Raw genomic sequence first — 53,373 nt, forward strand, 5'->3', positions numbered from 1 at the left:
TGAAAAGCGCTATATCAAATGCAAGGATTATTATTATACAGTCAATTCGCTTTACAGTATCATCTGTGAATGGCTTTGAGACGTCTCGAAGATGTGATCAAGTGCAAATGCAAGGATTACTATCATTATGTATCAATTGTTGACCAATTCAATGTGGGGGTGCGGCTGGGGGGGGGGGGGGGGGTGCGAGGGGACATGAGAGGGGGTGTGGGGAAGGGGGTAACCAGACTTTGTGGACACCCTGGACATTGTGTTGCCTCTCGGTAACTCAGAACCTTGTCTGAAAGGAGTCGCGTGTGTGTGCGTGCGTGTGTTTGCTGAAGGGGAATTAACGATGGACAGCACGACTGACCAATGGTAGTATTAAGTAGAGTGGTTGGTGGTGGAGAGGGGGGGGGGGGAGGGCGGTGCATCCGGCTTCTCCCCCACTTTCCACCCCCCCCCACTCCCCATTCTTACACACACTGCTGTGCACAAGGAGCCTGGTGGAAGCAGCGTTGTGTGCGTACGAGACAGACTGAGATACTGAAGGCTCAGACAAGCTCCCACCCCCCACCCCACCGAAGAGAACATGGACGTGGACATACCCGCTGCTGGCTAACCCCCATCCTCCCTCACCCCCCCCCTCCCTCCCTCCCTGTGGAAGGTAATCATCAGAGCCTTGTCTCGATCAAAAAAAAAGAGTTCGTCTCTTAACACGAGAAAAGTTTTGTTTGGAGGAGAAAAAAATCTCAGCTTTTCACTCTCTTTCTCTCTCTGGTTTAGCTATTAGCCACTGGGTGTCTGTGTATGTGTGGGGGGTGGGGGGGTGTCTGTGTATGTGTGTGGGGGGTGGGGGGTGTCTGTGTATGTGTGGGGGGGGTGTTGGGGGTGTCTGTGTATGTGTGGGGGGGTGGTTGGGGGGTGTCTGTGTATGTGTGGGGGGGGTGGGTGTGTCTGTGTATGTGTGGGGGGGGTGTTGGGGGTGTCTGTGTATGTGTGGGGGGTGGTTGGGGGTGTCTGTATGTGTCGGGGGTGTCTGTGTTTGTGTGGGGGGTGGGGTTGTCTGTGTATGTGTGGGGGGGGTGGGGGGTGTCTGTGTTTGTGTGGGGGTGGGGTTGTCTGTGTGTGTGGGGGGGGGGGTGTCTGTGTATGTGTGGGGGGTGTTGGGGGGGTGTCTGTGTATGTGTGGGGGGTGGTTGGGGTGTCTGTATGTGTCGGGGGTGTCTGTGTTTGTGTGGGGGTGGGTTGTCTGTGTGTGTGTGGGGGGGTGGGGGGTGTCTGTGTTTGTGTGGGGGGTGGGGTTGTCTGTGTGTGGGGGTGGGGGTGTCTGTGTATGTGTCTGTGTGTGGGGGGTGTCTGTGTATGAGGGGTGTGTCTGTGTATGAGGGGGGTGTCTGTGTATGGAGGGTGTCTGTGTATGTGTGGGGGTGGGGGGTCTATGTATGTGTGGGGGTGTCTGTGTATATGTGGGGGGTGTCTGTGTATGTGTGGGGGTGTCTGTGTATGTGTGGGGTGGGGGTGTCTGTGTATGTGTGGGGGTGTCTGTGTATGTGTGGGGGGTGTCTGTGTATGTGTGGGGGGTGTCTGTGTATGTGTGGGGGGGGGGGGGGTGTCTGTGTATGTGTGTGGGGGGGGGGTGGGGTGTCTGTGTATGTGTGGTGGGTGTCTGTGTATGTGTGGGGGGGGTGGGGGTGTCTGTGTATGTGTGTGGGGGGTGGGGCGTGTCTGTGTATGTGTGGGGGGGGGTGGGGGTATCTGTGTATGTGTGTGGGGGGGTGGGGGTGTCTGTGTATGTGTGTGGGGGGGTGGGGGTGTCTGTGTATGTGTGTGGGGGGGGGGGGTGTCTGTGTATGTGTGTGGGGGGTGGGGGCTGTCTGTGTATGTGTGGGGGGGTGGGGGGTGTCTGTGTATGTGTGGGGGGTGGGGGTGTCTGTGTATGTGTGTGTGTTGAGGGTTAGTCTATGTATTTGTATGGGAGGGGGTGGTCTGTGTATGTGTGTGGGGGTGGAGTGTGTGTGTGTGGGGGGGAGTGTGTGTGTGTGGGGTGTGTGGTGGGGAGTGTGTGTGGGGGGTGGGGAGAGAGAGAGTGTGGGGGTGAGGGGGTGGGGAGAGTGTGTGTGGGGGGGAGAGTGTGTGGGGGGACAGTGTGTGGGGTGGGGGCGGGAGAGTGTGTGTGTGGGGAGAGAGTGTGGGGGCGGGGAGGAGTGTGTGTGGGGTGGGGGGGGAGAGTGTGTGTGGTGTGGGGGGAGAGTGTGTGTGGGGGGGAGAGTGTGTGTGGTGGGGGGAGAGTGTGTGTGGGTGGGTGGGGGGTGTCTGTGTATGTGTGGGGTGGTGGGGGTGTCTGTGTATGTGTGTGGGGGGGGTGGGGGGTGTCTGTGTATGTGTGTGGGGGGTGTCTGTGTGTGTGTGTGGGGGGTGGGGGGTGTCTGTGTATGTGTGTGGGGGGTGGGGGCTGTCTGTGTATGTGTGTGGGGGGTGGGGGTGTCTGTGTATGTGTGGGGGGGGGTGGGGTGGGGGTGTATGTGTGGGGGGGTGGGGGTGTCTGTGTATGTGTGTGTGGGGGGTGGGGGGTCTGTGTATGTGTGTGGGGGGTGGGGGGTGTCTGTATGTGTGTGGGGGGTGGGGGGTATCTGTGTATGTGTGGGGGTGTCTGTGTATGTGTGGGGGGGGGTGGGGGTGTCTGTGTATGTGTGTGGGGGGGGGGTGTCTGTGTATGTGTGGGGGGTGGGGTGTCTGTGTATGTGTGGGGGGGGGTGGGGGGTATCTGTGTATGTGTGTGGGGGGGTGGGGGGTGTCTGTGTATGTGTGTGGGGGGTGGGGGGTGTCTGTGTATGTGTGTGGGGGGTGGGGGTGTCTGTGTGTGTGTGTGGGGGGAGTGTCTGTGTATGTGTGTGGGGGTTGGGGGGTATCTGTGTATGTGTGGGGGGGAGTGTGTGTGTGTGGGGGGGAGAGTGTGTGTGTGTGGGGGGGGAGTGTGTGGGGGGGGGGGAGAGTGTGTGTGTGTGGGGGGGAGTGTGTGTGTGTGGGGGGGGGAGTGTGTGTGTTGGGGGGGGAGTGTGTGTGGGGGGGAGAGAGTGTGGGTGGGGTGAGAGAGAGTGTGGGGGGAGGGGGTGGGAGAGTGTGTGTGTGGGGGGGAGTGTGTGGGGGGTGTGGAGTGTGTGTGTGTGTGGGGGAGAGTGTGTGTGTGTGGGGGGGGGGGTTTCTTAGTGTGTGTGTGGGGGGGGGAGTGTGTGTGGGGGGAGAGTGTGTGTGTGTGGGGGGGGGGGGAGTGTGTGTGTGGGGGGGGAGTGTGTGTGTGGGGGGGGAGTGTGTGTGGGGGGGGGGAGTGTGTGTGTGTGGGGGGGGCAGTGTGTGTGTGGGGGGGGGAGTGTGTGTGTGGGGGGGGGAGTGTGTGTGTGTGGGGGGGGAGTGTGTGTGTGGGGGGAGTGTGTGTGGGGGGGAGAGAGTGTGTGTGGGGGGGAGAGAGTGTGTGTGGGGGGAGAGTGTGTGTGTGTGGGGGGAGAGTGTGTGTGTGGGGGGGGAGAGTGTGTGTGTGTGGGGGGGAGAGTGTGTGTGGGGGGAGAGTGTGTGGGGGGGAGAGTGTGTGTGTGTGTGCGGGGGAGAGTGTGTGTGTGGGGGGGAGAGTGTGTGTGGGGGGGGGGAGAGTGTGTGTGGGGGGAGAGTGTGTGTGTGTGTGTGAGGGGGAGAGTGTGTGTGGGGGGGGGAGAGTGTGTGTGTGGGGGGAGAGTGTGTGTGGAGGGGGGGAGAGTGTGTGTGGGGGGGAGAGTGTGTGTGTGTGTGTGGGGGAGAGTGTGTGTGTGTGGGAGGGGGAGAGTGTGTGTGGAGGGTGGGGGTGGGCGCGTGTGTGGGGCGGTGTGGGGGGGGGAGAGTGTGGGGGGGAGAGTGTGTGTGTGGGGGGAGAGTGTGTGGGGGAGTGTGTGTGTGGGGGGGAGAGTGTGTGTGTGGTGTGGGGGGGGGAGTGTGTGTGTGTGTGGGGGGGAGGTGTGTGTGTGGGGGGGAGAGTGTGTGTGGGGGGGAGAGTGTGTGTGTGGGGGGAGAGTGTGTGTGGTGGGGGGTGAGGAGAGTGTGTGTGGTGGGGGGAGAGTGTGTGTGGGGGGAGAGTGTGTGGGTGAGGGGGAGAGTGTGTGTGGGTGGGGGGGGGAGAGTGTGGGGGTGGGGGGGGTAGAGAGTGTGGTGGTGGGGAGAGGTGTGTGTGTGGGGGGGGAGAATGTGTGTGTGGGGGGGTGAGAGTGTGTGTGGGGGGGGGAAGGAGTGTGTGGGGGGGAAGGAGAGTGTGGGGGGGGGGGAGAGTGTGGGGTGGGGAGAGTGTGGGGGTGGGGAGAGTGTGTGTGTGGGGGGAGTGTGTGTGTGGGGGGAGTGTGTGTGTGGGGGGGAGAGTGTGTGTGGAGGGGTGGGGGTGGGCGCGTGTGTGGGGGCGGTGTGTGTGGGGGGAGAGGAAATATCTGTGTTTATTCAAATCAAATTCAACATTGTACAGATGTGGGCTCTCCCCCTCTCCCCCACCCCCACCCTCGGCATTTCCAGAGCCAAAATAATGGTCTCTAAACTGTTTAATTATTTGCTTTTCAATCCCATTGCTTATCTAACTCGGCCTTACTTAGTTCTCCTCATTATTCCGGTTCTGATTTATTCCACGGAATCGCTGGATATATTTCTTCCCTCTCCCCTGTCCTGCTCCGCACCTAGTTTTTTTTTTGCCGTGGGAGTTTTGCTTTTCGGTGGAGGCGGAGGGAGGGAAGGGGGAGGGAGGGAGGCAGATGTAAGATGTGCTTCAAACACTTAATTACAAGCAATCATTTTTTTATAGCGGCTCAGATTCCTTAGTTCACTCCGTTTCTACTGGGCTCTGCACCGTTTGGCATTCGCCAGACGAACAAGCGTTTAAGATAATTATACGTTGCCGTGAACAGTGCACTTCTTCTTTCCCAAGCTCAGAACACTGTACGGCTTGAGTTTAGTTCAACAATAATAGCTTTATATCAATTAAGCAGAGCTGAAAGTCTCTTCCTCCTCCCTCCCTCCCTCCCTCTCACTAACCATATTTGCTTTCAAGTCGCTTTGCGGTAAAAAAGGATTTCACTCTCAGCTCGAGGTTCAGATTTTTGGTTTCGGACTCGTACAAAGTCACGACGCTGTTTGTTATTATATCTTCAATTTCTACGCTGTTGAACTTCATTTTCGATGCGCGCAGAGGATTGCGTGTCAGGGTATAATTTGACAGCCAGGTGTGTTTTTTTTTAAACAATTAAAAAAAAACATAAAACAGAATCTTTTGTCTCTTTGCCCACACCGTGGCTTTGACCATTTTTGCAGGGGAGGTCTAATTTACTGTTGCATTGCTTTCCTGGTGTGTTTGTTGGGCTGCCTTTTAAGTTGTGGGTTCCGGAGTACTGTATTTTAATTTTTGGAGCATCGTGGGTGTGCGTAAGACTGTGCTTTCCTGAAATTAACATCACCATCATTTTGGTGAATAATCTTTCTGTAGCAGATGGTGCCAGGAAGGGTGTTTTTTTTNCTCTAAATTGGAAGTGGCTCTCTCAGCTTTTGTTTATTTTATGTTGCTCTTCATTGTGGAGCAATATTAAAAATGATAACAATCCTTGCGTCTTTCACGTCAGCGAGACGTCAGCGAGACACAGCGAGACGTCAGCGAGACACAGCGAGACTGTGGAGTCCTGTAGCTCAGTGGTTAGAGCACTCGCTTTGCAAGTGAGAGACCTGAGTTCAATTCCAGGCAGAGGGCGAAACCTTGGGCAAGTTTCCTTACTCCACACAGAGCCTAATAATAATCCCTCCAAAAAAACAAAAAACAATAATAAAAAATTGGTCATTTTCAATCTACGACTGTTTGTGGGACATTGCTGTGCGCAATTGGCTGCCGCGTTCACCCACAAATATACAGTCAATTCACTTTACAGTAAAAAAAAAAGCTGTGAAGCGCTTTGGGACGTCCTCCTGACGTGAAAAGCGCTATATCAAATGCAAGGATTATTATTATTATTATTATTATTATTAAAGCGGGTCGCGAGATGTACTGTAACGTGCAGTGGCAGTGTTTGTCGGAGAACGCAGCAGGCCATTTGCACACCGCGATATCCTACAAACGGCCATTTTATTTTATTTTATTTATTTCGGGGATTGTTGGCCAGGACGTTGGGAGAAACTCCCTTCTCTTTTCGAATAGTAGAATCATAGAATTATACAGCGCAGAAGGAGGCCATTCGGCCCATAGCGTCTGTGCCGACTCTTTGAAAAGAGCTGTCCAATTCAATCCCACTCCTCCGCGCTCTCCCCATAGCCCTGCAAACTAGTCCTCCCCAAATGGCATGGGATCTTTAATGTCTACTGACAGACTTAGTTTAATGTCTCATTTGAAGGGGTGCTGTGGAGTGAGCGTTAAAGTACCTTTAAACTTGTAGGAATGTGCATCTCTGGGAAAACCTTGAGCTCATCTGACTCAAGCACTCTGGGACACTAACCTGCGTGAGGGGCAAGTTGTTGGTGTGTGTGTGAGGTGTATTTTGATCCAGTTTTATTGCCAGGGCATTCACATGCGGTTCTGTCAAATTCTTTGACTCCGCATTCAGTTCTCTTTACCCTCACCACCCTGTTCAGCTCCTACCTCCAGCTCTGGTGCCCAGCCACTACTGTTGAGCACTTTGGGATGTTCTCCTGACGTCAAAGGTTCTACGTGAATGTACATTTGGACTGTATCCTACATCATTTTAGTTTTCCTTTCCGTATTATTTTCTTTTCTGATGTGAAATAGAACAAATAATTGGATTTATACAGCGCCTTTCACGTCAGGACGACGTCCCAAGGCGCTGGTCAGTGAAGGGTTTGTACCTAAGCTGGGAGTGGCATCAAGAGGGGTGGAAGGTGGGGGGGAAGAGATAACTGAAAGCACAGTCGATGAGGAAGGTCTTGAGATGGGCCTTGAAGGCGGATGGGCTCTGGGATGGAGTTCCTTTTGATCCCTTTAATCTTGATTCATTGCCACTGTTAGTGCCACTGTTAGATTGTTAGTGCTATCTGTCTCGGAAGTTAGACTCTTTAATTAAACTGCCTTTGGCTAGTTTCTTGCACCATCATGTATTTCTTCCTTCCTTTCTGTCATAAAAATCTTTGCTTATTTTTGCTTGCAATGTGTAGAACTGTTTTCTTTATTGACTGCCAACTCTTAACTTGGATCATTTGTTTAGCATAGTACCAGCCAACATAGGATTGGTTGTACACATGGAATATTATACTGTAGGATCAGTAACCGTCCTGGCACATCAGTAACTATTAACAATAATCCTTACGTTTGCTCTGGCGCCTTATTGTTGAAATGTCTCAAAGTGCCTCAACAGAATTTTTACTGCAAAATACAGTACAGTGACTGTGTATTTGCACATGGCAATGTCTCGCAAACAGTGATGGAAAAAAATGTACATTTATATTGCAGTACTAAGATCAATTTTATCCGTGGGTTGTTGGCCAGGACACAGGGAGAAACTACATGGGATCTTTAACAACAACAACTTGCACTTATATAGCGCCCTTCAGGCAGGATAGTGTCTCAGAGCGCTTAACAGTGGCGGAGACTGACTCCGAGCTGGGGGGCGTGGGGGGAATGTGGCACACGTTCGAAGAGGAAGGTTTTCAGGCGGGACTTGAAAAAGGCGAGAGAAGGGGCAAGTTGGACGGATTGAGGGAGAGTGTTGCAGAGTTTCGGGGCATGATCTCCGATGGTGGGGCGGAGGGTGTGAGGGACGAGCAGGAGGCCAGTACCAGTAAAGAGGAGGCACCGGGTGTGGATTGGGGAGTGAGGAGGTCGGAGAGCTAGGGAGGTGCCAGAGAGTGAAGGGATTCAGGTGATCTTTAACGTCCACCTGAACAGGCAGATGGGGACTCAGTTTAACATCTCGTCTGAAGGACGGCACCTCCAACATTGCAGTTCTGCCCACCCCCTTGCTCCCTCCCTATAGCATTGCACTGGAGCATCAGGTACATTATGAGTGCAATGCCCGATATGTGATTTGAACCCACAATCTTAGAGGCAGGATTGTTACCAAATCAACTAGGCTGATACCCATTAAGGAGTCGATGGGTGTGAATGTATCCCTGATGCTGCGTAGTACACGTTTGATTCACCGACCTTTCACTCCCACTGACAGTGCCATTTACGTGACAGTTGTCGGCTAGTGTATATAAAGAGCATGTCCTTCAGCCCCCGACCTCCGGAACTCCCTATCTCAATCCCTCTGCCTTGCTCCCTCTTGAAGAAAGCCTCTTTGACCGTGCCTATGATCACCTTACGCAACCCTGACACTGCACAGTGCTCAGTCGCTGCATGAAGGGAGCTGTATAAATGCAAGCAGTTGTTGTTTGAACAGCAACCAAAATATTTGATTGGAAGAACTGTACTTTTTTTGCATAAAGAGTGCTGTAGCTCAGTCGCAAGCGAAAGACTTGGGTTTGATTTCCGGCAGGACGAAATGTTGAGCAAATTTCCTTACTCTGTTTACTAGCAGTATGTAGGAACTCAGCTGTTAGACAATTGGTGGATCACTTTTCTGCAGGTAATAATTCCTTTAAAATAATAATACATTTGTCACTGAAATCCAACAGTTTGAGGTACACTGCTGTGTGCAATTGGCTGCTGTATTTGGCCTTCAAAATATACAGTCAATTAATTTCCTCCCTTTCCTCCTTCAAGGCCGGTCTCAAGACCTTTCTCTTCAACCGTGCCTTCAGCTCCCCCCTCAACTCTCTACCCCCTCCTCGCTCCCTCCCTTCCTTCCCTCCGCTCACCCTGACCATTTCCCCCCTGCTCGGGTCCCGACCCAACTGTCCAGCGCCTCGGGACATCCCCCNGGCGTTGTATAAATGAAATCTTGTTGTTGTTCACAGTATATTCTGTAAAGCGCTTTGAGACGTCTCGAAGATGTGATTAGGCGCTAAATCAAATGCAAGAATTATTATTATTTGGAAAGGCGACAACAATAATTTATAAAGTCTGTTTTGAAATTGTGCCAGGGTATTATAGATCACGTTATTCTGGCTAATGCATTAAAATGCTTTGACATTAACTTAGTTAACATTAATATTGCATTAAGTTCCAGTTTGGGCTGGACAGTTGTGTTGCTGGATTGAAAATGTTAAGTCCGTGGAAGCCAGCAATGTGACCTCGACATTTCCCTTCCTCCTTCCACTTTGCTCAACCTTGGGAAAAACACTTTTCATATTGATGATTTTAACGTGTTCCTCTTATTTTTTAGAAATTTCCTCAATTAAAATAAATGTTTTTCTACCTCCTCGCCATTTAAATATTTGCATTATGATTAACAGTGGCGTGTCAGAGTCGCTGTATTGCTTTTTTGTGAGGTTTAATGTGAGCTTTCTTGCAGTTCTGACATTTCATTGAACATCTGCTGTTGCTAAAGAAATGTTAACGTTGATGCGGAATGATAGCCAAGTAGACTGAAATCTCCAGTTGCTCGTAAGCATTTGCTCTTTCGGTTGTTTGTTTCAGGCCTGCAGATCAGAACACGCTATCTCAAATAGAAAGTCAAACAGATGAGGTCAAATAGTTCTCTTATTTGTTGTTCCCATCACCTGGCAAAGCATCTGTACTATTTTGTGGTGTCAGCAGGAATTTTGAACAAAATGTGATTTGTCTTTGTATCAGTGGTGGGGTTTTGCTTTATAAAGAGTCAGTGTGGATTGCATTAAAGAGATACACTATGCCACGATACAAAATCCATCATTTTTATCTTTTTTTCTAATGTGGAGCACATTGTTCAAATTCCTATTTGCACTGCCAGTCTTTAGGGTGGTGAATGTTTTTCTTTTTCCTGCCAGCCTGGCTTAGTTGGTGGAACTCTTGCTTCTGAGTGTGGAGGCCTCTGCAAAAAACATTTCCTTTCTCAATCCTCTCCAAAGCCTGGGATTGAGTTGTTACGTCCCAGCCTCGCTCTTTCCTCTCCTGCTATTCCCTCTATGAACTCCTCCGATCTGGTCAAAGTCACTAATGACTTCTGTCCACTCTGCCTCCTTGTCCTCCTTGACCTCTGTGCTGCTTTCGACACTGTCGACCATTCTATCCTCCTTCACCACCTCTCCTCTTAGCTCAACCATCATGGACTTGCCCTTACCTGGTTCCAATCCTACCTCTCCCACTGTCACCACTTTGTCTACACTAACGGCTTCTCCCCCAACCCCTGCACCGTCACGTGTGGCTTCCCTCAGGGCTCTGTCCTTGGCCCTCTCCTTTTCAATATTTATATGCTCCCTCTTGGTGACATTAACCGTAGATATGGGGTCAATGTCCACTTGTACGCAGATGACACCCAACTCTATCTCTCCGCCTCAACCTTGATTCAAGGACCATTGCTGACCTCACAGACTGTTTGTCAGACATCAAGTCCTGGATGAGAGCTAATTTTCTCCATTTGAATCTTTCTTCTGATCCCTGACTGTTCAGTGCCTTGGGACGCCCTCCCAACGTGAAAGACGCTTTACAAATGTAAGTTTGTCGTTGTTGAATGTCAACAAGACCAAGGACCTCCTCTTTGGCTCCCGCCAGTGCCTCAGAACTTTGGGCGCTGATAGCATCACCCTTCATGGATGCACTCTACACCTAATGAAGTCAATACAGAACCTCAGCATCCTGTTCGACTGTCCTTCATCCTCCACGTCCGTGCTATGACTCCTCCTCCTTTCTCCACCTCCGCAACATTGCCCGTCTCCGCCACTGTTTCACACGACGGGCCACCAAGACATAAATTCATAACATCTAGGCTCGAATACGCAAGCTCCCTGCTTGTTGGCCTCCCCAACTCCTCACTCCACAGGCTGCAGATCATCCAGAACTCTGCAACGTGTCCCGTGTCCTCTCCCGCACCAGGCTCCACGACCCTATCACTCCCATCCTCGCCTGGCTCCATTGACTCCCCATCACTCAAAGGATACAGTTCAAGATCCTGATCCACACCTCCACGGAGTTGCTCCCTCCACTTAGCAGGCTCCAGCGGCTTCATGTTCCCCACCTTGCTGACCTTACCATTGGTGGGCGGGCCTTCAGCCTCTCTTCCCCCACTCTCTGGAACTCCATCCCACCGTCCTTCTGCCTCGCCACTCCCTTGCCTTCTTCAAGACTCATCTCTTCGACCGTGCCTTCAGTCACCCTCCTACCCCTACCCTCCCTGCCCTCTACCCCTCCTGACCCAAGCCCTCAGCTCAGGTGTGGATCCCTGACTGTCCAGCACCTTGCGTGAAAGCGCTAAATAAAATGTAATTTGTTGTTGTTGTAGCTAGCATATTGGTTAGAGCACTCGCCTCGCAAGTGAGAGGATCTGGGCAAGTTTTCTTACTCCACACGCTCATGTAGCAGTAAGTAGGACCCAGATTGTTTGACAATAATCCCTTCAATCCATGACCGTGCGCAATTGGCTGCCGTCTTCTGCCCACAAAATATACATTCAATTCATTTTGCAGTATATTCTATGAAGCGCTTTGAGATGTCTCAGCTGCATTATTATCCTTTGGATGAAACATTAAACCGAGGTCTGACACTAACGGTTTGGGTTGAATGCTATCTCTGTGCCATGTAATCCTGTTGTTTACTTCTGTTCAAAAAGAGAAATGTGTTTCAAACAGTGTCATGGCCATCAATCCCCTTGATAAAATTGGTCATCCACTTCCTTGTCACCAGACTTTGAGAGGAAGTCCAGTCACTGGAGCCAGAGTTTCTTCTTACTCAGCTCATCTGTGAGGTACACAACTTCCCATTCATGTGTGTAGCTCTGCATTAATGAGGTTGTCCTGGATTTGCTCAGCGATGCCTGTGACGTCCGTGAACAAAGATTAATGGCCTCCTTGCATCTCTTGACGTTAACGAAATGCAAATGAACAACCTTGCAAGTGGCAAAACAAATTTTCCAGGCACAAGATCAAGGTTGAACGGTCGTGTTGTAATACTATCTATGGAGAAAATAAATTCCATCTGGCTCCAGACTTACTTGATTGACGTAACAATTGAGAGAGTCCAGAATCTGGCAAATTGTTGCATTCACTTTTGACTTTTAAGTCGTTTTTCTTCAGAGAAACCTGCTAAAAAACGACTTCAAAGTATTTAAGAATTTGCCAAATTCTGGGTGTACTAAATTGGTGCAGAAATAGATTAAATCTAGACACAGGTGCAATTTTAACCCTCGCTTCTCCCCCACCCCTTCCCCACGTTTTACTGGTTTTCACTCTTTGGCAGGGATTTTTCATGTTGCCATTGAAAACCGACTGAACAAGTTGAATATTTCAAAGAGCACAATATCAACAGAGGGCGAAAGACATGCACAAAAACCTTTTTTGCATTTGAATGCAGTGTCTCTTTCACAGTGGGTGGGCTTCTATTAACACTTTGCAGGATTTCTTGTAAACTGAAATACAGTGACTGTGTCATTTTCCTTAGTTTGTCGTTGGGCCGTGGTTTAAGGTTAAAATGCAGATCAAATCGAACGGTACCTTATGTGCACAAGCACAGTTTGTGAATCGCTGCACAAAAGGTTCTTTTGTGAAAAATAAAAACCCCTGCAGAGCAACTTGATGCTGGAATATAGCAAATATAGTCGTGAAAGTTGCTGGCCATTTCTAAAAGGCATTAAAACAAAATGTGAAATACTCGGCTGATTACAGATGGTAATGATAAAGTAATCATCCTTGCCATTTGATCTAATGCCATATCAGATTGGCAGGATCCATGAGTTTTTCTCTCTCCTCCTTGCTTGGTTCCCATCCCCTCTAAGCCAATGCTCCAGTGCAGTGCTGGGATCTGTGCTGCATGCTCAGGGTTACCATTCTTCGAATGAGACATTAAGCCAGTGACTTGTCTGCCTGTTCAGGTGGAAGGCAATGTCCTGTGGCATTATTCGAAAGAGAGAGCCTATCACCCCCATCCTCCCCCGGCTCCACTGGCTCCCCATCACTCAGAGGATACAGTTCAAAATCCTGATCCTCACCTTCAAAGCCTCCACGGCCTCACTCCTCCATACCTCTGCGGCCTCCTAACCCCCTACCAACCTGTTTGCTTCCTCCGCTCAGCGGGCTCTGACCTACTTCACCATTGGTGGGTGGGCCTTCAGTCTCTCTGCTCCCACCCTCTAGAACTCCATCACACAGCCCCTCTGCCTCCACCCCCATCCCTCGCCTCCTTCAAGACCTGTTTCAAGACCCTCTTTGTGCTTTGGTCACCCTCCTGTCCCTATGCTCCACCCCTCCTGATCCCAACCATCAGTTTAGGTGTGGATCCCTGATTGTCCAGCGCCTTGGAACGTCCTCATGATGTAAAGGGCATTGTACAAATGTATGTTGTTGAGTTTCTCCTGGTGTCCTGGCCAACAATCCTCAACATGAGTTAAAGTAAAGCTCTGGAAAATACTGAAGGCAAAGGCCTAACCAGTGCAGATTGTTAACATGACTGGTGATAAATACCTATCTGTGTTTAGCACACGACTAAAGTCAGCCAAGAAAAAAAATGCCTTTTGTGTCGATTTTCAGTCTGGTGTGAAATACAAACATTGTCGGTAAATCAATGCAAACATTGACTGTGTGCACTTTTCTGCTTATCATGTATGAAAAGAATTCTGCTGGTGATGTATTTTGAACACATTTTTGGGGAATATCCTGACTTTTTTAAAAAAAAAGAAAGCTTCTCACTGTGTCCGGGCTAACTATCCCAGCTAAAATTGGTCATTCACATCACGGCTGTCTGTGGGACATTGCTGTGCACAAATTGGCTGCCTCGTTTTGTTACAAATTCACAGTTTGGGACTTTGCTCCAAGTGAAAGGCGCTATTTCAAATGTTTAAATGTTTTTATTTTGCATCTGTTGGCAGTCTCAAAGTACTTCAAGACTTTACTGTAAAGTGCAGTGTGTGTATTTTGTAGATGTACAGTTTGTTGCAATAAATTAGAAAGATTTAATTCTTAGCAAAAGGAGAGGAAGGAGATTTTCTGGCAACACCAGTCCTGACATTAACCTGTTTCTATTTATCTCTTTATGTCTGCATTCCTTACTTGTGCTGTTTATAGTCACAACTCTCCTGTTCTGGTCTTGTGACCTCAGAAAACTGCATTGTGCGTTTTTAAATTCTCCTTCAACAAAATTGATTGCTTTTTTTAAAACAAAAAAACATTGCTGTATCCCTCAACTGGTTGTGTGTTGTGGAGCCTGGATTTTGTTTTCGAACTGCCTGGTACCTTGATGGATTTGGGATGGCTTTGTAACCAGAATAGCAAAGGCAGATAGCTTTGTAGTACTTTCTGGGCTTGTGGATTATACAATATAATACAGTTTATATTCACGCAGTGTCTTTTTCGTCAGGAAACACCTCAACAGGCTTAATTAACACTGGCATCTGGGAACCTGATCCAGGGGTGGGTGGGGACGGTAAAGATGGCTGAAACCGCAGTCAAAGAGTAAGGTTTTGAGATGGACCTTGATGAGGTGGGGCGAGGCGGAGGGACTCCAGGATGGAATTCCAGAGAGTGGAAAACCCACCTGCTGATGGTGGGACAGATAGAGCACGAAGCAGACTCACTGAGTGAAAGGAGTAAATAATCCTTTTTTTTGACATAGTGCCTTTCACATCAGGAGGACGTCTTGAAAAGCCTCACGGGATTTATAAACGGGACCTTGTTTAATATCTCATCTGAAGAGCAGGACCTCAGATAAAACAGTGCATCTCCTCCAACACTATATTGGACTGTCAGCCTAGACGATGTGAATTCAATGTCCCCGCAGTGAGGCTTGAACCCACAACTTCCTGTTTGAAACCAGCATTGCTCGATTTTATAATTTGCGCACAGATGGCTTTGTGGTCAGTTTCATTCACTTTATTTTGCTTACTTCCTTCTCTGCATCTTAGATGTACAGTCAATGATTGACTATCTCTGCGGTTGCAGTTTAAATTGGGTTTAAGCTGCACTGATAAACCTGACTCAATTTCACTGCATTTTACAGGAGGGAATATAAGTGTGTGTGTGTGTATATAAAAAGGAACATTATATTTTCTCCCCTAACACAAATATTATTTATTGTCTCTTTCATTGTTATAATGTGCTTCCTTGCTTATAAGTAGAAAAACTATGATGGATAAGACTGTTATCAGATGTAAAGCTTGGTATATTTACAGGATTTTTTTTCTCATTTATGTGCCATATTAATAATAATTCTTGCATTTGCTTTAGCTCCTCGCACCTTGTCAAAATGTCTCAATATGCTTCACAGGATATATGTCTATTTGTATCGTGACTATATTTGCAGGCGTACATGGCAGATGAGTTTTGGATTTCAATGGCTTGCAATTGGTCAGGAAATGAATGATGCATGAATCACCACCAGGTATTTACCTGGTGGATGATGTTGGCCAGGATATCCCTTCTCTTTTCAAACAGTGGTAGGGGATCTTTAATGTTCTCCTCAACAGGCAAATGGGGCCTCGTTTTAATGTCTCCTCCCAAGGATGACACCTTCATTAATGCAGCCCTCCCCCCAGCACTACACAGTGGGTTCAAAACCCAAAGTGGGGTTTGAACCCAATATTGTATTGTAAGGTTGCCCAAGTGATTCTTGATCAAAGCACCTTCTCCACACTGTTCAGCTAACAAGATGCGGTGCATGCTAATCTAGCATCTGGATATGATTTAGTAGTAATTGTTCCCACCCACTTGTTCTCAAATGAGATTGATGCAATACAGATTGACGGTCAATGGAGAAACTAGATGTTGAAGCTCATTCAATCTGAGGCTTAACAGTCAAGTGCTAATGACCATTCTTCATCAATTGCTGGAAATTTACAGCAATCAAGAGAAAAGGTCAGTCACTCCCTAGGTGTTCAAGCGACTAGCTGTGAATTGTGATACGCTTGACATTTCCCGCCATTTTAAGAGAAGTCAAAGAAATGTGCTCCAGGTTCCTCTAAATGCAAATGCCACTAACCACATGACCTCGCAAATCAAGTAAATAAAGAATGCTTTGTGTTTTTCCCTCCTCCCCATTAGCGTGGACCAAGCTTTCAACTCCTTTGGCCTTGTATTCTGGAACCTACATCTAAAATGCCTCCACCTCACGCATTCCACTTTTTTAAAAAAAAACTTCAACTTTGCTTTTAATCAGCTTTTATTTATTCTTCTTCCATCATCTTCTTTGCTGTCCCCTCCCCTTCCATCTCCCCCCCGATTCCCCCTTTGTTTCCCACTGTGCTCAGGCTCCCATTCTGTCTTTGCAAAACAATTTGGGACATTCTCGCTCTGTATAAGTGCACATTATTGTTATAATTTTATTGCCCTTTAATTTTCTATCCTTCATTTTTCTCTTCCAGATGATGGGTTCCATCTTGCACCTTTGCTCTTTAGCCATTTCCATCTTGAATCCAGTTATGGGGGAATTATTGAGAGAGAAAGGTGAGTTTGTCTGGGTGGGACTGGAGGACTGGTGGGGTGGCTGTAGGGGGAAAAGCGCTTAGCACCAACATTCACCGTTGAAGTGGACTTCACCCATCGCTACATTGGCATTGCACCATTGACAGCAATGTTGTGGAGTTAAGGGGAAGTGTGTAAATTGTGTTGTACCTTCCAGCGGCAGTTAATGAAAAGCTCTGACAAACGAGAGTAGAACTTTTGTGAAGCACATTTTCACAGACTGCCTTTGAAGCTAGTCTAGGTTCAATGTAAATTGTTCAATATTAACAGTAAATTGATCTGGTTAAATTATTTACAACAATATAACAACAAGTTACATTTATATAGCGCCCTTATGAAGGCTTAGGTACCAACTCAGAAATAGCATCTGTTCCAAGTTTCCTATTACATCAACTTGTGTTTTGCTGGGGGGGGGGGGGAGTGTTTATGCTTGCAGGTTTAAGTAATTTTTTTCCAAGATCGGGTATGCCTGACCCGTCCTTGCATTGCATCTACTGAGTTTCCATATATGGTTACAATGCCTCACTTTGCTAATTGGATTTCATGGTTCTGTGCCATGGGAAAGTTACTAAATAAACTGGGCTGGTTGGAGTACTTGTATCATGACTGTAACCACTTTTACTGTGTCCTATTCCAGGTATTCTGTATGGCCAAATAGGGACTGATGTCACCTTGTTCTGCAGGGCTGATAACCACAGGTAATGTGACATGACGGAGACGAATGGTTTTGTGTGCTTGTGTAATATCTCAATCCTTTCCGGTGTGCATGCTTTGCCTTCTGGTCTCAGATATACGTGTGTTGGGGGGTGGAGAGAGAAAGATCTTCAACAAATTAGTGGCTATCCTCTCTTTTGGCAGAGTGGGGGAGAGGCAAGCAGACTTGATTTTGCATTGAGTTGTCCAAGTCTGGGATAAAAATTAAAAATAATAATAATTTGGACATTCAATCCACAACTGTTTGCTGTGCACGATTGGCTGCCGCGTTTCACCCACAAAATATACAGCCAATTCACTTTACAGTATCAACAAAGCTCAAAATACTACAGATACTGGGATGATGGGTTAAAGAGGTGTTAGTGATGCAAAACAAAGGGAGGGATTGCAACAAAATGGGAATAGAGGCGTTAGTACTGCAAAACAAAGGGGATGAAAATTGCAACAAAACAGGGAGAGAAAAGGTGTGTCTGGGACCCAGTTGATGTGGTAATGGTCACAAAAGAGCAGGAGGGGGAAGGTGAGCTGTTATAATAATAATCCTTGCATTTGATATAGCACTTTTCACATCTTCTAGACGTCTGGAACTCTATCCCCCAGTGCCTTCGCCTTGCCTCCTCCCTGTCCTCCTTCAAGGTCGGTCTCAAGACCTTTCTCTTTGATCGTGCCTTCAGCTCCCCTCTCAACTCTCTACCCCCTCCTCGCTCCCTCCCTTCCCTCCCCCTGACCATTTCCCACCTGCTCGGGTCCTGACCCAACTGTCCAGCGCTTTAGGACGTCCTCCCAACATGAAAGGCGCTCTATAAATGGAATCTTGTTGTTGTTGTTGTCTCAAAGCGCTTCACAGAATAGACTGTAAAATAAATTAACGTATATTTGTGGGCGAAATGCAGCAGCCAATTGTGCACAGCAGTGTCCCACAAACATCGTGGCTTGAAATGACCAATTTTTTTGAGGGATTATTATCAGGCATGTAGAGTAAGGAAACTTGGCCAAGGTTTCACCCTGTTGGGAATTGAACCCAGGTTGTTTGCTTGCAAAGCAAGTTATGGTCTGAAATTGTTGAAACTTTGAGGCTAGTGGGCTGTAAGGTCCCTAGTAGATAAATCAGGTGCTGTTCCGAGCTTGCGCTTTGGCTCATTGGAACAGTGTAGGAGACCATGGATTTAGAGGTCAGAGTGGGAGGGAGAGTTAAGTGGCAAGTGGCAAGAAACCGGAAGCTCAAGGTTGTTCTTGCGGGCAGAATGGAGGTGTTCGGCAAATCGATCACCCAATCTGCAATTCATCTAAAGGAGACTACATCGTGAGCAACGAATGCAGTAACTACGTTGGTGGTAGTACATGTAAATCGCTGTCTCACTTGAAAACTGTATTTGGAGCCCTGGACAGTGGAGTGGGAGGAGGTGAAAGGGCAGGTATTGCATCTCCTGCGCTGCGTGGGAAGGTGCCGGAGAGAGGAGAGCAACTGTTGGTGGCGATGGAGGAATGAACCAGGGAATGACGGACGGAACGGTCCCTTCGGAATGCTGAGAGGGGAGGGGAAGGTACGTTTAGTGGTTGGATCATGCTGGAAGTGCCAGAAATGGTGGAGAATTATTGGTTGGATGTTAAGGCTGGTGGGGTGGAAGGTGAGGCCTAGGGGGACCCTATCATGGTTCTGGGAAGGGGTGAGGGCAGAGGTGCGGGAAATAAGGTGGACTCTCTCCTCCAAAAGCGTGGATGCCTTCAAGAAAGAGATTGACAGATTTTTGATAGGTTGGGGTATTAAGGGATATGGGGAGAAAGCGGGAAATTGGATTTGAAATTCTAGTAAAGATATAGATCAGCCATGATCTAATTAAATGGTGGAACATGCTCGACGGGCTGAATGGCTTACTCCTGTTCCTATGTTTCTGTGACATAGTCAAGGGCCATGCCTACAACAGTGGATGGGAATCCTCGGTCGAGGAAAAAGGAAGACATTTCAGCTGCTCTGGTGTGAAAGGTAGTATCATCAGAGCAGATGTGGTGGAGGTGGAGGAACTGGGAAAAGAGAATGGACTCCATTCTGACCTCTCCACCCATGGTCTTCTACGATGTTCCAGTGAGCCACAGCACAAGCTCGAGGAACAGCACCTCATCTATCTGCTAGGGACCTTACAGCCCTCTGGCCTCAATATTGATTTCAACAATTTCAGACCATAACAGCTCACCCTCCCCCCTCTTCTGTGACCATTACCACATCATCTGGATCCCAGACACACCTTTTCACTCTCTGGTCTGCCTATTTTGTTGCAATTTCCCCCTCACCCCCTTTGTTTTGCATTATTAACACCTCTATTGCCCTATTTTGTTGCAATCCCCCCTTTGTTTTACATCATTAATGACTCTTTAACCCATCATCCCCTGTCCTCTACCCCATTTTCTCCTTTGTCTTCCTTGCTCTGTTTCCCCCCTCTCTGTTAGCCCTTAAAAGTCTCTCTCCCAACATGCCTCAGTTCTGACGAAGTGAACCCGAATCGTTGACTCGCTTTCCTTTCTCCATTGACGCTGTTTGACTTGCTGAGTGTTCCCAGTGACTTCTGTTTTCGTTTCACTTTACAGTATAATGTGTGAAGCGCTTCGAAATGTCTCAACAATGTGATAAGGCACTATATCAACTGCATTTATTATTATAAACTAATGAACTATCCATCCTACTTATCAGTGGGTGAGCTTTCAGCCAATCTGCCAGCCCTTCACCTTCACTGTTATAGCTTGTTAAGACCCACCTTTTCAACCATGTTTTTGGTCATCTTTACCCCACCCTCCTCAGTTTCCCCCACACCCAACTTGGGCTCCCAGTCAATTGCATGAAGGACTTTGAGACATTCTCTGTGAAAGGCGCCAACATAAATATGCATTGTTATTGTGAATGGAGGTCATGAAAATCTGCCTCGTGGATAACATTGTTAACTGGAGGTTTCTCAGCATGTTTCTCTTAGTGCAACAGAACTAAATGAAGCTTTAAAAGCACAGTTTGGTGGGGGGTTGCATATTGGTCTTGTTATAAACAGGATAGGGCTCTTGAGTGCCTTGAGAGAGAGACAAAAATGTTTGATTTGCAAAGAATCGTCCTTTGTTTAGGAGTGGTAAAAGGTTTCTGAAATGTTTCTGAAAGTTTGTCTTGGTCCCAGTCCAGCAGATGTGGTCTCTTGAATTTGTTCAAAGATGGGTTGAGATACAGAATCAAAGTTGAGTGGAGGAAAGGAGCACGTGCAGGGAAGAAAGCAAAGAATTCTCTTTCAAAGAATTCTCTACCCCACCCCACCTCCATGAGGCTGTTCAAAAAAGAGTGGGGGTTACTCTTTTTACTCTTGGCTCTTACCAAAGTAGAGAGACCTTTGTGACTGGAAAGCGAGGAAATTGTGTAATAACACAAGTACGGATAGTGACTGAGACAATTGGAACGTTTGTAGAAATATTAATCACATTCAGGAAATTAATCTAAAATAAATTAACAGCTTCTACCATTTAGGGCTTTGGCTTCCAGGCTTAATGAGAGCTGAGTAGCAAGAACTACTACTTTCAGTATTTGTCTAAAGTAAAAAGAAAGCATTTTGATAGTTTCTCTGTAAATGAGCAGATGTGAGATACCATGGAAGGCTATCAGTGCTTCTTAGAATTTAGTTCTCAGAAAAGTTGCTTTTCTGAGGTGATGGTATAGCACCTTGCATATCAGGAGGATATCCCGAAATGCTTCACAGGATTTACTGTAAAGGGAGTGACTGTTTTGTGGGTGAACTTTGCAGCCAATTTTACACACAGCAATGTCCCAAAAATAGCCATAGAGTGAGTGACTCATTTTATTTGGGGGATTCAAGATCGAATTCAACATCCTCATCCTCGCCTACAAGGCCATTCACAGCCTTGCTCTCTCCTACCTCTCCAACCTACTATCCCCCTACCTACCTGCCCGTACCCTCCATTCCTCTGGCTCCGGTCTGCTCCACATCCTCCGCGCCAACTGCGCCATCGGTGGCCGGGCCTTCAGCCTCTCAGCCCCCAGGCTCTGGAACTCTATCCCCCAGTGGCTTCGCCTTGCTTCCTCCCTTTCCTCCTTCAAGGCCGGTCTCAAGACCTTTCTCTTTGACCGTGCCTTCAGCTCCCCTCTCAACTCTCTACCCCCTCCTCGCCCCTCCCTTCCCTCCCCTCACCCTGACCATTTCCCCCCTCCTCGCTCCCTCCCTTCCCTCCTCTCACCCTGACCATTTCCCCCCTGCTCGGGTCCTGACCCAACTGTCCAGCGCTTTGGGACATCCTCCCGACGTGAAAGGCGCTCTATAAATGGAATCTTGTTGTTGTTGTGTTGATTGTTGGCCACAACACTGGGAAGAAACTCCCTTCTCTCTGCGATTAGTGCCAAAGGGTCTTTGATTCCACCTGAACAGGCAGACGAGTCCTCGGTTTAACATCTCAACTGTCCACTCCCTCCGTTCAGCGGGCTCTGGTCTGCTCCATGTCACCCGCCCTACGATCGGTGGCCGGCCTTTCAGCCTCTCTGCCCCCACACTCTGGAACTCCCACAGTCCCTTTGCCTCACTTCTTCCCTTGCTTCCTTCAAAGCCAGTCTCAAGACCATTCTCTTCGATCATGCCTTTGGTCTCCCACTCTCTGCCTTCCCTCACACGTACACCACCCCTCCGCCATACTCGGGCCCCGACACCTGACTGTTCAGTGCTTTGGGATGTTGTCCCGACATGAAAGGTGCTCTATAAATGTAATGTTGTTGTTGGGGCTTGAACTCACAAATTTCTGACTCTGAGAAGAGAGTGCTACCAACTGAGCTAAGCTGACACACATGGAGAATCTTTCTCTCCTTCCCCCTTCCCGACCCTTCTCCAAGATGCAACTGACTTTTTCTACATTAGGTTGAAGAGATTTTTGCAGCTGACGAACAAGTCAGGAAATGTCTCAAGAGGCAGGAGAATATTTGTTGGTTGATTGCAAGCAAGCTTTCTGGCTTCATGTGAATGCTTTGATACTCAGTGAAGTTTGAAAGTGATTGTTTTTCTGTATTAGTTGTTGAGGTGTCAGCCTGGCTCAGTTGATGGGGGCTCTCTTTGACCTCTGGGTCAACAGGTTCAATAATAAAATTAATCCTTGCATTTGATACAGCGCCTTATCACATTGTTGAGATATCTCAAAGCGCTTCACAGAATATTCTATGAAACAAATTGACAGTATTTTGTGGGTGAAATGTGGCAGCCAATTGTGCACAGCAGTGTGCCACAAACAATCGTGGATTGAGTGACCAAATAATTTATTTATTTGAAGGGATTGTTACTCCCGGAAAGTGATCCAACGATCGACTAACAACCGGATCCTGCTTATTGCCAGGTAAACAGAGGCATGTGGAGTAAGGAAACTTTCTTAAGGGTTCACCCTGCCCGGGATTCAAACCCGGGTCCTCTCACTTGCAAGGCAAGTGCTCTTACCCAATAATTTACAGGACACCACAGGCCTCTCGTCAGCACTTAGAACTCATACAGTGTAGGCTGACCCTCCAGTCCAGTGCTGCTGGGGGTGTGCATTGTATTGTTGGAGGTGCCGTCCTTCAGATGAAACCCAGGTTCTGTCTGTGCCGGTTCAGGTGGTCGTTAAAGATCCCTTGCCACTGTTTGAAAAGAGGAAGGGAGTTTCTCCTGGTTTCCTGGCCAACAATCCCCCAAATAAAATTGGTTATTTACTTCATGGCTGGTTGTAGGACATTGACATGTGTAAATTGACTGTCGCATTCGCAAAATGGACAGTCACTACACTTGACAGCATTTCCTGTTGACCTGCAAACCTTAGAGGAGAATTTCCCTCTCCCTTCTCTCCAACTCTTAAAAGAGTGAATTATTATGAGATTTCACTGCATGCTCAAAAGAACATTCATTATGCACGTTGTACCAACAGGTTTATTCAGTGGAGGGTTAATGGGACCCGTGTGGCCTTATCTAACAACACAAAGGTGCAGAATGGAAACCTCAAGTTTTTGTTGACAGAGCTGGCTTCAGGAGGAAATTACAGTTGCCATGACGAGACCGGGGAACTTTTGCACTGGACTCGACTGGAACTTGGACGTAAGTCAAGTCTTTAATCCTGCAGAGGCGCCTGCTGTCTCCAATAACACTGGTGTGAGAGCAGTGCTAGAGTTGTGTTAGAATTGGTTCTAGAGATGTTTTGCTGCCTTGAGCTGTTCTTTAATACAGATAACGTTGTTTTGTTTTAACGGGCTGTATCTCTGAGGGAAATATCAAAAGGTCAGCGAAGATTCCCTGTAGCCAATGCCGCTGTATTCCTCTTGCTCTTTCAGTTGAACATCGTGTTGCATTTTGCAGATGGGTTTCTGCCCTGTAGTTACTGGAAGGATTTAGAATGAAGTAGTTAGAGTGCAGCCCTGTTATAATATAATGTGCTTTTGTTTTTTGGTTAGTCTAATACATGAGAAAACTCAGTGCCATGCTTAAGAGTATCCAAACCAAACAACAGTCCATGCATCCCACCTACACATGGAACTTCTTGAGATATTTATTGGAATGGAATGCACTCCCTCTCCCTGGAGGGACACATCTTGCTCACCTAATTCCGGAAAGTATTAGGCGCAGGTTGGCAAGAATCAAGGCTTGGGGACCCCAGAGTGTGTGTTGGGGGCACTACTAACCAGCTAAAACCGCGTAGTTTGCCATTGAGAGCACTGTTAGGCAAGCTTTGCCATTGCTTGTCCAGCAAGGGCAACCCTAGGGCTTTGGCTTGTAGGGTAAATGGGAGCTGAGTGTGAAGAGTCCTTGCTCCTAGTGACTGGGCTTCCCTTTCAAGTCCTGCCGAAAAGCCAGGCAGAGTGTATCATCATAAACAGTGCCCTGGAGTGCGGACCCGCCTGGCTCAGGAACCGAGACCGCATTTTTAACCCCCAATCTATGAGACTTTACTCCTGGGATTGAACTTGCATTCTTGAGTTTCACCACAATCTATTGCTTTGGATTTGTAGAATATGGTTGTATTTGAGCTATTTTCCCCATATTATTGCCAACAATCTGAGCTGTAATTATTTATTTCGTGAACAGATGCTCCGAGTAAACCACGGGTGCACTGCAGGGCATTTAATGTGTTTAGAATCTCCTGCGAATGGGAAAATCACCAAGACACAACCTTCCCTACTCGTTACATTGCAAGCTACAGGTATAGTATGGTGTCTTCAAAACACACTCACAGTGTGAATGTGCAGTGTTTGAATCCTAAGTGCTGTATACACTTATGGGCATGAAATGTATATGTGTACACACGTGCGTATATTTGTTTTACATGTATTGCAAAATCTCAGGCCATAGTTTGTGTGGAATATGATGTCTGCTGCACTTGACAGTGCATTAAGAACACTATCTGTCGATCACCTTACCCATTAAGGGCTTTGGCTTGCAGGATTAGCAGTTGCTGAGCGGGAAGAATCCTAACTGTCAGTCTGTTTCTCCCATGTCCTGTTGAGCCAGATCAGTTGGTTTGTTGTCAGCAGTGCTCTGGAGTACCTCTCCTCTCAGGAGCCAGAATCCCAAGACCGCAATAGAGGGGTTGACTTGATTCTGATATGCTGTTGCCAAGCATGTCATCTTGAAGCTAGCTCAGCTACAAGGTGACCCTGCTTGCCTTCTCCCACCGGAGGACAGCACTAGTTGGTCATAATTGCTCTACACGATGTTCCTATAGTATTAAGATATAGTAACCGTTTCCCTGTACACCACGGTCAAGCGCTCTGGGTCGCTACCCTACATGAGGGGCGCTATATAAATGCAAGTTGTTGTTGTTGAAGTGCTTTGCGATGTCCTCCATGATTATATTATTAACCTATATGCAAGTAAGCTCATCTGTGGCTGGTCTTTACGGTTCTGATGTGCGTCAAGCAATGCTGCTCCACAGCTGTGTGTTTTGGAGAGTTTAAACCTTTGCATCTGACTAATGCACTATATCTGGCAATTCACATGACTGTAACACAATCCAGAGCCTCATTTGCCATCACAGACTTCCACAGTTGAACTAGTTTGTTGTACAGTGTATAAGAGTTTTTTTGGTTCAATGCAGCCTAACAGTCTTTGACCAAGTTTGGAAAAAAGAGAAAGATTCTTTGCAGACTGATGTCTCAGGTACTAAGGATGGATATAGGTTAATAATATAATCATGGAGGACATCGCAAAGCACTTTAACAACAACAACTTGCCTTTATATAGTGCTCCTCATGCAGGATAGCGTCCCAGAGCGCTTGATAGTGGTGGAGCACAGCGCTGAGCCGGGAGGAGGTGACCGTAGGCATAGTCGAAGAGGAAGGTCTTCAGGCGCAACTTGAAAGTGGGGAAGAAGGGTGCAAGGCGGAAGGATAGAGGAAGTGTATTTCAGAGTTTCGGGGTGTAGTGGCTTGTAAGACCGGTCACTGATTGAGGAATGGAGGGCACGAGGAACAGGCAGGAGGCCGAATCCAATCATATGCTGGATATGCTGCTTCATAGCTGCTGTAAAGTGTGGTGACTGTGTATTTTGTAGGCAATTGGAGTAACAAACCAAATTGACTCAAGTGATTCAAGATGCTATCCCGTATGAAGGGTGCTATATAGTTGTTGTTCTAAATGGAAAGAAGCAGGTGGTGGTCTTCAGGGAAACTGGGTTGAAATGGGGGTGATATCGTATGGGGAAGGACACCATGGACTAAGAGCTTAAAGTCTAGGTTGACACTCCAGTGAAGTGCTGGGAGGTTGGCATAGGAGGCTGCATTGCTGGAGGTACCGTCCTTCGAATGAGATGCTGAAACTGAGAGCCCCCTATCGACCTATAATTTGTTGTGGTTCAGTTTGTTTTGTACTGTAGCCTCTTGGGCAGGTAGGTGTTCTATCCTGAGAATGGCTGAAATGGTGAACTTCATTCTAGTATAACACTGGCCAACTCCTTCCCTCTGGTCTCATGTTGTCCAGGGTTTCCGCTGTACAGCTCGCCGACCTGTAAGATCTCCAGTCACAATTTTCTCTCCTGTTTTCCTCACAAATGCTTTTTTTTCGACCCAAACAACGGGCTTTTCACCTGTTCTGCGAGCCTGTCACCTTTCATTTCCACTTGCCCCGCTTCCCCCCTCCCCACCATACACACACACACACCTGATCAAATTCAACATCCTAAACCTCGCATTCAAATCCCTCCAGCGTCTCTTCCCCCATCCTCTCTGTGCAATCTCTTGCAACTACTGACCCGGCCTCTCTCTGGATGCTTCATACCCCGGCCCAATCCGCCCCACCATCAGTAATCGACCTCTCAGCTCTTCTGCCCCAGCTCTTGGGAAATGAAGCCAGAGTCCCTTCATCTCCTTCCCCATTTTTAGAGCCCGCCTTATGACTTGCCTGTTTAATTCAGCTTTCATTCATCTTTCCCTGCCACCCCATCCCCCACAACTTAGATGCTAGCCATGTAAAATGCTTTAAGATGTCCCCTCACCATGGGTATAATTGTATTTTTTGTAATTTGCGTGATTTGGGCTTTGACCCTTGGGAGGAGGAAACTCATCCAAAATGTGACTCAGAATCACAACAGGTGTATATTTCATCAAATAAGTGAAACCGAGTGAATCACTGGCCGATTATTTTATTTGTACGAACCAGACATTATTCCCTCTCATAATCATATCAACCTTTGAATGGAGTTAATATCTACTGACTCATTTCCTTTGTGATTACTCCCCAGGATTATCTGTGTCTAATTAAGATTGGAGGTTTCTATGCCTTATTTATGTGCTGCTGGAAGCAATTGTAACACTCAATTGGGAATGCAAAACCAGTATTTTAAGATTTCCCTAAATCGTATTGGCAATTAGGTGCTCATCTCCACTATCCGGTACTGGACTAGCTCTGGTTTACAATGGTTCATTAAGAACATTAAAAATAGTCTGTTCAAACATCTTGGGTCAAAGATGTTTAATTCACCGTTTATTAATTAAGACTAAATCCATTTGTACCACCAATACTGCAGTGTTGTGAATACTATAGCGAGCCCAATATCCACCCTATTGTGGATGTGAAAACAGTGCATGTATCTTGTGAGTGTGGGTTTCCCCCCACTCTCTTTTTTTTTCTCTCACTCACTCTCTCTCTCATTGATCAGATCTCTCGCTTGGATGATCCAGTAAAATTACAAACTTGGTTGCATCGCACACAATAATAATCGTTGCATTCGATATAGCACCTTTCATGTCAGGTGGATGTCTCATAAAGCACTTCAAAGGATTTGCTTTGAATTCTGGTTTGAATTCTAGTGACTGTAATTAGTATGTAGTAAGATGACCTGCATGTTAGCTTGGTTCAGTGTGTAGGTTTAAAGCAAAGTTTCCAAAAGGGTGAAGCTTTGCAAATCTGAAAACTTGGGATAACAGAGAAGTGATCCTAAATAATCGAATTCCTTTGATTTTGAATTCCTAGTTAAGAAAAGTTCACTGCAACAATTTGCATTTGAACAGCATCCTTTACCCGGATAAGAGTCTTGCAGTGCTTAACAGTGGCAGAACCTAACACTGAGCCGGGGAGAGAAGGGATGTGACTGTAGGCACGGTCAAACAAGAAGCTCTTCAGATATAATCTGAAGATTTGCAAGGAGGAAGCATTGAGGCAGAGAGTTTCAGAGTTTCAGGGCCATAGTGTCTCAAAGCACAGCCGCTGATGGTGGAGGGGATGAGGGATGTACAGAAAGGCCAGAGCCAGCTGAGCCAAGGGGTGGATAGTGGAGTAGGGGAGAGGTACCGGAGCAAGTTGGAGAGAAGGAGGTGCGAGGGCGTGATTTTTTTGTAATGCATAACTATCTTTGTTTCTGCTTTCCTGTTGAGAGTGTTTGGGTTGTTTCCTGTTAATTCTGGATATTTACTTTGGCTTTTCTTTTTTTCCACACTTTTTTTCTTTTGTTTCGTGTATTGCTGCTCTGCTTCGATAAAGTTTCTGACTGCCTGTGGTCTATGCACCCCAATCAGTGAGGTAAAGCCTTCAAGCTGGTGGTGTGTGACAACACAATACAGTTCCACGTACTGATTTATTATGAAATCTGTATTGGTGCTCATTCTATAAACTGGGATGACTTCCATAGCCTCAGTATTAAGGGCATGACTCACCATGTAGACTGCATTCGATGACTGTATAAAAATTGCATTTTGTGGTTTGGTATGTTTTATTTAGAACGTAAACTTAGAATAACCTTGACGTGATGACTGGATCTCCGTTACACAAAAATAACATTTACCATTAACCAGCCCCTTCCTTTTAGTAAATAACCTGCTTTGACTTGCTTTGCTCTGGAATACTAACCATCGCACAGTTTCTTCCCCTCCCTCCACTTGTCATATAAAAGCCTGTTTGACTCTTCAGGTAAGATCCAGTGGTACTAGTTGAAAAGCGAAGGGCTTTTCTCTCCTACTATCCTGGCCAATAATCCTCCCCTTCACTCCCAGATGAAATTGGTCATTCACTTCATCACTTCATGGCTGTTTGTGGGACATTGCTCTGTGCAAATTTGCTGCTGTCTTTGCATACAAATAGTCACTGCACTTTACAATACAGTACAATCCTGCAAAATGCTTTGAGACGTTTAAACAACGTGACAAGGCATTATACCCAAGGCAAGGATTATTATTATCAATATTATAAATGTTTGGCAAGTTTCCTTACTGCACACACCTCTATTAACCTAGAGGTAAGTAGGAACCCGGTTGTTAGTCAATTGACGGATCACTTTTCCAGGGATAAAATCCCTCAAAAAAAACAATAATTTGGTCACTCAATCCACGACTGTTTGTGTGAAGCTGCTGTGCGCAATTGGCCGCTGCGTTTCGCCCACAAATATACAGCCAATTCACTTTACAGTATATTCTATGAAGCGCTTTGACGTGAAAACCGCTAAATAAAAGTATTATTATAATTTGCAAAGTGCTCCTTAGCTCACTAGTGAAACAGGTACTATTTAGTCCAATCTTCTGGTCTCTTTCTTCTTTTAATCACACCACTTGCCACTCAACAAATTCAACATCACCTCCTCACTTTTATATTGTATCCATCTGGATACAAAGTCTAAAAACCCATTGGTCTTGGATCTGAATCCCTGGATATCTTTGATCTTAAGTTCCTTGTTGTTGGTTGTGGTGGGGATGGTGGTTGTGGTTAGAGATGATGAATTTGAAGCTCTTATAATTACACAATACAATTTACATTCATAAAATACTTTTCTCATCAGGAAGACATCTTAAAGTAATGGTTAGAGCACTTGCCTCACAAGAAAGAGGACATGGGTTTGATTGCCGGTTGGGAGTGGCAAGTTTTAGGCAAGTTTCCTTACTTCACAGGCCACTGTTTACCTAGCAATAAGTAGGAACCCGGTTGTTAGTCGATTAGTGGAATGCCTTCTGGGAATAATAATCCCTTTTTTTAAAAAAATAAAAAATTTGATGACTTTCAATCCATGACTGCTGTGTGCAATTGGCTGCCGGGTTTTGCCCGCAAAATATACAGTCAATTCACTTTACAGTATTCTGAAATGCTTTGAAACGTCTCGACAACGAGATAAGGTACTACGTCAAATTCAAGGATTATTATCACTAAATGCTTTACACAGCTGGCTCGGCACTTGAGCCAGTGTGGGAAGCAGGTAGGTAGGGGAAATATGAGTGAACATGCAGTCAAAAAGGTATGATTTGAAGCGAGCTTTACATGTCGGGAGGGAGTGGGCTCTGGATGTCGGAAGGATTCTGGATGTAATTCCAGAGAGTGGGCAGAGAACAGCTGAAAGCGTGCTGTGCAGATTTTTGATTGCAACCTCTGGGAATAATTTATTTTAAAGTTTCTTTTTGTTTTTGTTTTTCTCCTTTCTTGGTTTCAGGGATCCACAAAACCAAATCCAGAACTGTTCTGCAGACCCGCTGTATAAAAACATTTGCCACATTGACAACCCTCAGATTTTTACTTCCCTGCCTTACGTTGTAAACGTGACAGCAGTAAATACTCTCGGGTCGAGGGCTACGCTGTCAGAATTTCTGGCAATGGACATTGGTAAGTAGCTTTGAGCGTGTATAGGAAACATTGATCTATTTATAAGACCAGCTTGGCAGAAACGCCAATTGCTTGTTCAACTTCAAATGCTTTTCACCTTGTGACAGTCTGGCACAGTTGGTAGCTCTCTCTCCTCTGAGTCAGAAGGTTGTGGGTTCAGGGATTAACTCAGTGGTTAGAACATTCACCTTGCAAGTGAGAGGACATGGATTTGATTCCTGGGCAGGGCAAAATGTTGGGCAAGTTCCTTACTGCACATGCCTCTGTTTACCTAACAGTAAATAGGAGCTGGTTGTCAGTTGATTGGCAGATCGCTTTTCGGGGTGTAATAATTCCTCAAAAATAAATTTTAAAAATAAATGATTTGGTCACTCAATCCATGACTGTTTGTGGGACTCCGCTTTGAGCAATTGGCTGCCGTGTTTCACCCACAAAATATACAGTTAATTCACTTTACAGTATATTCTGTGAAGCGCTTTGAGACATCTTGAAGACGTAATATGTCTCTATATCAAATGCAAGGTTTATTATTTATTATTATTGTTAGAGGTGTCATCCTTCAGATAAGAAGTTAAACTCAGGTCCCGTCTGCCTGTTCAGGTGGATGTTAAAGATCCCATGGCATTATTCTAAAAGAGAAGGGAGTTCCTTCTGGTGTCCTGGCCAACAATCCCCTGGATAAGATGGGACATTGCTCTGCGCAAATTGGCTACTGTGTTGATCTGCAAAATACACAACTGCAGTATTTTTCTTCTTTTCTATCCCTTCCTGCACTGACCTGTCCTGATTACATTCAGAATGAAAGCAAAAGCTTGTAATCATGCAACGCCTTTCACATAAAACGACAACAACTTGCACTTGCACTCTCTATGCAGGGTAGCGTCTCAGAGTGCTTAGCAATGGTGAAGTCTGACTCTGAGCCAGGGGTGAGGGGGGTGGGAGGTGACTGTAAACACGGTCGAAAACAAAGATTTTTCGGGTGGGACTTGAAAAAACAGAGAGAGGGGGCAAGGTGGAGGGATTCAGGGAGCGTGTTCCAGAGTTTTGGGGTGTAGTGGTTGTGATGGAGCGGAGGGTGCAAGGGACAAGCAGGGCTGGTGCCAGTCAAGCAGAGGTGGTGGATTGGGGAGTGAGGAGGTTGGAGAGGTAGGAAGGTGCCAGGGAGTTAAGAGATTTGAAAACAAACAACTACTTGCATTTATTTAGTGCCCTTCCCACAGCACAGCTGCTTGGAGTGCACATGGAACATTTTGAAGAGCTTGACAAGGTGCAGGGTAACAAGCGGGCAAATAAGAGACGTTGACCAAATGCTCAGTTGAATAGTGTATTTCTGAAGGTGAGGAGAGAATGTTGCGAGGCAGGGTTCCAGAGGACAGAGGCATGGAGCTAAAGGTTTGGATGCCAATGAGTTTGAGGAATAAGCAATTGACCAAGTGATTCCCTCCTCATCTGTTAGCAGATTGATCAGCTCTAGAAGAAGGGGATCTTAGAGATGTTTTTCACTGGAGGAATTTCAGCCAGTTTGTCCTTGTGTTTTGTGTTTATTTCAAATATGCCCTTGACTCACATATGTTATTACTCAGAATCCCAGACCTCGTTTTTTTTTGGGTCTTGGATAATAATCTATAACATATGTTTTGATACTTTTCCAATTTCTGTGCTCTGTTCGATCACCAGATTTTTTTGGGCCAGCCGGGTGTATGTATGACACATGTGGGAACCCATCACCATATTTAAGCATTGCCTATTACTCTCCAGAATTAATAATAATAATTCTTGCATTTAATATAATGCCTTATCATGTCTTTGAAATGTCTCAAAGCGCTTCACAGAATATGCTGTAAAGTGAATTAACTATATTTTGTGGGCAAAAGTTGGCAGCCAATTGCACACAGCAGTGTCCCATAAACCGTCGTGGATTGAAGTGACCAAATAATTATTTTTTTAAAGGAATTATTACCCCCCGGAAAAGCGATCCATCAATTGACTAACAACTGGGTTCCTATTTAGTAAGCAGATGCGTCTCTCCAGGGAGGGAGTGTTCATTCCATTCAAAAAATACATCTCTGGAACTTCTATACATCAGTGGACATCATCCAAACCAAACAGAATTCTGTGCATCCCATACAAATTCCAGAGATTTGTATTGGCATGGAACACATACTCTTTCCCTGGAGGGGTGCATCCTGCTTACTTTACTCCAGAGAATAATCGGTGCAAATTGGCAAGAGCCAAGACTTGGGGACCCCAAAGTGTGCATTGGGGTACTACTGGAATCTAACCAGTTAACCCGCACAACTGGCCATCAATAGCACTGTCTGGATCCCGTCCCTTTATCAGCCCCTTTGCTCAGCTTGTTCGGGCCTTCTGTACTTCCTCAATCCTTCCTCTTCTCTCCTATGGCTCAAACCTCTGGAACTCCCTGCCTCAATCGCTCTGTCTTGTCCATTCTTTGCTCGTCTCAGATCGCACCTGAAGACTTTCCTCTTTGATCGTGCTTACGGCCACCTCCCCTTTCTCCAGGCTCTGTGACAAACTATGTCATTGTTAAGCGTTCCAAGATGCTACCCACGTGAAGGGTGTTATATAACTGGAAGTTGTTGTGTTGAATATGGTATTGTTAGCATGCGGTCTGTTTTCGGCAGGGAGTGGGGTTGGTTGGGTTGAGGTCTTGTAGGTCTGTCTCGACAGACAAGATGCAAAGAAATATTTCACTCTTCCCCGTTTTCTTGTTTTTAATTTCAGTTCAGCCCAACACACCTAAGAATGTGAGAGTCAAGCCTGTCTTTGGATCTCCCAGAAGAATCAAAGTGCGCTGGGATTATCCGTCTTTGTGGGACACGCGTTTTGAATTAAAATTTGTCTTGGAATATAGACCGACAATTATCTCGTTCTGGTCACGGGTGAGTTTGATGATTGGGATTTCCGTTTCGGCTGGTGTTGGTTTCCCAGTAATCCTTGCGTTTGTGTTATGGGGAAGTCTTGAAATGCTTCATGGGATTTGCTGTGAAGTATAGTGACTGTGTTTACTGAAGCAAGTTTTAGTGACTGACTGAAGGCTGACAAATCTCTAAAGTTCTGAAATTCTGCCCAATCTTAGCCTGTGAATCCAAGGTATCAGTTTGGCTCAGTTGGTAGCACTCTCGCCTGTGAAAAGGTTGTGGGTTGAAACCCCACGTTGGGACTTTGAACTCACAGTCGTGACTAACACTCCAATGCTGTGTTGGAATATGCTGCATTCTCAGAGGTGCTGACTTTCGCATGAGACATTAAAACAAGGTCCTGTCTGTACCTGTTTAAGTGGACATTGAAGATCCCATGGCACTATTTGAATAAAAGGCGATTCTCCAAGTGTCCTAGTCAACCCAACAACAATCCCCCAAGTAGTTAATCATTCACTTCATGGCTGTTCGTGGGATGTTAACATGCGCAAATTTAATGTTGCGTTTGCTGACAAATGCTACACTTTACAGAAAAATCCTGTGAAGCTCTTTGAGACATCGCAACACTGTGTGATGGGGGAATACCAAACAGGGGTGGGTGACACTCAAATGTAAATTGCTCAGAGGCGGAGGGGAGTTAACTGGTAAGTTAAGGGAACTGGCTGATACTGCCCCGTTGATCACTTGCTCCCGGTCTCTGCGTGGTGTTTTGGCTGCCTCCACGACCCAAGCCGCTCCCCCCGCCAAATCTCTGGAACACTCTCCCTCCAACCCTCCTCCTTGCCCCCTCTCTCCCCTCTTTCAAGTCCCCCCTGAAAACTTTCCTTTTCGACTGGGCTTATGGCCACCTCCCCCCACCTCCCGCACTGGCTCGGAGTCAGGTTTCGCCACTGTTAAGCGCTCTGAGACACTAGCCTGCGTGAAGGGAGCTATATAAGTGCAAGTTGTTGCTGTAGAAGACCATCTCTCTGTCTTTTCAGTTGGAGACTGCATTGCTGAAAGAAACCATCACTGATGCCATTCCTGGTGAACTGCATTTGTTTCGGGTGAAAGCAAAAGAGGTTTTAGACCACGGGAAGTGGAGTGACTGGAGTCCAGAGGTGACTGGCACTCCGTGGGCAGGTGAGTACTGTCCACACTGAGGCGGGGACAGAGGGGACTGCAGGAGACTTTGGGTCACTGAAGCTAAAACCAGGTGCATTCTACTGCCTCGAGACACGCTTTGTTTGGTGAAGGAGGGGTGGGGGGGAATGCAGTTGAGAAAGGGATCAAACCGATCTGATTTGGGGTAATCCCTCCTGTCAGCATGTTTATAAATGGTTGTTCACGAGAAGTACAACTTGATCTCACCTTTCCAGAATGCTGCCTTCTATTATCTTATGAAGCTTTTTTTTTCTCCTTAATTTGATCCACTGTCCAGTCCACTCCTCTACCACCTCTCTATTAACCTGTTCCAGCTGCTGATAGTAACAAAACTAATCTTTACATGTGGGACAGTGCCTTTCATATCAGGAGGACATCTCAAAGGGCTTCATACTGTCAAGTGATTATAGATCTTGTGGACAAATGCACCAGAAAATTTCGCTCCCAGAAATATCCCACAAACATGAAATGAATTAATAATTTTATTGCGTGCATTTGTTGGCCAGGACACCTCGAGAAACTCCCTTCTCTTTTCATATTAACACCATGGGGATCTTTAATGTGCACCTTGATTTGACATCTCATCCAAAAGACAGCACCTCCAACAATGAGCCAAACCCCCTGCATTGTGTTGGAGTGGCACTATATGAGTTCCAACCCCAACCTGGGCTTGAATCCAAAACCTTCTGCTTCAGAGGAAAAAGTGACACCAACTGAACCAGGCTGATGTGCAATAACCTGTGTGTAAATAAAATGCTTGGTTGTGTCTGATCTGAACTTGCCCTTCACCTTAAAACAAAAGTTGGGGGCAGGGGGAAGAGAGACCAACTTCCCAATTAAGACTGAATTTTTCAATATCTAACACAATCTTCAATTTTAAGACCAGTGGTCTTGAGTCTAAGATGTGATGAATTTGGTCCTCCTGAATTAAACACTCCAATGTAGTTGGAAAAAAAAATTGTCATTCAATCCACTACTGTTTGTGGGACACCTCTGTGCACAATTGGCTGCTGCGTTTTGCCCACAAAATAGTCAATTCACTTTACAGTTTACTCTGTGACGCTCTTCGAGACGTCTCAAAGATGTGATAAGGCTCCTCATCAAATGCAAGGGTTATTACTGTTGACTTAGATTATGTAGGATACTGAGTAGCCACTTATACATTTCAGAAACCACCACAGAGAGCATCAAACCTACAACCGTGATATGGCTGATCGAGGATACAGAAACTGAAGGTCAACCTAGTGGTCCTGCCCTTTCTCCAACATCAGTGTTCACAAGTAAGCTCAGCCCAATGCTACTTCTGGTCTAATGTCCATAACAGATTTTTTTTTGTTTTTGATCAACCAAATGTCTGACATGTGTGGAAACTCATTGCCTGCTTATTCGTAACAAACCAGACTGAGAGTTTTATATGTGTATGACACCTACACGTGGCAATTCCCCCATGTCTGGAAATGGAATACGCAGTCTCTTCCTTGGAGGGACACACCCTATTTACCTAATTCTGCAGAGTATTAGGCACAGGGTGGCAAGAAACCAGGCTTGGGGACCCCAGAGTGTACATTGGGGTATCTGCTGATGTCAACTAGCTGAAATCACATAGCTTGCCATTGAGAGCACTGTCTGGCAAGCTTTCCCGCTGCTTGTCCAGCCAGGACCACCCTACTACTTGTTGGGGCTTTGGCTTGCAGGGACAGCAGGAGCTCATTGGAAAAAATCCCTACTCCCAAAGACTGGCATGTCCTTCCAAGTCCTGCCAATGAGCCAGGCTAGGGAATCAGGGGGAGAGTAGGAACCTGGTTCCAAGTTCCAATTTAAGAACTTTTCAGTCTTGCACAGTCTTATATTTGAAGATGAATGGTCTTGTATTTTTCTCTGTAAATTACACATATTTTATCTTTGAGCTTCGAAACTGTGAAAGGACTGACTGTTTTATTTGATACCAGGTCCCAACGTACTTGATAAGTATGTTTTTGCAGTGGTCTCGATTGCCATCAGCATTGGGATATCTGTAGTCATCACGATTCTCTTGCTGTGGTAGGTAAACACAAAACAGACTTGCATTAATGTCACATGTTTCAACTTTTGGGAGGATGTCCCAAAGCACGTAACAGAGGATGGGGAGGGGACGATGATGGAAAGCGCAGTCAAAGAGATAGGTCTTGAAACTGACCTTAAATCTGTTTGAATCATTTCTTAATTCCCTGTTTGTTTTTACATTGGGTGGTGATACCAATTATAATAATCCTTGCATTTGATGTAGCGCCTTATCTCATTGTTGAGATGTCTCGAAGCGCTTCACAAGACTTGAATTGCAAAGAAGAGTGACTGGGTCTTTGTAGACTCATGCGGCAGCCAATTTGCATGCAGCCATGTCCCCACAAACAGCCATGAAGTGAACGATCAATTGTTATCTGGGGGATTGTTGGCCAGGACAATGGGAGAAGCCCCCTTTTCTTTTTGAATAATACCACAGGATCTTTAACATCGACCTGACCAGGCAGATAGGACCTCGGTTTAATGTCTCATTTGAAGGATGGAACCTCCGACAATGCAACAGTGCATTGGAGTGTCAGCTTGCAGACAAAGTCCTGACATGGAGTTTGAACAGATAACTATTTGTCTCAGGGATGAGAGCCCTACAGACTGACTGAGCCAGGCTGACATAAGCTCCCAGGCTGACATAAGCTCCCAGACTGTCCCAATAACGTGATCATTTCAAAGCCAATAGGAGTCAATCCTGAATGTGTTGGCTCCTCGCCACCAGTGATGACAAGAGAGCAGTTAAAGGTGCTTTTGAGGATCCTCTTATGTCTGAGGATTTCCAGCTTCAGCAATATGTTATAGGTATTTTTTTTCTCTCCAGCTAGACAAAGCTCCCTGAGCAGTCAGTTGTCTGGATGCAGGCTGATGCTGATATAACTTGAAAAACCATGAATGTCCAAGCAGTGAGTCATGTGGGACTTCACCTCACAATCTACCCCAGTTCAGCGTTACACTTCTCTCAGCCATTTTCTTCTCCTGGATTCCTGTAGCTTCTAATTTCCTAAAGTCGTCTGTAAGGGATTGTCAAAAGCTTGCCTGCACTTTGACACTCTCTCACCTTTAAGCGTTGTATAAAATAATAATCCTTGCATTTGATACAGACTCATTGGTATAGGGAGGACTTTTACGTTCTTCACAGGATTTCATGTAAAGTGTAGTGACTGTATTTTGTAAGCAAACTTGGTAGCCAATGTCCTACACAAACAGCCATGACCAACTTTGAATTTTATTTAGTGTGGGGGAAGGAGGATGGAGTGAGATTGTTGGCCAGGACACCAAGTGCTGTTGGCTCTGTTCACTTTTTAAACACCATCATGGGATCTTTAACATCTGCTTGAACAAACAGACAAGACCTCAGTTTAATGCCTCATCCAAAGCATAGCACCTCTGACAATGCAACACTTCAGCACTGCTCTGGAGCATCAGGCTAGACTGTCAGTTCAAGCTTACAGGTGCTGCATTAAATTAAAGGATTATTATAAAAACTTATTGATAATTAATAATCCCTTCAAAAATATGGTTACTCAATCCACGATTGTTTGTAGGACACTGCTGTACACAATTGGCTGTTGCATTTCGCTCACAAAGTACAGTCAGTCCACTTTACAGTATATTCTGTGAAGTGCTTTGAGACGTCTCAATGACGTGTTAAAGCGCTGTATCAAATACAAGTATTATTATTAACTATAACCAAAGAGCAACTATAATCTACCTTAACTATAATGTTAGCAGCTTTTTTGTGGTCATGATTTTCTTCCGTCCAGCTGTATATTTTACTAATGTCTCTCTTGCTCTTTCTCTTTCTCTCTTTCTCTCTCTCTCTCTTTCTATCTCTCTCTCTATTACTCTGCTTCTTCTGCTTTTCCAGGATCAGGAGAATAAAAACGGAGCCAGACAAAAAAGACATTCTGACCAAGAAGCCATTGACCTTTTGTTAAGTTTGGTACGTAACCAGCTGGAAACAGCTGAGATTCTCCCCCAGAACAAAAATCCACCCAAAGAGGATAGATGAGGAGAATTTTTTTTTGTACAGTGAGTTGTTACGATCTGGAATGCACCGCCTGAAAGGGTGGAGGAAGCAGATTCAATACTAAATTTCAAAAGAAAATTGGATATATACTTGAAACTGAAAAATTGCAAGGCTTTGGGGAGAGCGCGGGGATTGGAACTAGTTGGTAGCTCTTTCAAAGAGCTGGCATCGGCATGAAGGGCCTAATGGCCTTCTTCTGTGCTATTGGATTTTATGAAATTTGTGAAGACGATGGCAATTTATTGACCTCAGAAAGCATTGCCTACTATGAAGTCAACTGAACCATCTTGGCTGTTGTTTTACTGGGTTTGGCAGAATAATAATAATAGTATAGTAATACATTCAAAATCCTCGTCCTCCCAATTAAATCCCTCCACATCAAAGGTCTCCAAATATTTCATCTCAAAATAGTTCAGCTCCAATGAGACCCCCACTTAACTTTGCTTCCCCACCCCCCCCCACCACAGTAGAATAGAGGATGTACTTATATTTAATGGTCTGAAATTGTACTGTTTTGTAATCATTTTGAGAGAGAGAGGTAATCACTGAATGTGCTTCCTCGTTACAGGCCAGTCTACCAGCTAATCCCAAGGCATCCAGGATTTAAAAGACTGAAAGGGATTAAACCTGGTGTGAGAACTGTCAGCAACCCTTGTCTCAACATTTCTGCTGAGGGAAAAGATGAGATTTTGATCATTATGGAGAGGCAGATGGTCTTGATTGAAATTGAATGACGGCGCCAAATATTTTCTTAATGGTTAATCTTCTCTTCAGAGTGTGTGTCAGGGAAACATCCTTTTCGCTTCACAATCGACCCTGCTGTGAAATCTGACCCGTTCCGTAAATGTGATTGGAAAGTGACCTGAACATCTTGTTGTGTTTTCCTCAAACGCCCCTCTTCCCACTTCACCACCTCCCCTCTCCACACTCAGATAAAGTTGACCCATCACTCTTTGGCATTCCTGTGAATCATATGACCTTTCATTTTTCCCCCAATTATTATCAGTTTCTGCTAGTCAAGAAAAAGCTCTGGGTGAAAGGAGCTCAGCAAAGCAGTTTTGATTGCAGCAAATCCTTTCCAAGTCCCACAAGCGTAAATATTTTGGTAATTTTTGTTTGGAAGGATCACACAAAGGGCAGCTAATGAGATGAGCCTGGCTTTGGCCAAGCTGCCAGTCTCACGGTGTAAATTGAGAGAAAGTGATGTTAAAGTAAACTTATGTACATGTGATAACTGATAGTGACTTTGAGCTTATAGAAGCGAACGTGGGAACTTGCCGCTGAAGCATAGAAGCGTAGAAATTTACAGCGTAGAGGGAGGCTTTTTGGCCCATCAAGTCTACACTGGAAGTTTGCTGAGGATCAAGATTTTCTATCAATCCCAATGCCCTGCCTTATCCGCTTACAGAGAGTAACAGATGTGCACGCACGTATTTGAGCATGTCTGAATTGTTTTAAGCAAATTCTGAAATATTTAACCACCCAAAAAGGTTTACACATGGATTTAAAAAAAAGAAAAATCTCTATTTTTTTGACGATCATATTTTTACATCCCTCTTGTTTTTTTTAAATAGCAATGGCTTCCAAGCCCTTTGCATTTTAAAATTGTGGCCCATCTGTGTGCAGATGTGCCTAAAGCCATTGAAACAAACTATTGTTCTGGGCTATTGTTGTAATTTGCGTAATCTGTCTATGAAGGAATACGATGGGTGGGGGAGAAAAAGGAAAAACGCCCCTTTAAATAGAGTGGGTGTGTCGTTCTTTTAAAAAAAAATGTACTGGAAAAAAATCTTAAAACGTTAGAGTATTAATACTGAAATAGTACGATGTCTTGTTGCATCGACTGTCTGCTTATAAGCGCTTTAAGAGTGTACCCATGTGAAGGGTACTATATAAAGGAAAATTATTCTTGTTTTTCAAGTGAAGTGAAGGGACAAATCATGTTTTTTTTGGGTGGGAGGGAGGGGAATATGGATTTTTTATTTTTTTTAACAAAAACATGGTTTGAATCTGCAATAAAGGGAAAGAGACATCTGTCCAATTTTCAGAGTCCTCTTTTGGGTTCAGTTGACAAGGGCCTGAGGGAAAGCTGTAAACTTGCCTTGGAGGCATTGGTTTCTTGCCAAATCGGTTGGGTGTGAAAAGTAATGTGAGATAGATTTTTCTATTGGAGAGTACAGAGGGAGAAAAGGGGAGGAGGATGGTGGAGAGGGGGAAGTGAGGGTTAGATGTGACATTTAACTGAGAAGCAAGACGCTGATTAGAATAGTACTTATCGAAGCACCTATGAGTATTTCACTGTGTAATGATGGAGGAGGAAGGAAGGACAACTAATGGCTAAGAAAATCTGAGGGGAAGGGAAACCATTTGTGGTTGGTTTAAAGAGAGAAGGTGAAGAGATTGAGGGGTTGAAAGGGAAGGAGGAGGAAAAGATTTTCCCTCCATTAAATTACTTCAATATTTATGGGAAGAATATAAAGGGGGTAGTGAAGTCAGATTGAGTCAGAATTCAAGAGGGAATGAACTAGAAAACTCAGTTGGATGGCCATGAGAGCTGGAATACTGTATGTTCTTATTATACTTTGGAACTGGCCAAATGGGCTGCAATGGTAGTTTCCAGTCCTGTAAATTCCTAAGATTCTACATAACCTCACCACACAAATAAATAAATTTTCTACTGTGTAAACCCCCTCTCTCTTTCTCATTCCTTCCTCCCATACAGAAAGAGAGAGAGAGAGAGAGAATATTGCTTTGCTCGCTTCACAAGTGAAGACTTGCTGCACCTGAGCAAATGGGTCACTGCAATTGGAGTACCGAGTATTGTACTCCTGTCTACGAAAACTGGCGCTGGATTTACAGTGTAAATGTACATTGCAACAATGCTCAAAAATAACTGAATAGTTTCTTTATTTACGTTTTCTTAACCAAAGTTTAGAAAAAAATACAGGGGTATTTGCTCACTCTTGTACATCTATGAATGATGGCCTTAACCTCTCTGAGACGTCTTCTGGCATGAAGGGCATTATATAAATGCAAGTTGTTGTTGTTAAATCCTGTCACAGTCCTCCAATAGACCAGAGGCCTCTGCGACAGGATAGGGTGGGAGGCCACTGTTATGCAACTGAGCATGACAACCTTTGAAGTCCGCCTGCACCAGTCACGGGATGGGAGGTCTGCGATGCAAGACGCCATGTTGTAGGGTGAGTAAGTAACTTGCAAGGATTTCCGGAATGTGACCAGTTACGTGTTAAGCAGAGTTATAGTAAAGCGGTGTCGCTCGTTAATATTTTGGATAGGAAGTGGCCTGGATATTGACGACATGACCACTTAAGTGGCAGTGACAAGTTTAGCCAGGGTCAAGTTAACAGGAGTCTTTTGTATATAAATGCTGAAGACATCTTGAATGTAGTTGTAGCCCTCATTGTTTATTCATACTACTCCTGAATGGAATAAGTTACAGATGTAACTGTCAGGGATGGTACAGTGAATTGATTTAGCAAACACATTCCAAAACAATGGATTTTTAATGAGCAAAGGATCAGGATTGGCTGTAAAAAAAAAAAAATTCTCCCCCACACCCACACCAACTCCCCAATTCTTTCCATTGCCATCGGCTAGTTTGCTGTCTTGGTTCACATGTTTATCATGCCTTTTAGGCAAGTCCGTGGAATCTGTGTCCCAATGCAGAGTCCCGTCTTTCAGAGGGTAAGAGGGAGAAAGTTACAAAATACAGTTTAGATTTATATGGTGTCTTTCACATTAGGAAGTCGTCTCAAATCGCTGTACATGGCTGACTTGGCAGCACCCGAGCCAGAGTATGTGGGGGAAGGTTTGAAGGAGGGCATTCGAAAATGATTGAAAGCGCAGTTCAGAGAGATGAGCTTCAAACCTGAAGGCGGGCTCTAAAAGTGGAGAGGGAGGTTGTGAGTTGGAGGGATGGGGTTCCAGAGGGTGGGGAACAGAATGGACGAACGTTTGCCCACCAGTGGTGTAGCACATCAGGTGAGAGTGACACAAAGCAAGTTGGTGTTTGGTCATGGAGGTAGGGTGAGGAGGGCGAAGAAGATCTCGGTAGCGCGATTTTCTTAAGTCATTTTGAATGCAGCCCTTTTTTGTGTGTGGGTTGGAACCCTTCCCAGCTGCCCTGGCGAAGAGGCTGTTGTTTACTTCAATCTGACGTTTTTGTGGCGAGAGCTGCATTGCTGCGTGACATAAGAGGGTGGGATCATATTTCTGTTGGTTTTTTTTTCTCCGAACCTTGAATAAATATACTCAAAGCCTGCAAAATATACAGTCACTGTGCTGTTAAATCCCGTGAAGCGCTTTGAGATATCCGTCCAAAGCAAAAGGCTGCCTCAACAACAACAACAACAAATTGCATTTATATAGTGCCTTTCAAATCGGAAGGATGTCCCAAGGTGCTGACCTACCTTTTTGATTGCATGTATTGTTACTTACCTCTGCTCCTTTGCTCTGCATGAACCCCATCTTTGTACAGGTCTCTTGCTAGTAGCTTTGAGACGTCGCAAATATGTGATAGGCACTATATCAAATGCAAGTATTATTATAACAGTGCAAACATCAGAACTTTCAACCCCACTACCATGTACAATTCTGGACTGAATGACTGTCCAGACATACTTGTTCAATTGTGTTTTAGTGATGACCCATTTGGGGTGACTAAGGAGAAGTGAAGAGTTTAGTTATTTTATGAATTGAATTGTGTGTGCCTTGAAGTATGGATTTAGAGGGAAATTTTAACCCCCAGTTTATTTTTTTGTCATAAAATCCTTGCATCTATCGTGTTGAAATGTCTCAAAGTGCTTCGGGGATAATTCCTGTTGAACACATTGACTACATTACAGGTGAATGTAGCAGCCAGTTTGCACATAGCAATGCCCCGTGATCAGCCATGAAATGAATGACCGATTTTATCAGAGGGATTGTTGTTCAGGATACCGGGAGAAACTCCTTCTCTTTCAAATAGTGCCAGAAAATCTTTTATGGCCACTGAACAGGCAAATGGGATTGTTCTCGCCTAGCATCTCACTAGCATTGCATTGCTCCCCCAGCACCACATTGTGAAGTGACAGCCAATATGCGAGTCTCAAGTCCCATTGTGAGAATTTGGGTAAATGTAGGTGAGATGGTGGATGGACGCGACTTCGTAAAGAAATACCTCTTCAAAGATGTTTCAAAAGCTGGGGTTTCTTGCAAATGAACCTGAAAGAGATTGCAAAGGAATTAGCTTGCACCTCTATGACCTTCTCAAGCCTCGGCCTGCTTGCCCCTTCCACTTGGTAAACTCCAGCCCCCTTGCAAGTTCTCCTCTGCTCCGCCCCACGTTGCCGTCACTCTATGAAAGTCCCTCCTCAATCCCTCCACTTCAAACACCCACCTCCTTGCCCGTGTCTACGGTCAACTTCCTCTACCGTCTCTTTGCTAAGCCCTTCTTCGTCACCCCATCTCGAATATCTGTCTTGTAATCTACTCTCAAGACCTTAGGGTCTACATGAAGGCTGCTGTATTGTCACTGTTGATGTTCCAAATAAAAAGTTACCATGATCTAGTTTTGTTTAAGCTCTGAGACGCCACCCAGCATGGAGGGCACGATATAAATGCAAGTTTTTGTTGTCGTTGTTTTAATTTTGTTTGTAAGAGTTTTTGTTTGTAAGTTTGCTTTTGGAGTTCCTTGTTTTTTAACGAGTGGCTCTTGGTAGCATTTTCCCCTCCCACCCACCTATATTGTTTATAATATCGCTCTGTATTTTAATAAGCTGCCGTATATTAGGTTTTTAAAAAAAACAGCTGCCTGAACGTACATTTTGTGGCTTAAGTGTTTTTGTAGCCTGATCTGAAACTGTGATAATGTGACTCATTTGTGGAACAGGTTCAAATGACCTTGTAATAATTTTTTTAAAAAGTATAATTTACCAAAGTGGTAATTTTGAAAATTATTGTATCAGATTTTTAAAAAAATTGTATTAAAATATATTAAATTGTGTATGAATTTGAGTCTGCTTGTTGGCCTTCCCAACTCTTCCCTCTAAAAGCTGCAGATCATCCAGAACTCTGCAGCTCATGTCGTCTCCCGCACCAGGCTCCGTGACCCTATTACCCCCCACTCGCCCAAATCCACTGGATCCCTGGAGGACAGTGTTCAAAATCCTCGTCCTTGTCTTCAAGGTTCTTGCCTTCAAGGCCCTCCACGGCCTCTCAAAGCCAGTCAGGAACCTCGGCGTTTTGTTCGACCCTGAGCTGTCCTTTCTCCCTCACATCCGTACCACAACTGGCACCTCCTTCCATCACTTCCGGAACATCGCCAGACTACGGCATTACCTCACCCCTCACGCTGCTGAAACCCTGGTTCACGCCTTTGTCACCTCAAGGCTGGACTATGGGAACTCTCTCCTCGCCGGCCTTCCCGCCACCTCCCTCCACACTGCAGGTCATTCAGAACTCTGCAGCTCGTGTACTGTCCCGCACCAGGCTTCGGGACCACATCACTCCCACCCTCGCTCGCCTCCACTGGCTCCCCATCCCCCAGAGGATTGATTTCAAGATCCTCATCCTCACCTACAAGGCCATTCACGGCCTTGCTCCCTCCTACCTCTCCAACCTACTATCCCCCTACCTACCTGCCCGTACCCTCCGTTCCTCTGGCTCCGGTCTGCTCCACGTCCCCCGCCCCAACCGCCCTACCATCGGTGGTCGGGCCTTCAGCCTCTCAGCCTCCAGGCTCTGGAACTCCATCCCCCAGTGCCTTCGCCGCTTCCTCCCTCTCCTCCTTCAAGGCCGGTCTCAAAACCTTTCTCTTTGACTGTGCCTTCAGCTCCCCTCTCGATTCTCTTCCCCCTCCTCGCTCCCTCCCTTCCCTCCCCTCACCCTGACCATTTCCCCCCTGCTCGGGTCATGACCCAACTGTGCAGCGCCTTGGGACGTCCTCCTGACGTGAAAGGCGCTTTATAAATGGAATCTTGTTGTTGTTGTTGCTCCTTCCTACCTCTGTGAGCGCTAACCCCATTCAACCTGTCCGCTACCTCCCCTCAGCAGTCTCCGGTCTGCTCCACTTCCCCCACCAGGCCCGTCCCACCATCAGCAGTTGAGCCTTCAGCTTCTCTGCCTCCAACTTTTGGAACTCCACCATCCTCCAGTCACTTTGTCGTGCTTTCTCCTTTGCCTCCTTCAAAGCACATCTCAAGACCCTCCTCTTCAACAGTGCGTTTGCACACCCTCCTACCCCTGCCCAGCAACCCCCTGATCCCAACCCCCAGCTCAGATCCAAATCCCTGACTGTCCAGCGCCTTGGGACTTCCTCGCGAAGTGAAAGGCGCTATGCAAAAGTAATGTTGTTGTTGTTTTCCCTCCCCTCTCCACTATAACATATTGCAGAATGTTCTGAGGTCAATTTGACCATTGGACTTGGGTTGAGTGGTCTGGTTGGGTCCAATCTTTTGTTGTTTCTGAAGAAAAACTTGGAGAAAGCAAGAATCGGGGAAAAAGGTGGAAGAGATTGGAAGCTGTAATGGAACTTGAGGATTTTCCCAGTATGGAGGACTTCCAAATTGATGTGACTGTGCCATGAACAGTTTGGGTCTTTCACTGAGGTGCGAGATGCATGTACGTGTGTGAGGAGATAAACCAATGAGTGAGTGGCAATCTCTGGTGCGCCAAACACTGCGCGATTGTTACTGTTTTGCTTTACACTATAAATCAGTGGTACTCATAGTTTCTGAGGACCCGGCAAAGTAGATGAGTAATTTGGCATTAGGATGTTGCTATGCCCAAATTGGTTGCCATGTTTGCCTACAAAATAGTTGCTAAATTTTACACTAAAATCCATTGGAAGTGCTTTGATACATGCCCTGATGTAAAAGGTGCCATATCAAATGCAATGTTTATTTTTTATTATTGCAGGTTCCAATCTATAATAAACAGAATTCTTAAATGTGATGTAGTGCCTTATGACAAGACATCTCGAAACTTAGTCGCAGGATTATCTTGTGAAGTGGATAGTGACTCTTATTTGTCAGCAAACGTGGCAGCCGATTTGTGCACAGCAATGTCCTATAAATGGCCAAGTAGTGAATGACCAGGTTTATCTGGGGGATTTTGACCAGGAGAAACTCCCTCTTGAAGAAGATACGCAGATGGAGGTGGCCTAGCAACAAGCTAGTTAATGTCTTATGAATCACTAGCCATCAGAGCTTTGTGAGGAATCTTAGGATGATGGCATACATCCATAATCTTTTAACTGGTGTTTGATCTAACTTGCATTTCCAGTGTTTTGTATGTTTGTTTTGGTAGCAATTTGCTTCCCTTTCCAGCCAGGGACAATGTATTTTGCAATCAGATGTCTGGAGCTGCAACACAGCTCTCTGGAGTTTGAAATCCCAAGTTTGCCTTAATGTTTGATGCCGTTTGATTGCATTAGCTGCAGTATACCCCACCTTTTCCTCAACAAAAAAAGTCATCAGTCATCAGTAATCACCTACAACATGCTGGAATTTTACTTTACTTGGATGAATGTTTCCAAAAATGATTATAGCATGCCACCTATGGGTGATGTTTATGCACACACTACTTATTGCAAATATGGGTCGTTTCATTTACTCAACACGGGATAATCATTGTATATAATGCGTTGTCACCAAGACTTCTCAAAAAGCTTTACAGGATTTTACTGTGAAGTGTATTTACCGACTGTGGGACATTGCTATCTACAAATTCGGCACCGCACCCACAAAATTTAAAGTTTATTCTGTGAAGTGTTTTGAGACATCTCAACGATGTAATAATAAAATTATTATTTTTTGCCAACAAATACACCGGCAGTCATGAAGTGAATGGCCAGTATTATTGGGAGGGGGATTGGTGGTCCGGATACTAGGAGAAACTCCTTTCTCTTCAAATACTGCCATTCGGATGATTGACTATTGGATTACTTTCATCACATTTTTGAAGCGTAGCTTTGAAGATTACAGTTTTGACTAGCTTTGAGTTTGAAAAATAACCTGTCTCTGCTTCATTTCACTTTGCACTCAATGTCTTGACAGCTGACATTTCCAAAGATGTAGATACATGTCTTCAAAAGATTTGCTTACCAAAAGTGACTACACTTGGCTGGTAATCAGAGTAAAGCATGTACTGATTTCAGCTGAAGGGACTACAAAAGTAATGACTAGGTTGAATTAAGGGGCAATGGTCTGCAAGCAATCAATTTATGTATGTAAGTTGACAAGCAAAAAGGGTCTACATGCTTGGCAATGCAGAATCAAGTTAATCAGAATCAAGTTACAATCCAAAATTACATTTGCATAGCGCCTTTCTAGTCCCAAAATGCCATTACAATGCAATACCACAGAAGTTAATTCTCTGTGGTGACAAGTAATCTTGCATTTGATACAGTTTTATTAAGTCTATCTGATCCCTAAATCTGGTGAATCCAAAGTGTTTTAGGACACTGCAACAGCCACCCTCCCCTCTTTAAAGGTACATCTCAAAATGTAGTTTTGATGGGACTTTCAATCATGTCTGCTGCCCGCTTCCCACAGTACACAGCACAGTGAATCCTCCTCAAGCAAATTGCATTCTGTTGGCTTTGCAGCAAATGCTATAACATTATTTCAATGGCAATGAAGTCAATTTCTTGAATTCCAGTATTCTGGATGCACTTTGTCCTAACATGAAAGCAAACAAGTCAACACGAGGCAGTTTATTTTTCCTTCTAAATTACATTTATTGTAATAATAAACACCACTTAAACTTACACCACAGACACACTCATTTATATGATCACAGCTACTTTTAGAATAAATACAATACGTCACCTGCAGCTTTGCCAGTAGTTGACCACAATTATTTCTGAATTAAGTGCTCCCCAGTATTGTGACTTCAAGCAGCATTATACTGAACATGAGCAATCCACTTCAAATAGTTATTGAAGTAACTTGTTCCTTATTATGTGCACTTTGTTTCAGCTGCATAAATGTTGGCTTGCCAGCCTACACGTGATTTCTATTGTAACCTGGAGTTTGAACGTCCGTTATGTAAGAGTGTCCTTTTCCCCATTTACTTCTCAATGGACTATTTCAGAAATCTCCTACCCTTGCATCGACTCAGCTGTGAGGCTCTGGAATACATGCTGGAAATAAGAGCACGACACTCTGTGAAACTCTCCTTGTTGTCAAGAACAAGTGTGCAATGACTAGACAGAGCTAATGACCAACACTGCTTCTCAGGGCACACTGAACATGAAAATCCCTTAGAAAAACCTACAGCTTTTTTTTTAAAAAAGCAGGTGCTGAATACAATTTGTGAATATTTAACAGATTGAAATCTAACCTTCAATTCACTGAATTCACAGTAAGGACTGAATACAGAGACTAAAGTTTCATTTGTTCCATTTCACGAATGGCAAGGCTTAAAACTGACACGCAAACTATTTTATGCAACATTTCAGGTTTTCTGTTCAATATCTCAATGTCGTATATTTTTAGGATTAAATTCTTTAATTGCAACCAGCACAACTACAGTAAGTGCCTTTTAACTACTGGCAAACATTTACTCCTACAACATTTGATCTCCAATAGTAAACTACTTAATCGTTACAAAAACTTACAGTGCACATGGAACAGCTTTAATATTAAATCAAATAAATTTGTGTCTGATGGAAAATTCATTACCTGGAGAAAAAGCCTCTTAATCTCAGAGTGCTACACCATTGGCTTGGTGCTCCTTTAACATTTAACCGAATTTTAAAATAAATACAAAATGTTTAAAAAAATATAAAAATATAAAAGAACAAAATGTTTTGTTTTTTCCACAGAGGATTGGCATCTCAAAGTGCTTTATAGAGATAAAAGGGAGCCAGGGAGCAGAGGGGAAATGAAATATAATAATAATAATTCTTGCATTTGACATAGCACCTGATCACATTGCGAGATGCCTCAAAAGAGCTTCACAGGATAATAACAATACACTGTAAAGTGTGTAACTGTGTAATTTTGAACCACACACCCAAAATAAAATAGCACACACTTGTTTCTTGAAACACATGCGTTTTGATGACAATTTTTAACCGCTTGGAGGGAGAACCCCAAAAAATTTGACAATTAAAAATTATGACCTTAATCAATCAATCATAAATCTTCAATTCCTACTATAATAAAGCACTCTTTACCTTTGTATTGCAAAAGAAGTCTAACACTATTGCAATTACACCATTCAGTGATGCAAACAGTAATGGTAGCCTGGGGTACAGTGCTCTGATTATATGGTTTTGCTCCAGTGGTTCTGACTGCAAGCTTCTCATCTCTGGTAAATTGCTGGGGAGGTGCTTATCCAGAAGTAGAGAGAATCTATCTGCACTGCTCTCACTCGCATCCTTTCGTACTGGTAAAGGGATTCTTACCAGGAAATGAACATCCACTTACTCTCAGGCTGCAAATGGAACAAAATCAAGGAACAGGTTTGGAGGGTTCATGAATAAAATGTGAAATCAAAACCACATACTCTTACTCAGCGGACAAAAGTGGCTGTCCTGCTTATCTCCTGCACCAATATTTACAACAACTTGCATTTATATAGTATTCGCTCAGGCGGGATTACATCTCAGAGCGCTGTATAGCTTTTTCCAAAAATAACTTCCCTGCACATTTATGCATGTGGCCGTCATTCATGGAATTTAACAATCATTTCTGTGTAAACACATTTGGGCAAAATCTCAATTCTGCTTTTCGGGCATCGGTGTTGCGATGCAGACCATTAATGGCATTCCCCATTAATGGTCTGCATCGCCCCACCCATTGGTGTGCAATGCTGAACTGACTTATTACCTTCACTGACTGGCTTTTGACAAGAGAGAAAGAAATGCTTGCACGGAGGACAGGTATATTTGCAACGGTGCAAACCTATTGCGCTCACTTATATTTTCACTTTGATCACAGATTAAGAGAGAAATATGGAGGCCAATAGTTCTCCCAAATTGGGGGGCACTGCTATGTGCAAATCAGCCACTTGCATTTGCCTGCAAATACAGTCACTGATCAGGGATTACCAAAGAAGTGCTTTATACAGTTTCGACTCTGGAAGTTCAAATATCATGAACAGAGTAGTGCTACTGGAGCCATCCTCTCTACCAGTGGTGGTTAACCAGTGGCCCCCCACCAAACGCTCACTGGCTCCCAATGCTTCCTCCAATCAAAGTCCCATCATCTGGAAAGTCAAACTTCACACAGAAAGTAATCCTTCATCAGCTCAAACAAAGGAATACAGGAACATGCAGAGGTAAAGATGATGACTGGCCTGTTCGAGATGATCTCAATTTCAAACCCCATCTCACCCATCTCACCCAACTCACTCAATCTACAATATTCTCGCATCACTCATCCCCTTGAATCTGATCACCTGAAACATCTGGTAAAGTCAGGAAGTCTGAGTGGATTTTTAAAAAAAAAATAGGACCAGAATCAGTCTTCCCTTTTGTAAATTTAGCAGCAATTTGTGAAGCTCTTTTTATATATATTTATAGAATTGGCACACATTAGGGGGAGGCCGAGAACAAACATTGCCTTTCACACTGTGACTGACGAGTTAGCATGCTGAGAAAACCTCGGCTTTCAGACGCTTCATTACCTTTTAAGGCCCAACTCACCCAAAACCTACAGCAGCTTTTCCTTTACTCTGGGTTTCAACTTTGGCTAATCGTCCTGTTAACCAATAGCAACAACAATCCTTGTATTTGATATAGCGCCTTATCACGTCTTCGAGACGTCTCAAAGAGCTTCACAGAATATTTTGTAAAGTGAATTGTCTGTATATTTTGTGGGCAAAATTGCTCAGCAGCCAAATTGCTCACAGCAGTGTCCCCACAAAGTCATGGATTTGAGTGACCAATTTATTATTATTATTTTGAAGGAATTATTACCCCCGGAAAAGTGATCTGCCAATCGACTAACCATCGGGTTTCTACTTACTGCTCGGTACACAGAGATGTGTTGGAGTAAGGAAACTTACCCAATGTTTCGCCCTGCCGGGAATCGAACTTGGGTCTCTCGCTTGCAAGTTGAGCGCTCTAATCACTGAGCTACAGAACTCCACCTATTTTAACTATGCAGGTGCTTACAGCAGTACATCCACTAATAAAGGAGGGAGCTTTATCAAGGGAATACTGGGCTGGTATCAGTTTGGTATCAGTGCCTTCTTTTTATAAACATTTGGATGGTCATTTAGCTAAGTGTCAAATACTGCATGTACACTGTTGTACATTTTGCTTTGCCAAATAATTTCTCCCCACAATTGTTAAACCAAAATGGATTCTGAAAATAGTCAAAATCTATCCTTTGTTTTGAAATCATGAATTCTCAACAATTATACTTAAGAGGTTTGGATAAGATTAACTTCAGAGTAACCAATTTATCACAATTCATAACACTGTGCCTTGGGACGTCCTCCCGACATGAAAGACGCTATACAAATACAAGTTGTTGTTGATTTTCTTGCATGGGACTTGGGTTAACACAGCTCATCATCGAATGAGGTTGCAAAGCCAATTCGGTTGCAAATCCTGATTCACAAACAACAACAGATTATTCTAGCTGTAGCTATGAAAAGGAATGCATTTGAACCCCACTGGATTTTAGATTCAAAAGTTTCAGATGTAGTGCTGGACTAGGGTTAAATGTGGAGAATGAGGGTTTCAAAATAAAGCTCTTATGTATTACAGCCTAGCACAATGATCAGGAAAGGAAGCTAGGACTGTAAAACCATAATAAGCTGCTGTTAGTTAGATTCAAGTAGTTTCACCCAAATCAGCAATATCCTACTAAATGATACTTTTGTAACCTAGTTCAAATATGCTATTTCAGTGCAGTCAGCACCACCGTATACTGCACATTACAGCACACATGACTTTTATACATCTATGGCAATCCCATGGGACATGGACATGGTTTCTCTCGTACCAGTCAAGTACATAAGGACAGAGCAGAGATGAGGGAACGATGAGGTGATTGCTATGTAGAGCCAATATGGCACGGGGGCTGTATTTCCAAAGGGACAGAACCACAGTCCTCGTCGGGCTCCATCACGGATGTGGTGAGAGACCCAGGATATGGTCACCATCCACGGGAGAAAGCACCACGAGTCTTTGAGCCTGAAGAGCCACATGAACAGTCTCATTGAGAAAGCGACCACAGGGATGACTGTGGAGCAGTGGAGCGGAGGCCTCTGAGGCAGAAGCAACGCAGCCTAAATGGAGAGAAAATAAACCTCATTAACACACAGTAAACGTCTCCAGCTTCCTCACGTTTTTTACTATTGTATTTAAATCAGATTACACAACACAAGTAAAACTAGAAAGGGAGTGTTCAATAAAGTTGCCAAACCTTCCTCCTGACACACTTCTAACCCATTTATTTAAAATCAGCTTGCTGGATTCTCGCTTATGGAACAATTCCTTGTATCCACCACGAACTCCCCAGATACGAATAAAAATCATTAAAAGACTGGACAAATATAGGTCAGAAACAAAGAGAGCTCCAAGCTGCCAAATTTCAAGCGCATCTGCTAAGTCAGTCAGAAGCATTAAATGGGACAGGGAGGGGTGTACAGTTTCCCTTTTGGTTGATTTTGAGCAGGACTGATTGAGCCTCTTCCTTTGCCTCCTTCAAGGTCCACCTCAAGACTCATTAAATAATAATAATCCTTGCATTTCATATAGGGCCTTATCATGTTTTCAGCCATCTTCCCTCCCCCCCCCCTTTAGACTGTCCAGGAGATGTCCTCCTGATGTGAAAGGTGTAAAAATAATAATTCTTGCATTTGATACAGCGACTTATCACATCTTTGAGACAGCTCAAAGCGCTTCACAGGATATACTGTAAAGTGTAGTGACTGTGTTTTGTGGGTGAAATGCAGTAGCCAATTGTAAATTTGTACTGTTTAGTAAATGGCTGGACATTAAAAGACAGAACGCAACGAAGAAAGATTTTTA

At 45.0% G+C, this 53,373-nt stretch overlaps 2 protein-coding genes across 2 annotated transcripts in view; one reads left to right on the forward strand and one right to left on the reverse strand.

Annotated features, from left to right (window-relative positions):
* The first annotated feature begins 628 nt into the window (after positions 1-628).
* il11ra (interleukin 11 receptor, alpha) lies at positions 629-38,291 on the forward strand. The gene is made up of 11 exons (XM_042335836.1): positions 629-646; positions 16,344-16,425; positions 17,081-17,141; positions 23,077-23,243; positions 24,228-24,342; positions 30,046-30,215; positions 32,961-33,118; positions 34,138-34,279; positions 35,470-35,580; positions 36,250-36,340; positions 38,217-38,291. The coding sequence occupies exons 2-11, from the start codon at positions 16,344-16,346 to the stop codon at positions 38,284-38,286; spliced, it is 1,167 nt and encodes a 388-aa protein (XP_042191770.1). The 5' UTR covers positions 629-646; the 3' UTR covers positions 38,287-38,291.
* Positions 38,292-51,824: 13,533 nt separating this feature from the next.
* The window catches only part of tmem267 (transmembrane protein 267), a 7,114-nt gene continuing 5,565 nt past the window's right edge, over positions 51,825-53,373 (reverse strand). The window contains exon 4 of the mRNA XM_007903118.2: positions 51,825-52,628. Within this exon, the coding sequence (XP_007901309.1) occupies positions 52,293-52,628 (336 nt within the window). The 3' untranslated portion in view covers positions 51,825-52,292. The remainder of the gene's footprint in view (positions 52,629-53,373) is intronic.

This window comes from Callorhinchus milii, unplaced genomic scaffold (assembly GCF_018977255.1).
Source record: "Callorhinchus milii isolate IMCB2004 unplaced genomic scaffold, IMCB_Cmil_1.0 Scaffold1, whole genome shotgun sequence".
NCBI classification, from domain to species: Eukaryota; Metazoa; Chordata; class Chondrichthyes; order Chimaeriformes; family Callorhinchidae; genus Callorhinchus; species Callorhinchus milii.

Excerpts from the sequence above, each read along its gene's own strand:
- il11ra (XM_042335836.1), top strand. The coding sequence starts at position 16,344 with ATGATGGGTTCCATCTTGCACCTTTGCTCTTTAGCCATTTCCATCTTG. Across the intron at positions 17,142-23,076 it reads TGCAGGGCTGATAACCACAG|GTTTATTCAGTGGAGGGTTA; the intron begins GTAATGTGACAT and ends TTGTACCAACAG. Across the intron at positions 36,341-38,216 it reads ATCACGATTCTCTTGCTGTG|GATCAGGAGAATAAAAACGG; the intron begins GTAGGTAAACAC and ends CTGCTTTTCCAG.